Raw genomic sequence first — 72089 nt, 5'->3', positions numbered from 1 at the left:
GGAGTTGACAAGTTACGAGTTAGATTTATGTGTGAAGATCAAAGGAGTAATAAGAGAAAAAATATAGAATTATAGTCAAGAGCATATAGATATCATTTAAAATAGTAAGATAAGATGAGATCACTTAAGGGGTGAATGACACTAAGAAGAAGGGGGAGGCCAAAGGCTGAACCCAGCTCCACTGCCATATTTAGAGGTAGAAGAGGAGGAAGATAAATAGCAGTAGAGAGCAAATCAAGAGTGGAATGTTCTAGAAGCCCAGTGAAGAAAGTCTTTAAAGAGGAAGGAAGTGATCTCAAATGCAGCTCACAGGTAGAGTAAAGTAAGAAAATCATTATGTTTAGTGATCTGGGGTTCATTGGTGACCAAAGTAAGACAGTTTCAGAGGAATAATAGAGGTTAAATTATTACAGGAATGTGTTAAAGAAAGAAAGGAATGGAAGTGAAGACCATGAAAAAAACTCTGAGGAGTTTTATCCTAAAGAATATCAGAGAACAGGGGGAGTAACTGGAAAGGGACATGAGGCTTAAGTAGGATGCTGCCTTTATTGATCATGGAGGAGAGGAAGAAGAGTTGTAGATTTGTCTTCAGATGTACTCAGTTGCTTGGGTAAAAGCATGAAGTTGGTGGAAAGTTATATTTACCTCAGTGTAATTATAGTTTCTGTGCTTTTTGACTCAGTTTTAAATTTTTTAATGTCTTATTAATTTTTAGTTGATACATAATTGTACATATTTATGGAATAAAGAGTGGTATTTTGATACGTGTATATAATGTGTAATGATGAAATCAGGGTAATTAGCATATTTGTTGCCTCATACATTTTTTGTGCTGAGAACATCCAAAATTCTTCTAGCTTTTTGAAAATGTACAATGTATTTTGTTAACTATATTCACTCTATATTGCTACAGAACACTAGAACTTATTCCTCCAATCTATAATGTTGTATCTGTTAATCAATCTCTTCCTATCTTGCCTTCCCCCATTCCCTTCTCAGCCTCTAATAACAATTTGGCTCTCTACTTCTGTGAGATCAACTATTTTAGCTCTCACATATGAATGAGAACATGCATTATTTATCCTCCTGAACCTAACCTATTTTACTTAATATAATGTCCTACAGGCTTATCCATGTTGCTGCGAATGACAAGATTTTATTCTTTTTGTGTGTGACTGAATAGTACCCTATTGTGTGTGTGTGTGTACACACATACCACCTTTATTTATTCATTGATAGACACAGGTTGATTTTGTCTTGGCTGTTGTGAATAGTGTTGCAATAAACTTGGGAGTACAAATATTTCCTCAATATACTGATTTCCTTCCTTTGGATAAATGCTCAGTAGTAGAATTGATGGGTGACATGGTAGTTCTATTTTTGGCTTTTTGAGAAACCTACATATTGTCTTCTGTAATGGCCAAATTTACACTCCTGCCAAAATTGCATGAGTTACCTTTTCTCCACATCCTCACCAGCACTTGTTATTTTTCGTCTTTTTGCTAATAACCATTCTAACTGTGGTGAGATGATATCTTATAGTGGTTTTGATTTGCATTTCCCTGGTAGCTAGTGATGCTAAACATTTAAAAAATATATCTGCTGGCCATCTTTAATTCTTCTTTTAAGAAATGTCTATTTATAGCCTTTGCCCATTTTTAACCAAATTGTATTTTTGCTGTTGAGTTGTTTAAGTTATTGCATATTCTGGATATTAGTCTTTTGTCAAATGACTGGTTTGCAAAGATTTTCTGCTATTCTAAAAGTTGTCTGGTCACTGTAGATTTTTTTTTCCTGCACATGAGCTTATTAGTTTGATATAGTCCCACCTGTTTATTTTGTTTTTGTTGCCTGTGCTTTTGAAGTCTTACTCAGAAAATCTTTGCCTACAGCAATGCCCTGAAGGGTTTTCCCTATGTTTTATAGTTTTGGGTCTTACATTTAAGAATTTAATCAATTTTAAGTTGACTTTTTTATATGGTGAGAGATTGTTGATCCAGTTTTGAGGCCCTGGCTAGAGGCCTGCCAATTTTCTTAGTAAGCTGCTAAATCCATGACCCACAACCACTTTTCTTATCTGTCTTTCAATCCAGGCCACTATACACCTGCCCTAGTCACCCCGGGACAAGGTACTGGACAACTAGGGACAACCCCTATGTCCCAGAGTTCACTAAGATTATTCAAATTAACCAACCCATGAAGAACCTGCAAAACCTAGCCAATCCCACCCCACTTGCCATACATAAGTGGCTCATTACAGTTTCAGCTTGCTGTTTCCCTACTGCACAACTCTGCCTGACATATTTCTCTGGCTTGGAGCTGAAGGTGACAAAAAATTCTACCTTTCATATATCTGAGTGTGACTGTATTGTGTTTGACCATCAAAATACCTTTACATCTTATAAAATAATAGTTTAGTAGATTGGAAAGTACATTAGTTGAAGACAGAGAGAGAGACAAGTTGGCTGATTGTGTAATTAAAGCAACAATTGTGTTTGACTATGAACACTAAGCTGTAGAAGAAGGAAAGTGAAGGTGTATTGCAAGTAACCATGAACAGGGCTACAAATAGTCAAAACATTTTGCACTGCAGTTGGCGCAGTTATCTGTACTGACTGTGGAGCTGGTTACCTGAGCTAAAGTAACACAAATAGTTGTTAGGAGTCAGAAAGTAAAACAAATGAAAATCCAAGGTGTCGTTTTGATGATCTACATAGATGTTGAATTTACCAAAAATAATGAAGAGACTAATAGAGGAGAGAAAGATCTTGAATCTGGGGCTAGAATTATCATAGTATAAAGAGAGACTAAGAAATCAGTAGGTAGTAAAGAAGGGCAGGGGCGAGTGTATTTCAGAACATTCAGGTTTTTGAGTGAGAGACAAGATGTGATGGGAAATGGATGAAACCAGGCCTGCCTCTGCACTCTGTGGAATATGATATTTGAGAGAAAAAATTGCATGCTGTGTGAAGGACTAGAGGGAAATTACAATTCATATTTATGAGGAGAAAACCCTGCACTCAGTTTCAGTTAATGAACACATTTCCTTAAAAATTTTGGTAGGAATGCTACAAAAGCATTATAGTAGTTTTATTCTTCTAACAACTTCAGTCACCACTGAGACAACAAAAAATTATTATTCGCTGTTATGTTGACTACATAAAATTACAAGTTTAACATGATAGTACATTCCTGTTCCTTTTTAAAAAGATATTTTTTTTCTTTTTCATAAAAATTATAATTTATATCAAAATTATTTATAGCTAAGTATTCAAGGATCTAGTGTATCTATATTTGTGAGCATGCCTTCTTGCTTTTTATAAATACCCTTTGTCTAATAAACTTCTGTGTAATTAAACATTAAGTTTCCTACATTGTGATTCTATCTCAAAACTGGTTATGTATGGCTAATGATTTTTTAATGGCCTTATTGGTTCTCCCTCTGGATTAAACACAACTTGAACACTAAGCAGGCTCTCTAGTTGTTCATAAACCATGATATTCTTTACAATAATAGTTGCCCAAATATGTTTTGTTTTCCATATAAGACTTGTGACACAATATTCATTTTCAACATTCTCTTATGGGTGTATCAAAGTTTACAGTCTGTGACAGAAATTGCCTGGCCAGAAGAGCTATCCCCCTGCCTTTTCTTTCCTTCTGAGGATAAAATGGAAGGATTCTAGTGAATACACAATTATTTTATAGATATCAGAATGCATTTAATATATTAAATACAAATAAAGTAATTCACATTCTCTTACGGGTGTATCAAAAGTTTATAGTCTGTGACAGAAATTGCCTGGCCAGAAGAGCTATACCCCTGCCTTTTCTTTCCTTCTGAGGATAAAATGGAAGGATTCTAATGAATACACCTTTATTTTATAAATATCAGAGTGTATTTAATATATTTAATACAAATAAAGTAATTCACCTACATTCTCTATTAAAACTCTATTAGTATAAAAATACTTGTTTCACACATTTCTTTTTTTTTTTTTTTTTTAATTTATTTATTATTATTAAACTTCAAGTTGTAGGGTACATGTGCACAACGTGCAGGTTTGCTACATATGTATACTTGTGCCATGTTGGTGTGCTGCACCCATCAACTCGTCATTTACATCAGGTATAACTCCCAATGCAATCCCTCCCCCCTCCCCCCTCCCCATGATAGGCCCCGGTGTGTGATGTTCCCCTTCCCGAGTCCAAGTGATCTCATTGTTCAGTTCCCACCTACGAGTGAGAACATGCGGTGTTTGGTTTTCTGTTCTTGTGATAGTTTACTAAGAATGATGGTTTCCAGCTGCATCCATGTCCCTACAAAGGACAGAAACTCATCCTTTTTTATGGCTGCATAGTATTCCATGGTGTATATGTGCCACATTTTCTTAATCCAATCTGTCACTGATGGACATTTGGGTTGATTCCAAGTCTTTGCTATTGTGAATAGTGCTGCAATAAACATATGTGTGCATGTGTCCTTATAGCAGCATAATTTATAATCCTTTGGGTATATACCCAGTAATGGGATGGCTGGGTCATATGGTACATCTAGTTCTAGATCCTTGAGGAATCGCCATACTGTTTTCCATAATGGTTGAACTAGTTTACAATCCCACCAATAGTGTAAAAGTGTTCCTATTTCTCCACATCCTCTCCAGCACCTGTTGTTTCCTGACTTTTGAATGATCGCCATTCTAACTGGTGTGAGATGGTATCTCATTGTGGTTTTGATTTGCATTTCTCTGATGGCCAGTGATGATGAGCATTTTTTCATGTGTCTGTTGGCTGTATGAATGTCTTCTTTTGAGAAATGTCTGTTCATATCCTTTGCCCACTTTTGGATGGGGTTGTTTGTTTTTTTCTTGTAAATTTGTTTGAGTTCTTTGTAGGTTCTGGATATTAGCCCTTTGTCAGATGAGTAGATTGCAAAAATTTTCTCCCATTCTGTAGGTTGCCTGCTCACTCTGATGGTAGTTTCTTTTGCTGTGCAGAAGCTCTTTAGTTTGATGAGATCCCATTTGTCAATTTTGGCTTTTGTTGCCATTGCTTTTGGTGTTTTAGACATGAAGTCTTTGCCCATGCCTATGTCCTGAATGGTACTACCTAGGTTTTCCTCTAGGATTTTTATGGTATTAGGTCTAACATTTAAGTCTCTAATCCATCTTGAATTAATTTTCGTATAAGGAGTAAGGAAAGGATCCAGTTTCAGCTTTCTACTTATGGCTAGTCAGTTTTCCCAGCACCATTTATTAAATAGGGAATCCTTTCCCCATTTCTTGTTTCTCTCAGGTTTGTCAAAGATCAGATGGCTGTAGATGTGTGGTATTATTTCTGAGGACTCTGTTCTGTTCCATTGGTCTATATCTCTGTTTAGGTACCAGTACCATGCTGTTTTGGTTACTGTAGCCTTGTAGTATAGTTTGAAGTCAGGTAGCGTGATGCCTCCAGCTTTGTTCTTTTGACTTAGGATTGTCTTGGAGATGCGGGCTCTTTTTTGGTTCCATATGAACTTTAAAGCAGTTTTTTCCAATTCTGTGAAGAAGCTCATTGGTAGCTTGATGGGGATGGCATTGAATCTATAAATTACCTTGGGCAGTATGGCCATTTTCACGATATTGATTCTTCCTATCCATGAGCATGGTATGTTCTTCCATTTGTTTGTGTCCTCTTTGATTTCACTGAGCAGTGGTTTGTAGTTCTCCTTGAAGAGGTCCTTTACATCCCTTGTAAGTTGGATTCCTAGGTATTTTATTCTCTTTGAAGCAATTGTGAATGGAAGTTCATTCCTGATTTGGCTCTCTGTTTGACTGTCACTGGTGTATAAGAATGCTTGTGATTTTTGCACATTAATTTTGTATCCTGAGACTTTGCTGAAGTTGCTGATCAGCTTAAGGAGATTTTTGGCTGAGACAATGGGGTTTTCTAAATATACAATCATGTCGTCTGCAAACAGGGACAATTTGACTTCTTCTTTTCCTAACTGAATCCCCTTGATTTCTTTCTCTTGCCTGATTGCCCTAGCCAGAACTTCCAACACTATGTTGAATAGGAGTGGTGAGAGAGGGCATCCCTGTCTTGTGCCAGTTTTCAAAGGGAATTTTTCCAGTTTTTGCCCATTCAGTATGATATTGGCTGTGGGTTTGTCATAAATAGCTCTTATTATTTTGAGGTACGTTCCATCAATACCGAATTTATTGAGCGTTTTTAGCATGAAGGGCTGTTGAATTTTGTCAAAAGCCTTTTCTGCATCTATTGAGATAATGATGTGGTTCTTGTCTTTGGTTCTGTTTATATGCTGGATTATGTTTATTGATTTGCGAATGTTGAACCAGCCTTGCATCCCAGGGATGAAGCCCACTTGATCATGGTGGATAAGCTTTTTGATGTGCTGCTGAATCCGGTTTGCCAGTATTTTATTGAGGATTTTTGCATCGATGTTCATCAGGGATATTGGTCTAAAATTCTCTTTTTTTGTTGTGTCTCTGCCAGGCTTTGGTATCAGGATGATGTTGGCCTCATAAAATGAGTTAGGGAGGATTCCCTCTTTTTCTATTGATTGGAATAGTTTCAGAAGGAATGGTACCAGCTCCTCCTTGTACCTCTGGTAGAATTCAGCTGTGAATCCATCTGGTCCTGGACTTTTTTTGGTTGGTAGGCTATTAATTATTGCCTCAATTTCAGAGCCTGCTATTGGTCTATTCAGGGATTCAACTTCTTCCTGGTTTAGTCTTGGAAGAGTGTAAGTGTCCAGGAAATTATCCATTTCTTCTAGATTTTCCAGTTTATTTGCGTAGAGGTGTTTATAGTATTCTCTGATGGTAGTTTGTATTTCTGTGGGGTCGGTGGTGATATCCCCTTTATCATTTTTTATTGCGTCGATTTGATTCTTCTCTCTTTTCTTCTTTATTAGTCTTGCTAGTGGTCTGTCAATTTTGTTGATCTTTTCAAAAAACCAACTCCTGGATTGATTGATTTTTTGGAGGGTTTTTTGTGTCTCTATCTCCTTCAGTTCTGCTCTGATCTTAGTTATTTCTTGCCTTCTGCTAGCTTTCGAATGTGTTTGCTCTTGCTTCTCTAGTTCTTTTAATTGTGATGTTAGAGTGTCAATTTTAGATCTTTCCTGCTTTCTCTTGTGGGCATTTAGTGCTATAAATTTCCCTCTACACACTGCTTTAAATGTGTCCCAGAGATTCTGGTATGTTGTATCTTTGTTCTCATTGGTTTCAAAGAACATCTTTATTTCTGCCTTCATTTCGTTATGTACCCAGTAGTCATTCAGGAGCAGGTTGTTCAGTTTCCATGTAGTTGAGCGGTTTTGATTGAGTTTCTTAGTCCTGAGTTCTAATTTGATTGCACTGTGGTCTGAGAGACAGTTTGTTATAATTTCTGTTCTTGTACATTTGCTGAGGAGTGCTTTACTTCCGATTACGTGGTCAATTTTGGAGTAAGTACGATGTGGTGCTGAGAAGAATGTATATTCTGTTGATTTGGGGTGGAGAGTTCTATAGATGTCTATTAGGTCTGCTTGCTGCAGAGATGAGTTCAATTCCTGGATATCCTTGTTAACTTTCTGTCTCGTTGATCTGTCTAATGTTGACAGTGGAGTGTTGAAGTCTCCCATTATTATTGTATGGGAGTCTAAGTCTCTTTGTAAGTCTCTAAGGACTTGCTTTATGAATATGGGTGCTCCTGTATTGGGTGTATATATATTTAGGATAGTTAGCTCTTCCTGTTGAATTGATCCCTTTACCATTATGTAATGGCCTTCTTTGTCTCTTTTGATCTTTGATGGTTTAAAGTCTGTTTTATCAGAGACTAGTATTGCAACCCCCGCTTTTTTTTGTTCTCCATTTGCTTGGTAAATCTTCCTCCATCCCTTTATTTTGAGCCTATGTATGTCTCTGCATGTGAGATGGGTCTCCTGAATACAGCAGACTGATGGATCTTGACTCTTTATCCAGTTTGCCAGTCTGTGTCTTTTAATTGGAGCATTTAGTCCATTTACATTTAAGGTTAAGATTGTTATGTGTGAACTTGATCCTGCCATTATGATATTAACTGGTTATTTTGCTCGTTAGTTGATGCAGTTTCTTCCTAGCCTTGATGGTCTTTACATTTTGGCATGTTTTTGCAATGGCTGGTACCGGTTGTTCCTTTCCATGTTTAGTGCTTCCTTCAGGGTCTCTTGTAAGGCAGGCCTAGTGGTGACAAAATCTCTAAGCATTTGCTTATCTGTAAAGGATTTTATTTCTCCTTCACTTATGAAACTTAGTTTGGCTGGATATAAAATTCTGGGTTTAAAATTCTTTTCTTTAAGAATGTTGAATATTGGCCCCCACTCTCTTCTGGCTTGAAGAGTTTCTGCCGAGAGATCTGCTGTTAGTCTGATGGGCTTCCCTTTGTGTGTAACCCGACCTTTCTCTCTGGCTGCCCTTAAGATTTTTTCCTTCATTTCAACTTTGGTGAATCTGGCAATTATGTGTCTTGGAGTTGCTCTTCTCGAGGAGTATCTTTGTGGCGTTCTCTGTATTTCCTGGATTTGAATGTTGGCCTGCCCTACTAGGTTGGGGAAGTTCTCCTGGATGATATCCTGAAGAGTGTTTTCCAACTTGGTTCCATTTTCCCCCTCACTTTCAGGCACCCCAATCAGACGTAGATTTGGTCTTTTTACATAATCCCATACTTCTTGCAGGCTTTGTTCATTTCTTTTTCTTCTTTTTTCTTTTGGTTTCTCTTCTCGCTTCATTTCATTCATTTGATCCTCCATCGCTGACATTCTTTCTTCCAGTTGATCGAGACGGTTACTGAAGCTTGTGCATTTGTCACGTATTTCTCGTGCCATGGTTTTTGTCTCTTTCATTTCGTTTGTGAGCTTCTCTGCATTAATTACTCTAGCCATCAATTCTTCCACTTTTTTTTCAAGATTTTTAGTTTCTTTGCGCTGGGTACGTAATTCCTCCTTTAGCTCTGAGAAATTTGATGGACTGAAGCCTTCTTCTCTCATCTCGTCGAAGTCATTCTCCGTCCAGCTTTGATCCGTTGCTGGCGATGAGCTGCGCTCCTTTGTCGGGGGAGATGCGCTCTTATTTTTTGAATTTCCAGCTTTTCTGGCCTGCTTTTTCCCCATCTTTGTGGTTTTATCTGCCTCTGGTCTTTGATGATGGTGATGTACTGATGGGGTTTTGGTGTAGGTGTCCTTCCTGTTTGACAGCTTTCCTTCTAACAGTCAGGATCCTCAGCTGTAGGTTGTAGCTGTAGGAGATTGCTTGAGGTCCACTCCAGACCCTGTTTGCCTGGGTATCAGCAGCAGAGGCTGCAGAAGATAGAATATTTCTGAACAGCGAGTGTACCTGTCTGATTCTTGCTTTGGAATCTTCCTCTCAGGGGTGTACTCCACCCTGTGAGGTGTGGTGTGTCAGACTGCCCCTAGTGGGGGATGTCTCCCAGTTAGGCTACTCAGGGGTCAGGGACCCACTTGAGCAGGGAGTCTGTCCCTTCTCAGATCTCAACCTCCGTGTTGGGAGATCCACTGCTCTCTTCAAAGCTGTCAGACAGAGTCGTTTGCGTCTGCAGAGCTGCTGCGTTTGTTATTATTTACTGTGCCCTGTCCCCAGAGGTGGAGTCTACAGAGACAGGCAGGTTTCCTTGAGCTGCTGTGAGCTCCACCCAGTTCGAGCTTCCCAGCAGCTTTGTTTACCTACTTAAGCCTCAGCAATGGCGGGTGCCCCTCCCCCAGCCTCGCTGCTGCCTTGCCGGTAGATCACAGACTGCTGTGCTAGCAATGAGGGAGGCTCCGTGGGTGTGGGACACTCCCGGCCAGGTGTGGGATATGATCTCCTGGTGTGCCTGTCTGCTTAAAGCGCAGTATTGGGGTGGGAGTTACCCGATTTTCCAGGTGTTGTGTGTCCCAGTTCCCCTGGCTAGGAAAAGGGATTCCCTTCCCCCTTGCGCTTTCCAGGTGAGGCAATGCCTCGCCCTGCTTCAGCTTTCGCTGGTCGGGCTGCAGCAGCTGACCAGCACCGATCGTCTGGCACTCCCCAGTGAGATGAACCCAGTACCTCAGTTGAAAATGCAGAAATCGCCGGTCTTCTGTGTCGCTCGCGCTGGGAGTTGGAGACTGGAGCTGTTCCTATTCAGCCATCTTGCTCCGCCCCCGCTGTTTCACAAATTTCATTGTGTCAGGATATCATGGTTAAGCATTAGCGCTTTAGAAAATTCATCTATATATTATTTGTTTAGAGGATTGGGAACTGGTAACTCTTACTGCACGTCTGCATGGAAAAGGAATCATCTGTCCTTTTCTGCTTTCTTAGGCGGGACACGTGCTGGGGAATCTAATGTGCTTCAAGGGTGGACAGCAGATGTGTAAGCTGCAGGGACAAAGCAAGAGATGCAAAGATTGAAGTCTTCTTGTAACTTCTAAAGGATAGAGATCAAATCTTTTTGTTTTTATTCTTCCTAAATCTACTCCTTCCAGCACAATACCTGTAACAGTGAACATTCAATCCATATTTAAAACCATAAACAAAATCTTGGTAAACAATAAACAGGAAAGGCCAGGATAAAGATCAAGATTTCTTATTGAGTAGGAAGGTGATACAAATAGCAAATCTAAATATAATGGCTAATAGACAACATTTTCCAGAAAAGTACAGTGTCAGTTATGATTATTCCCTGATAGAGTCCGTGACAAGGATAAGTCAGGGTGCTATCCTAGAGAGCAGGAGATAAAGAAGAATCATATAGGACATTCAGTGATCATGGAGAGGCACTTTGGGGCATTGCACTTGGACAACAAATTCAAAATTTGCATTATGTATGTAATGACTCTTCGAGGAGGACTTGTAAACTTCAGTACACAGCTTGTCTTTGTCAGATTAAAATTATCCAATGTAAGGATTTCCTGTTTGAAGTTACATTCAGCTTGGGAGCTAGAATGGGGCTAGCTGTTGTATTCTGGAGAGCACCGAGGTTAAGAAATAGGAAGGAACCTAGCATTCTGCGGATAGAACCTCCTAACTCTATCCCCAGGATGAATGCAGCGGAATAGTAATAAATATTTTGACTTTAAGATTTGGGATATGAGGATAGATGACTTGAACTCTTATCATTCTACTTATATTACTTTACTTTAAATGCAGAAAGTCAAATTTTCCTTCCTCTATCCTGAGACTATCCTGAGTGGCTGAATAAATTGTATTGTTAAGTATTATCAGTGTTAATTGCAGAAAAGAAAAATCCTCTTTACAGACAGAGAACATAGCAGCTTAGACACTCCAGTGATGCTTGAACAACAAAAAATAGGAACTACATTTTCTTTTTTGTGGGGAAGTTATTAGTGTGGACAATTAAATGCTTGTGCCTGGGTCTGGTACTCTGAACAATCTTCTCTGAAATGTCTATGACCTTCCGCTGAGAGTGTCTTTGCCTTCCTAAGGTAAATTTGAAAAAAAAAATTCTGATTTTTTAAATAGCAGACTCCTAGTATTTAGAGAAATCTTTTGTGAAACCCTAGAACTAGACAAAGTCAAGAAAATTGGTTCCCTATTCTTATGAGAGTAGGGAAAGGACAGAGAAGGAGAACCCTAAATTCTTCTTTTCTCCTAAAAGTCTTTTTTTTTTTTTTTTTTTTTTTAATAATCCTAAAAGATGGTCCAATAGTGATGAAAAAGTTCTGACATTTTACTTGTCAGGGGGCAGAAGATGCATTAGATAATTGATCCTAACTTTATAGCTACGTGATTATTTATTGATTTAACAGTTTTGCAAATATAAAATCTGTCATGTAGAATTCAGGACTCAAAAAGGTAAACACCTGGGCCATAATAAATATGAACTGGGCTATATATTCATATATATCCTTTGGGGGTCATACCTCTAGTAATATGAAAGAGGGCAACTGACTTCAGAATACTATGACATTGTTGAGTATTTACATTTACAACTCAGTAATGTCCACAATAACACTGATATTTTTATTTGTCTTTTTGCCAGTGATAAAAGTTTTACTGTTTGCCTTAGTTTAGACATCCATTATATGAGGGAGCATTGATATAAGCTCATTAAGTCTGACTCCAGAGGCTCATTTTAAAATATAAAACAGGTGGTGTTCAACCTTTAGAATTTAAAAAAACAACTTGATGTGTTTTCAAAAATGCAGATTCCCAGGCCTTCTTTAACAATTTACTTCATAGGCTACTTTAATAAAGACTGATGTGCAGTCAACTTCTCTTCCTTATTCTATGTTAACATTCCCATAACTTCAGTGACCTCATATGCATATAAGCTCCCATCTCCAACTCCCAGAGCTTAAAATCAATAGTTTCAACTGCCTATTGGACCTCATACCACAGTCTGCATAGAAGGCATCACGTGCAATATAGCTCAACCTTAACTCATATCTTCTTTTCAACTCTCCTTTTCATCCCGTTTTGTATCTCAGTCTCTGTCATACTGTTCCAGTCAAACCGCAAACCTCCAGGACCTCATTAATTTTTGTCTCCCTTTTCCATTCTTCAAGTAGAATAAAGATTGATTTTTCTAAATTATAAATCAGGTCGTTTCACTCTCCTATAGATATTGTTTCCTGTTGTCTTTCATTCTCATATACCTCTCTCACCCACTCCCAGTGTACTCTAGCCACAAGATGTTTAGCTGTTAGCCCCCCCAGTCATTGCCTGTGTAGAACTTCCCTATATCTGGAACCTGTTTACTTGTCACCGTCCCCACCTCCTTACCCTCCACCACCTTTATATGTGACTGGACCATATCTCATTTCAGACTTTGCTTCTCACCATAACTTTCTATCTTGAGACCCTTTTATTTCTCTATAGTTCTTATCAGAAGTTGCTACTTTAGTACTATCATTAAAATATTCATAATACCGTCAAGTATGTAAAAAAAATAGCATAAATATGTATAGATAGATAGATATTTAAACCAGTTCCACTTTTTCCTCAAGAAGTTATAATACCTTGAGTAGGGAAACAATTGAAAAATATTTCTGTCTCTTCAGATGTAAAGTCTCATTTCCTTTAAACATTCAGTATATCAAAGTTTGCCTCCCCTTTACAGATAAAGGTAAAACTGTACCTTTTTGGTGATTTATCTCACTGTGACTTAAACTCTTATGCCAACCTCGTTTATTCACAATAATAGCTAAGATTTATTAAGGACCTTGCTCTTGGTTTTCAGGGTGTGGGCAGAGTTATCTGGGTGTCTCAGTCTGATTTTTGCTGCTCTAAAGACTGAGTCATTTATAAAGAACGGAGATATATTTTGTATCGTTCTGGAGGCTGGAAAGTCCCAGATCATGGGATTAATATCTGGCGAGGGTCTTCTTGCTGCATCATCCAATGACAGAAGGGCAAAGAGAAGGTCAGAAACAGAAAAAAGCAAACTCAAAGCTTCAAACCCACTTATAATTGGCATTAATTCATTCATGAGGTTGGAGCCCTTATTAACTAAATACCTCCCATTAGGCCCCAGCTCTCAACATTGTTGCATTGGGAATTAAATTTTCAACACATGAACTTTAGGGAATACATTTAAGTTATACCATTTGGCTTAGGTTCTTAGTTTTACTCCCCAAAGAGACCATGTACTCTAGATCAGTGAAGACGTTAAAACTTTCTGATAATTTACAATTGATCTAAGATAATCATAATAATAACTTAATATTTATCAAAGTTTTATGCACTCATTATGTTATCTAGCTACCAGAAGAAATGTACAGCATCAATAACCTCTTCAAATCTCGACTTCCCTGGTTCTATAAGCTCCCTCACAATACTGGATTTCAATCTTCTTATTTACGAAAATAAATAAACACTGGTATAATTGTTTTAATATTTGAAAAAGAATTTTTCAGATCTCATTTTGTTAGACAAAATTGCTTAACTTTTTCTAGCTATCCACGTTTTCTGCCTCTTCCTGATGAGATATTTTTAACTAAGGCTAAGGACACATTGAGTCGTTTGTTTTTAGGTATTACTACTATTGCTTTGGTTTCTTTCAGGTACATGCACTCTCTTACCCTCATGGAATGAGAATTATACTTTATTTACAAGAATCTTTCTTTCTGGAGGCAAATGAATTGCAGTGATTTAAAGACCAGTTATTATTTCTACCAATACTTTAGAATAAAGTGTGTACTTTTATGCTGGTGCAGAGGATTGTCAAATAAAACCAATGAAGTTTTTTACTTGAATATTCGTTTGTGTTTGTGATATAAATTGGAGGAGGAAAATAATTTTCACTGCTGGAACATAAAGCAAATTAGACATAATGGTACAAAAAGGCAAACCATAATCACCCTTTTGAAAATTAATGCCTTTTACAGGATACAAAGCCATTAAAAAAAAAGTCACAACATTTTTAACCTAGTCTAGTTTCTATGCTCCAGGAACACATCCACTCTGTTGACCTCATTCTGGGAAGCTGGTACCAATAATTAAATAAATTGCAGTGTAGAGAAGTTACAGTCATTTAATATGGCATGAAGCCAACAGTTTCCTTCCACTTTAAAAAAATATATTAGTGTTCTATTTCCTGACTCCTAGACATTTTTTGACAAAATTGTTTTATTAAAAATTTTATTTTTCTCGGTGGTATGTGATTTTTGTGAAAGCTAGCTTATGTTCACAGAAATATGGGCGTAAAGTACTGTGTTTGTAGTCATGTTTATTTCAGCAAGGGTAAAATACATTAGGTCTAAAGTATCTATATAATGCGATTATTAGATTTCCAAGTAAAAAGATTCTGATGTTATTATGTTAGAGTCCAATGTGGATTTCCTAGAATTTCATGTGAGGCATTGCTCTAAACCTGAGCCAGTTGAGCATTGTGCTGCCTCTGTGGGATTGATGCATGTTATATACAGTTGCAGTCTCATTCTAACATGATCTATATTGCTTTTGTGTTTCAAATCTAGCTGAAATTTATTTTTTTATGTGTGATAGGAGTAAAAATCTAATTACATTTGTTCTCCAAATGTATAGTAATTTATAGAAATACCATATGTCTCTATTAATATTCTGTATATGCACACACATATACTCTGAAAGCGTGCATAAATAATACGAAAAACAAAAGTAATAAAGGAAAACATTGATAAGTTGACTATGTTAAAATGTATTGTAAGAGATATTATAAAAATTAAAAGACAATTTGGATAAAATATTTTGGATAAAAATAATTATTTATTAAAGACATAGGATTAACATTCAGGGTTCATAAACAGCTCTAAATTAGTAAAAAAAATTAGAACTCAGTAGGAAATTAAACATATAACCTTTTTTCTCTTAAGGGAAAATGTAAGCAGCCATTAAATATATGAAAAGATGCTAAGCCTCACTTGCATTCTGAAAACTGAATTAAAACAACCCTCAGATGTTTACTTTTATATATCAGCTTATTAAAAATAGAAAAATCTGATAGTATCAAGTAATTGGACAGTAGATAATTCTCACAAACTTTTTTTATGGGAATAAAGTTTAGACTTGTCATTTCAACAGGCAAACTTTACTAAAATTTAAACTATGTATATTCAAGTATTCTACTTGTTCATGTCTATCTTAAGATTTATTTATACTTATTGCATATATACATATATTAACTGTAGTATTTATAAAGCAAAATATCAAGATACTCCTATATATCTGACAGTACATTTATAATTAAACTATAGTATGTACATACTATGAAATTCTATGGAATAATTAAAGAGACATTGATTGGAAAAATGAATGATGCATATGGTATACATTCTTGATGTAAGTAGAAAATACAAAAAACTATATTTATGTAAATGTATGCTTAAATATATTCTGTAGGTAAAGCCATTGGTAAGCAAATAAATGTGAAAAATCTAGAAGAATTACAAACTTACAGTAGAGGTAACCCCTGGTAAAAGCACGAGCAGGAATTTTGACTTTGTTTATAGTACTTTATTTTTTATCTATATGAAAGCACCAATAAAGTATTTGGCTAACAAAAAGAAATATAAATCCAGTTTACTTCTAGAAATAATAATACTATTATGCTTTTGAATTACTTTTTAGATGGGGAAAGAGAGTTTGAAAAATGTGACCAAGGTCCAGTTTGAAACAAACAAAATGAAGGTCTAAAAAATTAACACCATAGATTTGTTAAGATAGTTAGACTAAAATTATTAGTCTCTCCTCCAGTGTTCTTATCAGCAAAACAGTGATCCAGATTCAAGATCCTGAGATTAAAATATCTATTTATAGTGTAATGGTTAATACTGAGTGTCAACTTGATTGGATTGAAGGAGGAAAAGTGTTGATCCTGGGTGTGTCAGTGAGGGTGTTGCCAAAGGAGATTAACATTTTAGTCAGTGGGCTGGGGAAGGCAGACACACCCTTAATCTGGTGTGTCTGATTAGCATAAGCTAATCGTCTACCAACGAATATAAAGCAGTCAGAAAAACATGAAATGGCAAGTCTGGCCTAGCCTCCCAGCCTACATCTTTCTCCCGTGCTGGATGCTTCCTGCCCTAGAACGTTGGACTCCCAAGTTCTTCAGTTTTGAGATTCAGGCTGGCTCTCCTTGCTCCTCAAACTTGCAGACAGCCTATTGTGAGACCTTGTGATTGTGTAAGTTGACACTTAATAAACTTAATAAACTCCTCTCTCTCTCCCTCTCTCTTATATACATATATATTCTCCTATTAGTTCTGTCCTTCTGTGGAACCCTAATACATATGGTAACCAGAGTCAAGTCTCTGTGCTAACAAAATGATGTCTTTAGAGAGATTCATCATTTGCAATAATTCTTTTTAGTTTAAATGTAAAATTTTTTCATGTTTTATGAGTTCCCAGTATTTGAGATCTTTTTCTTCTTTGGCTAGGAACATTGTATCATTTGAAATGAAACAAATTTAAATACACAGCAGCAAGAACAAAAGACTAGTCAAAAGTTTTATGTACCTTTATCAAATTCAATGTCCAAATAATACTTGTCTGTTATCTACATGTCTGCCAGCTCTTTGCTTGAAAATGAGTGTTAAGATAAATTTGGCTGCAAATAACTAAAATCCCACCAAATGCTTTAGTTTATAAGAGTATTTAATATGTTAAGAAATCTACAGATATGTATGTCCAGATTTATTTCTGTGGGTCATTGATGTCAAGTATACAGGATTTCCATCCTTGTGCTTCAAAATGCCCAGACTGTTGGCTTTTCATTCTTCTGCTTTATTGCCATATTGTGACAAGATAGCTGTTACAACTCCAGGCATCACTTCTTTATCATAATATTTTAAGCTAAAAAGAAATGGCTATGGGAAATGCTTTTCTTTTCACAAAGTTGTGTGTATTGACCTGGGACAATAATCTATTTCAAAATTTCCCCAGCAGAACTTCCTCTTCTTTCATCCTGGAACTTATGTTTCATGGCCATGCATATTATGAAGAGAGGGTGGGAAAGTACATGGAAAAGGGGACTGGTATTATCATGGTTGGTTTAAATGAATATTGATTAACCTACTAGAATCAGCAGATACACATATTTTCCCAGAGTTTGAGGGATTTGTGCTTGCTTATGTGAATGGATCAGAGTTTCATAAGCAGAGGAGAAGATGTGGGTGGTGATGGCTGTTGCAAAGGCTCTGAACAATAAGAATCTTCGGTTGTTCTTACAATCTTTTCTCTCAAAGTGACATTGCTTATTCAGTGCTAAGAATTAAAGTCAGAGGTTGCCTGTACGTTTCAGACCATTTTGAAGCCTCAACCAGTTTACGGGTTTTTTTTTTTTTTTTTTTTTTTTTTGTATACTTCAAGTTCTGGGATACATGTGCAGAACGTGCAGGTTTGTTACATAGGTATACATGTGCCTGTTAATTTGCTGCACCCATCAACCCGTCATCTACATTAGGTATTTCTCCTAATGCTATCCCTCCCGTAGGCCCTCACCCACTGACAGGCCCTGGTTTATGATGTTCCCCTCTGTGTGTCCGTAAGTTCTCATTGTTCAGCTCCCACTTATAAGTGAGAACATGCAGTGTTTGGTTTTCTGTTCCTGTGTTAGTTTGCTGAGAATGATGGTTTCCAGCTTCATCCATGTCCCTGCAAAGGATATGAACTCATCCTTTTTTATGGTTGCATAGTACTCCACGGTGTATATGTGCCACATTTTCTTTATCCAGTCTATCATCGATGCACATTTGGGTTGGTTCCAAGTCTTTTCTATTGTGAACAGTGCTGCAATAAACATACGTGTACATGTGTCTTTATAGTAGCATGATATATAATCCTATGGGTATATGCGCAGTAATGAGATTGATGGGGCAAATGGTATTTCTGGTTCTAGATCCTTGAGGAATCGTCACACTGTCTTCCACAATGGTTGAACTAATTTGCACTCCCAGCAACGGTGTAAAAGTGTTCCTATTTCTCTACTTCCTCTCCAGCATCTGTTGTTTCCTGACTTTTTAATGATTTCATTCTAACTGGCATGAGAATGGTATCTCATTGTGGTTTTGATTTGCATTTCTCTAATGACCAGTGATGACGAGCTTTTTTCCATATGTTTGTTGGCTGCATAAATGTCTTCTTTTGAGAAGTGTCTGTTCATATCCTTTGCCCACTTTTTGATGGAGTTGGTTTTTTTTCTTGCAAATTTCTTTAAGTTCTTTGTAGATTCTGGATATTAGCCCTTTGTCATATGGATAGATTGCAAACATTTTTACGCATTCTGTAGGTTGCCTGTTCACATTGATGATAGTTTATTTTGTTGTAGGAAGCTCTTTAGTTAAATTAGATCCCATTTGTCAATTTTGGCTTTTGTTGCCATTGCTTTTGGTATTTTAGACATGAAGTCTTTACCCATGCCTGTGTCCTGAGTGGTATTGCCTAGGTTTTCTTCTAGGGTTTTTATGGTTTTAGGTCTTATGTTTAAGTCTTTGATCCATCTTGAGTTAATTTTTCTATAAGGTGTAAGGAAGGGGTCCAGTTTCAGTTTTCTTTATATGGCTAGCTAGTTTTCCCAACACCATTTATTAAATAGGGAATCCTTTCCTCATTGCTTGTTTTTGTCAGGTTTGTCAAAGATCAGGTGGTTGTAGATGTGTGGTACTATTTCTGAGGGCTCTGTTCTGTTCCGTTGGTTTATATGTCTGTTTTGGTACCAGTACCATGCTGTTTTGGTTTATAATTTTAGACAAAAAGAGTTAGGATCTTCCAACCTTTTTATTTTTGTTTTGTTTTTCAGTTCATAGGACAGAAATTGTAAGTCTAGATATGATCTCAACTGTGCCAGCTTTTCACCTTATTTGGCATAGAATTCAGTCTTCTTGCTATCAAATTAGCTGGCAAACTGAATTAAGGTATCTCTAATTATAGCAGTGATTTCCAGGCATTATGCAAAGGGCATTCTCTGCACTATCTCATGCAAGTAACAAACAAGGTGGCAACTCTCCAGGAGGTTTGCATGTCATTCCTGGTGTAAGAGCACAATGAACAGAAGTTTGCTTAGTGAATAAAAATTCAGAAAAATTCTCAAGGGGCTCTTTTCATGGCTCATGAAGCAAGTGAATAAACAAACAGAAACTTGGACTTTTTTTCTGTCTCATAGCAAGCCTCAGGTATTTAAAGATCAGAATATTCCAGTTCTATTATTATATAGATAATACTAAAGAAACATTAGTATATATTTCCTCTGATTCTTCCCACTTAGTTCTATACTTCATGCATTCTGTCTCCCCTTTGTTGACAGTCTATATTAATACAGTTTTTTTTTTTTTTTTTACAGTGAACTAGATTTTGCTTTCTTAGCCAGAATTATATTTAAGTCCTGTTTCTACTCAGAAACTTTGGTAACTTTCATTGGATTTGGGAATTTCCAAATTTTCTCAGCCTTATACTTACAGACAATGAGTTAAAAACAGGTTTTCCTTGGTGTTGATGGGGCATTGGTTCCAGGACCTCACAGATACCAAAATCTGCAGATGCTCAAGTCCCTTATATACAAAGGCATAGTGTTTTCATATAAACTCTTCACATCTTTTTGTATATTTTAAATAATCACTAGATTACTTCTAATACTTAATACAATAAAATGCTGAATGATGAGGACACATAGACACAAGAGGGGACCAACACACACTGGGGCCTGTTGTGGGGTGGGGAGGGGAGGGAGCACACCAGGAAGAATGACTAATGGATGCTGGGCTTAATACCTAGGTAATGGGTTGATCTGTGTAGCAAACCACCATGGCACACATTTACCTATGTAACAAACATGCACATCCTGCACATGTACCCCTCAACTTAAAGGTTGAAGAAAAAAAAAGCATATATTTATACAATAAAATTACTTATAGGTCAAATACAAAACATAGACTGTAAAACCAATATGGGTCGTATAGTAGGGATATAATAATTTAAACAAAAACCTCTCACTTTCACACCTAAATGCAAAAAAACTAGGATTGTCTCTTTATATTAAGATTTGAAAGACACAAATTGTAGTTGACTTTTACAGCTTCATTTTCTCTCCATCTACTTGGTACCCCCCTCAGTGACTTAGGGATGTCTGCTTACTTACTTAAAACATGGTGCATAGAAATAACAGTAGCAGCTGTACTTCCTTCGATGTGCTTTCTCTCATTAAGCTCTATACAGAGCTGACCTTCTATTCAGAAATCCTCATGGTGTGCTTACTGTTTGCAGAGATTCAAAGCTTTTGAATTATGACTAATAAAAGCATCTGCTTTCACCGGACCAGAAAATCAACACTGTTTAATCACAAAGGAATTGTACATTTAAAACAAAATTACAGTGAACATACTGAAAATCAAATAAAGCAAAAGCATTATGGCATATTGAGTTCTTGTATTGCAATTTGTTCCAGCTCCACAGCCAACTCAGCTACTTCTGGCAGCAAATCCTTCCTGTAACTGGATATCTTTGTCCCATCAAATTATAAATTTAAAAATATTCTCTTGGTCTTTCATATGTCCTTGTAAAACTTAAACCTTAGTATCTTTTCTGTTGATTAAGAAAATAAATCCTAAAATATTTGGTTTAGTTTTCATTGAAAAACAAACGGACAAAATTTTGACCAATTTAAACACCTATATTCATTCTGTGTTTAATCCTCATCCCAATTTTCTAGCTCTATTCATTCACAGAAAACCAATCTCAGTAAGATTTCATTTTGAAAGCCTTCTAATGACAGTACTATTAATTTGATACAAGAGTCAAGTAGATCCTCTTTAAATATATTTTTCTTCTATAAATTAAATACATTTAAGAAAATAAAACAATTGCTTTTCTTTTTTTTTTTGAATGCAAAGTAGAATATATTTAACTTATTATTATTATTATTATTTTTTACTTTTTTCAAAGCCTACCTTTTCCTCATCACAGTGAACTTGTCTCAGTGAGCTAGAAACCTTAAAAGAGGTGAAGGATAGCCATGTGACTGACAATTCAAGCATCTGAGTGGCTTGTTTCTTTTGAGACTTTCAGTACTCCACTCTGATTATTAACTCTTTCTTGTAAGATGGAATTTCAGATATGTAGAAGGAATTTTCTAGACAATTTTGGTTCTTCCACTTTTATCCTAGGAAGATGCAGTTTTGAATATGTGAACTATTAATTGATTACATTGAATGTTTGCTAAATGCTGTAGAGTTTATTCGTATTTGGTAAAATACCAGAAGAGCTGTAAGAGTCAAAGCTTTTTTTCTGGGAAATATGCAGTATATTCATGCTAGAAATATCAAAGAATTAAAGTTGAGGTAACTGGAATCTAGTCCCAGTACTGAGTCTAACTCGCAGTGTGATCTCAGAAATGGTTTAACTACCCTGAGACTCAGTCCCTTCTTTAGAAAAATGGAGGTGTTATACTACGTGATCTAAGGGCATTTTAAAACCCGAATTCCAGATTAATGGCTAACTTATTTGGTTAAAGAGGAGATAAAGGAAATTATGTGTACTCATTATGTAAGATAGAGATCCATTATGAGATAGGAAGTGAGATGTGGAAGGCCATTTGAATATAGCATTAGAGGAACAGATTAATAATCCTAAATGCTTCACTGTACTGTAGACTTGGTGAACCCATTTATTTTCCTTTTAAGATGTAATGTATATGATAAAGCACTCAAAATTTTCTCTGGAGGTGTTTGCTTTGTCAGGGCTGATTCTGGTGATGGTGGCTTCATTGGCTCTACTAAGTGGTGGATTCATTTATTTATATTGATATAAAGCCTGCATTCAAAGTTCAAGGATCTTAGATCCTTAGCTCATCCTTAATTATGGTGATAATTTTGCAAACATTCCTAAAAACAGACAAGACATTTTTAGTTATACAGTGATGGAAACATAATGAAGTAATTTTCTGTAATTTGGGGTTTTATCACTTATTTGTCACTGCCCATGTTTCTCTTTCTGAGATGACTGTTTTAGCATGCATTTATATGTCTTTACTTATTACAGAAGGGATGTAAAGACAGCTAACAGAGAATGCATAAAATATAGCAAGATAATACAAATGCTTAATGAGGAAAAAAAGAACAAGAGAAATTGAGGAAGTAAGGCAAATAAATGACTAGCACAGAGATCTACAATTAAATCTCTAAGGTAAGCAAGCTTTGTCATATCCATGGGTTAAAAGGAGATTCTAGTAAGCCTCATAGTTCTTAATGTTCCAGATATAAATAATTGTTGTCAGAAGAAGCACTTTAATTTGAATTCTTAGGCAAAGAGGAAGAGCAAAGTTCTGGAAAATCAGGCTACTTCGGTTCAAATTATAGCTTTGTAGATATTCTAGTCTTAGGAAAATTAATTTACTGCTTAGTGCCTAATATCTTCACCCATTAAATGGAGATGGAAATAATATCCACCTCAGATGGTTGTTTTGAGGATTAAATAATGTATTTGAAGAATTTAGCAAAGTCTCTGAGACTTATATAACTTAAAGTTTAGTTGTTTTCATTTTTTTTGGAGAAGATAGAAATTCATCCAAGAGTCCCTTTAAAAAAATACACTGTGCAGTGTTGGGAACATATCAAAGTTGGGAACGTACCAATGTTAATACTGTTTCAGAGAGCTTTGGTAAGCTCCCTGTTTATACTAGGTTTGGAAAGGCTGCCAGCACAAAGAGGGAGAGCCTTTTAGCCACAGCCTTTTGAAGAGAAAACAGTTACCCCCATCTGTCTCCACAACAAATTCTTGCAATGCACAACACAAGAATCAAGAATAAAGTAACCAAATGATGACCTAAATCCACAAATCATGACATACATGCTTCCTTAGTTGATAATTTAGTATTTTAATATAATGTAATCAAGTAAAATATAGTATAATTGAGCTATAAGTGGTGTGTGCCATTGGTCTGAATCTGTTCTGATGTCACAGAACCCTGTAGAGTTTTTAAAAACATAATTGATCTTTACTACTGCCATCATTTTCCTCTTCCTCATTCTCTTCCTCCTCTCCTCCTCCCTATTCCCCTCTTCCTTCTCTTCCTTTTTCTTCTCCTTTCTCCCTTTTTTTTTCTTGCCATGTATTTCTTGCCTCATAATGTTAGAATGATCACTGTGTCACTAATCATGTAGGAAACATTTGTTTCAAAGGTGTTTTCCAAAAATGGATAATGCAGAAACACTGGCCTTTCTCTCTGAGATTCTGGGGTTCTGGGATTTTATTCGGCCTTTTCAAGATCAAAAGGAAGACAGAGAATATGATGTAGTTCAAAGAAAAAGAAGAAGAGGTGTTAGGCAACATGGTGCCAGTCACCTGCTCCATAAACTTGGTCTACTCTCCAGGTCCCTCATTTTTTTGTTTGTTTTGTTTTATAAACCAGGAATGGGATCTGCTCACTCCTCTCATAATTGGTCAATTATATTTGTTTTTGTTGGTTTGTTTGTTTGTTTGTTTTTGGGATGGAGTATCACTGTGTTGCCCAGGCTGGAGTGCAGTGGCCGGATCTCAGCTCACTGCAAGCTCCGCCTCCCGGGTTTACGCCATTCTTCTGCCTCAGCCTCCCGAGTAGCTGGGACTACAGGCGCCCGCCACCTCGCCCAGCTAGTTTTTTGTATTTTTCAGTAGAGACGGGGTTTCACTGTGTTAGCCAGGATGGTCTTGATCTCCTGACCTCGTGATCCGCCCGTCTCGGCCTCCCAATATATTTGAACTCTTATTTGTATTTTACGTGTTGGGAAAGAGAAGAGGAGAAGATATAAATAACTTTTTATGATACAATGTACTGTAACTTTGGTGCATATATACACACACACACACACACACACACACACACTTCAATTATTGGTTCCTACTAAGTGAACCTTGTGATCATTGGCAAATCAGTTAAACTCTCTGAACTGTCTTTTTAATTGATAGGTGAGCAATGCTGTTAATTGTATCATTATGTTCTACAAAATAGAAATAAAATACAAAATTATTTGGCATCCAGCAGGTATGCAGCAAATTTTGCTCTACAAACAACCTGTGGGAAATTTGCACACGTTTTAATTGCTATATTTCAAACCATGTAAAAGTCATCTCTGATAGAAATCAGTATTGGATGCCATGGTGGGGAACTGGGAAAAGTAACTACTTTTGACATATGTCTTAGTCCATCTTTTGCTACTACAACAAAATACCAGAGTCTGGGCAATTTATAAAAATGGAGATTTATTTCTTACAGTTCTGAAGGCTGGGAAGTCTAAGAGCATTGCACTGGTAAGGGCCTGCCTCATGCATCACAGCAGGAATTGGAAAAGCAAAAGAGCATGTGCAAGATAGAGAGAAGACAGAGGCTAAGCTTCATCCTTTCATTAGGAATCCACTTCAGTGGTAATGGAATTAATCCTCCTGAGGGCAGAGGCCTCATGATCTAATCGTAGCCCTCATAATCCAACCACCTCTTTAATTGCCATCGTAATGGCAATTAATTTTCAACATGAGTTTTTAAGGGGACATTCAAACCACATAGCAACATATTACCAAATTGAATATACATATACACACATAAACGTATAAAATGTATTTATACTTGTATTTACTTACTTAGACTTTATTAATGATAGATTGCATAATCCATAATGGCAACATTTTGTATGGTTCTTTAGAATGGGAACGATGACAAATTTTTTTAAGAGCCCTCATCTGCTTCTGAAGTACCATGTATTTGAAACAATGGATGTGCTCCTAATAAACACTGGGCTTGCTTTCTAGAGTTTGCCAGTCAGTTTAGTGTGAGAAAAGAGATGAAAATAAGATTAATCAATATGCAGATGTTTAAGATACTCTATAACTTGTGAATTTTAAACAGGCAGTCCGTCCTCTTAGGCAACCAGCCAGGTTTAACTGAACCTATAACATTAGTAATATCAGTGGTATAGTGTATGTTTACCATGTGGGAAGTTTTATCTGTTTCACTTTAAAGGAAATTAAGAGATAGAGAGTTTAAGTTGTCCAAAGTCATACAGCACAAGCTATCTGACTCCATAGCTCAATAATTAGTATGATACATTTTGCTTAGGCTCTTAATATGTAAGACATTTACGTGTTTCAAAGATTGAAAGGATAAAGGTGATATATATAATAAAAAATTGATTTCTCTTCCCTGTCTTCTAGCCATTCATGTCACTTTGCTGATGCTAATCAAACTTTTTATACTTTTACATATACTTTCCAGATGTAACAAATGCTCCTTGCCTTTTTGTTTTTTTGTTTTTTTGTTTTTTTACAAAAATAGAAACATACAATACATGCTGTTCTGAATTTGTTTTTGTTTTTGAGGGGTGTGTGTGTGTATACATGTATTCTCAGCAGTATGTCATGGAGACTGTTTCATAGCCATGTATTAAGAGACTCTGTTTTCTTTCTGCAGAACTGGATGAACATAATTTAACAAGTCCTCTGTTCCTAGACATAAAGTTTGCATTGAATGTATTGTTTTTATACCTTCTGCAGAATAACCTTGTACACACGTCATTTGTCATTTGCTTTCCAGTATGGTGTTTGTAGGATCAGCTTTATTAAGAAATAACTGAAACATTATAGACTGCATATATTTAAAATGTGCAATTTGATGGGTTGTGACATATGTATATAACTGAACCTCTAATGATAAAATAATGAGCATATCCATCAACCCTCCAAATTTCCTCTGAACTCTTTGTACTTCTTGGCACTCTATTCTCCCTAACTCTAATATTAACAGTTTCCCCACATGCAGGCAACCACTGATGTGCTATCACTACAGGTTGTTTTTCATTTTCTATAGTCTTATGTAGTATAGTATGTACTCTTTTGTCGGCCCAGTTGTTTGTACTCAGCGTAATTGTTTTAAGATTGATTCATGTTGTTGCATTTATCAATACCGCATTGCTTTCTTGTTTGACTGATATTTTGTGATTTGTATTTTATTCATTCTGTCTTGAATTTCAGTATTTCTTTGCTTCTACTTTGGGTTCAATTTATCATGTTTTCCTAGTTTCTTAAGGTAGAAACTGAGACAATTAATGTGAGAACTTTTTTTTCTAAGGGCGTTAGTGCTGTAAATTTCCCCCTAAATATTGCTTAGCTGCATCCCACATATTTTGATGTCCTATTTTTTTAGTTTTACTTAATTCAAAGTCATTTTGAATAACAGGGTATAAAACTCAGTGTCATGCATTTAATAAAAAACTGTCATACAGAAAAAGAAGCAGGAAGATATGACTCATTGCTATTAAATTCAATCAATTGAAACTGACTTAGAACTAACAAATGTCGGTGTTAACAGATAAGGACATTAAGATAACTTAACACTACTTCATGTGTTCAGAAATTAAGAAGAATCATGAAAGATGTATCAAGACACAAATTGAACTTCTAGAGATGCAGAATACAATGTTTGAGAAGAAAAAATCAAAAGATGGGATTAATGACAGATTAGACATTGAAAAAAGTAAAAATTTATAAACATAGCAGTGTAAACCATCTAAAATGAAACACAAAACAAAACAAAACAAAAAAAAAAAAAAAAGAAAAAGAAAATCCAGACAAATAAACAAATGAACAGCATCGATGAGCTGTGGAACAACTTCAAAAACCCTAAAATACAAGTCATAGGAGCTGAGGAGCAGGGGAAATAGAATACATGTTTGGAGAAATAATGGTCAAAAATTTTCCAAGGCTGATGAAAATCATAAATCCACAAAACCAAGAAGATGGATGAAACTCAAGCTTTAAAAAAAGTTTAAAAAAAGACACCAACTCAAATCCAAAACAAATTGTTCAATATTGGTGAGAAGGGGAAAAAATTCTCAGAAACAGCTGGAAGAAGAAAGTCAAGTTACTCACAGAAGAATGAAGACATTTTAAATTAAATGTGAGGAAAGTGCCAAAGGGAGACACCTGAAGCTTTCTGTAGTTCTCTCATTGAGCAGCTTTTTTCGTCTCTGATACTCTGTCCTGAGAATTCTAGCCTTGATCTCTCGTGTTTGTCAGCTCCTTTTGCCCTGTTCAAGCAATCAGCAGGGCTGTACTCTGGTTTCTTCTCCCAGCACCATAGTTTAGAAGCTCCAAAAGCAGTTCAGCTGGGGCTGCCAAAGGGCTCAGCTCGTTTGTTTCTTATCTGTTAAGGGTCCCTGTCCTTCACTGTGTAATGTCCTAATGTCCAGTGTCTTGAAAATTGTTTCACATACTTTCTCCACTTTTACTTATTTCAGGTGGGAGCACAAATCTGCTTCTGGAATTCCATCCTGGTTGGAAATGAAAGTCCTTACAGTCCATACAAATCCCTTATGCTGAGAGAGATTTAGGCACTTTGTGTGAATTTGAAGACATAGGTATATAAACTATTTTAAATGAAACACAGAGAAAAGAAACATTAAAAAAAGTTTAAGCTTTGTTTACATATCCTTTCATGCATGCATGGATTTTCATAGGTTTTGACTTGCTTCTAAAATTTTCAGTGTTTTTCTACTTTATTTGCAGTGTTCTGTGTGTGTGTGTGTGTGTGTGTGTGTGTGTGTGTATTAGGTAATTTGAGCCTTACAGTGCCCTGAGTCTTTCAAATCACAGATCTTTAGATTCCATTAGACAACAGCTCTCTAAATGGGAATCTTAGGTGTGACTGAGGTTCCATTTATCTTTGTCACCTGACTCTGCAAAGTCTAGCTCCTGATCTTCTCTCCTTCTATCTTCATGTAGATGATATCCTTGTCCCTAGTTGTCATACAACTTTGGTCATTCGGATGCATCTTGATGCACTCTAACAAGTTTTATTACCTATAGGTAATAGATTATATGTATAAGAAGAGGAAGGAGTCAAGTTTCAAAAAAGGATCCTGGTCAATGTGTATAATCTGCATGTCCCCTACCAGTAGTCTTTAAGTCTTGCATTATTTATCTCAACAAAAAGGAAATATCAGCAGAAATTTTGTTGCACAAAAGAAATGGATAATGTTGCTGTTCTTTTTCTCACTTTATCGTATATCCTAGGCATTTATATTTTAACGTTAATTCTATCACTGCTTAAAATGATCACTTAGTAGATATATTATGGGAGAATCATAAATTTAAGATAACTATTAGTTTAGTTTTCAGGTTTTTAAATAATTTAGGTCTATGTTCCCTTATTTTCCATTTTGAAACCCCAAAAGCACTTAAAATTAAATGTCTCTTTTTCACTAATTTGGAGGTTGAAACTAACCTAGCCTGAAGTCATTTGATGTCAGAAGCTCACCAGAACTCACCTAAAACTATTCAGTGTCTGTGTTTATTCAACTTCGTGCAAATATTCACATATTCCTATTTAGAAATATCAATGTTGTTTTGTGATGAAATGCTTCCATGAATGCCTCTGATGGTACACATAACACACGGTTGTGCATGTGTGTACACTTTCTAAAGTCTTTCTAAAGTCAGAAAATAATTGTGAAATATAAATTGCTCCTAAGAGTGGACCCATAGAATTTCTGCAGTACATGCCCTAAAACATATATCTACCAACTCAAGTATATCGTTTTTATAATTCTTAGTACTGAAATTGGTAGTTAAAAGACAAGTGAAATTTTCAATAGTCATTTACAAATTGTTTTCCAAAAAATATCAGTTTACATTCCCTCCAATACTGAATTTTATTAATTTGAAATCTTTGCCAGTCTTAAAAGTTAAAAATCTACTTAATTCTTTAGTAATTAAAAAGGTTGACATTTTGTATAACTTTGTTTAGCATTTATCTTTATTCTTACATGAGTTAACATTTTGCTTTTATCCAATTTTCTACTAGGTTTTCTTGTTTTTTGATTTCACTGTTAATGGTAGAAGTTTTAATTGTTTTGTGGTTAGACTTGCCTCAGCAAATTTGAAATTTATATGTCAAATTTATAAGTCCTTTATGGATTTATAAATGTTATAAATGTTATTTATAAATGTTATAAATGTTATTTTTGTCCCACCAGATAATTTAAAAAATATCTTCACTCATCATTTTGCTTTTTTTTGTTTAATTTTATTGTTTTTTTCTGACTAATTTTATGGTTTCATGTAATTCATGTGACATATATACTGTAAAATGTTTTTCAAACTTGTTTACCTTTGCTTTCTTACCATAAATTTTGTTTTTATTTTGTTCCTTGATTTATTGTTGATTGAAGTTATCAACCTTTTTCCTTTACTGATTCAAAGTTTTTCTTAGAAAAGCATATCATTTAAGGAATATAATAGTATCTTATCTTTCAGTGGTTTAAAGAATGCCTCAGAAGAGTAAAGATTAGTAGAAAAATGTGAAAAAGGATAATTATATATAAATGAAAGTGAAATTAATCTAAATAAATCAGGTACATGACCAGAGGCTGATTCTTTATGCAAAAGTATCTTATTTAGGCCACTATGCTTTATGAACAGTCATCAAGAATACCATTTGCAGAAGTAACTTAACTGATTTGTATATGAGTCATATTCAATGAAGTTATATGATGATGATCTCACAGTTAACAATTTTCATATATTTCTTTTTCTCATATGGAGCATTTTAGAGCTCAGAAAATTATTAATAAAGTTAATGTCACCTACTGAATGCTTAGGAAAATGAATTCCTAAGCAAGCTCTCTAATAAGACTCATATATTTCATTTTACTTCAATTTGGTGAATCTCAAACAGGTTAAAACAAGTTAACCAGCTTTACCTTCTAACTATCTTTACAATAAATGGGGGAACAGTCATCTTTTTGTTGTGAAGTTCTACTCTCAGCACCTAATATCTGACTTAAAGAAGTTCATAAACCCAGGAGCTTACAAATGACTAAAATTTTAATGACTTAAACTAAAAGGATCTGAACATTTATGGATATGAGTTTTTTTTAACATAAACTCCCACCCACTCAGAGAAAAGGTAGGGAGGTGTCATAAGATGTATTGGGCTCCCTCTACCCAGATCAACTGAATTAGACTCTCTAGGGGTGGCTCAGACGGAGTAGTTTTTAAAGCTTCTCATTAATTCTTGTGTGCAGCTGTCATTGAGAAACAGTGCTCTATGTGTTAGTCTCCATAGGTTTCTGCAGTCAGGTTACATTTTTCCCTTGCTGGACAAAGTTATATAGGCCTTAGCGTTATATAGTAAAACTGCTTATTTCAACTGACAGTGTTTCAACAGCGAAAACTGTGAAAACAACAAAAACTTTGAGAAACTGGACCAAGGTATTATTAGAGATCAAAGTATTACTATTGGTACTTCCTGGTTCAAAATATTAGTTGGGTCCCTGTGACTAAGTTTGGTTGCTGCACTGTAGGCAGAGGTGTCTAGTGTCACTTTTGAGTTCAAACACTTAAAAGTCAGTGTCCAGCCCTCCAGTGCACTCTTCCATAACACAGCAACTGAGGTTACATGTTCCATACAGTAAAGCCACAAGATAGTAGAGCCTTTGTCGTGCTGGGTCTCTGAGTGCCTGCATGGAGCAGAGTGCCCTGGCCAGAGTTGGACATGTAGTATGAGCAATAAATGAATATTGTTGAGTTATTAATTTCAGGGTTGTTTCTACTACCACATAGCCAGTCAAGCCTTTCTCATACATGGGTTTGGAGCAGTCTTTTCAGAACTTGTAGCTCAGAAACTAGACATGAAGGAGGATTGAGAACACCATGATCAAGTTTTTTCCCTGGTGTTATTGGGACAGCACATAGAAGTACTTAGAGATTTTAGAAAGTGGTTGCTATTGTTTGAATGTACATGTCCTCCAAAATTCATGTGTTGGAACATTAACCCTAAGTTGTTAGTATTAAAAGGTGGGGCCTTTGGGAAGTGATGAGGCCATGAGGGTTCCACCCTTATGAATGGGATTAATGCCCTTATAAAAGAAGCTTCAGAGAGCTGCCTTGTCCTTTCAACTCTTCTGCCATGAGAGGACACAGCATTCACCCCTTTCACCATGTGAGGATACAACAGCGAGGTGCCATCTGGGAAGCAGAAAGCAGCCTCATTAGACACTGAATTTATTGGTGCCTTCATCTTGGACTTCCCAGCCCCTAGAATGGTAAACAATACATTTCTATTGTTTATAAATTGCTGAGTCTAAGGTATTATATTAGAACAGTGGGAATGAACTAAGTCATTATCAGGAACAGAATATAAAATAGTATTCCAAATTTAAAATAATATTAATGAAGAGATGACATTGAAAATTCTTAAGGTGGTTTTAAAACTCAAGACGTAGTGAAAGTTACCAGTTCTATTATAGATAGAAAGATTTTAAATATGAATTTTCTTAATGTAAAAATAATCAGTGAAAATGATCAATTAGATCAATTGCCTGCATAATTTAATGTAACCAAACTGCTGATAGATGGAACTTTTATCAAATGGTTTAATCTGGCTGTACAACACTTGTGCTATTTCTGTATATGTCTATGATTAACTGAACATGGTTTATGCATGCATAATGCTTTTTATATGTATATATAATTCGTGTTACATGGCAAAATATTCAAAAGATGCTAAGGAGGGGAGAGGAGAGTGCACATCATAATTTTTTCATTTTTGTTTCTGAATCCATAGAGAGATTCTATACATTTGCGTATACATATTTTTTTACCACATTAATGGCATAAACAATACAAGATGTTCATTACTTTTATTGTTTAGCATAATATCTTACTGCAAGGCTCAGCAAACTTTCTTTCTGAATAGCCAGATAATAAATATTTTAAGCTTCCTTTCTGTAGCCATAAACAATATATAGATGGATGAGCATAGCTGTATTCCAATAAAACTTTATTTACAAAAACAGGTGGTGGGCCACCACAGGCCATAGTTTGTCAACCTGTTTTGGAGAGTTTTTCATATCAATATATACATACTTAATTCATTCTTTTTAAAAAAATTAGTGTCCAGTTCTCTATCAAACTCTAGTTTACAGGTTTTTTTTTTTTTTTTTTCCCCCAACAAACAGTGCTGTAAATGAGGAAATTGAGGAATAGGAGAAATGTAACTTGCTCCTAGATCACTAAGATAACAAGTGGTAGACTAGGATTGACTGGAGCACAGGTTATCTGGCTGCAGACCCACTCATGAACATCACCATACACCGCTTCTACCATATATCATGATTGGGATATGGGGTTTCATTTTGGAAATGGGTCTTTGGTCACACTTTCTCCACACTCAGCGGTAAGTCCATCTGTGTGTCCCTGATTCCCACCCACTGTGAACATTGCCATTGAGTGTACCACTGCTTCTACATAAGGCCTCTGGTGACTACAAAGATTATGATACTCTGATTCCCTCTTTATTTTCCAGCCTTAATTTATAGACAGAGGTAAGGCTGTTCACACAGGAGTAGTCTATCAAAATGCCCATTCACACTTCAGCTTTTACACTTGATAAAAAATGTCTTGTTCTTTGAGTTTTCAGAATTCATTCAATTTGTACTGGAGACCTCTAGGTACATGAGATGGGTGTGTTGGCAGTCAGATGTGCCCTATTTATGAGCAAATTCTGCCCTCCATCAATACCATTAAATATTAGTGGGTGAACTAATTTTGAATTAGTGCCACGTGCTTGCTCTGGGAATTCTGATTTGCTGCCAATTTGACCTCAAAGTTCACAGCTTGAACTTTCTGTATCATCTTTTTTTTTTTTCTTTAATTTTTATTTTTTTAATTTTTTATTATTATACTTTAAGTTCTAGGGTACATGTGCATAACGTGCAGGTTTGTTACATATGTATACTTGTGCCATGTTGCTGTGCTGCACCCATCAACTCATCATTTACATCAGGTATAACTCCCAATGCAATCCCTCCCCCGTCCCCCCTCCCCATGATAGGCCCCGGTGTGTGATGTTCCCCTTCCCGAGTCCAAGTGATCTCATTGTTCAATTCCCACCTATGAGTGAGAACATGCGGTGTTTGGTTTTCTGTTCTTGTGATAGTTTGCTAAGAATGATGGTTTCCAGGTGCATCCATGTCCCTACAAAGGACACAAACTCATCCTTTTTTATGGCTGCATAGTATTCCATGGTGTATATGTGCCACATTTTCTTAATCCAGTCTGTCACTGATGGACATTTGGGTTGATTCCAAGTCTTTGCTGTTGTGAATAGTGCCGCAATAAACATACGTGTGCATGTGTCTTTATAGCAGCATGATTTATAATCCTTTGGGTATATACCCAGTAATGGGATGGCTGGGTCATATGGTACATCTAGTTCTAGATCCTTGAGGAATCGCCATACTGTTTTTCATAATGGTTGAACTAGTTTACAATCCCACCAACAGTGTAAAAGTGTTCCTATTTCTCCACATCCTCTCCAGCACCTGTTGTTTCCTGACTTTTGAATGATCGCCATTCTAACTGGTGTGAGATGGTATCTCATTGTGGTTTTGATTTGCATTTCTCTGATGGCCAGTGATGATGAGCATTTTTTCACGTGTCTGTTGGCTGTATGAATGTCTTCTTTTGAGAAATGTCTGTTCATATCCTTTGCCCACTTTTGGATGGGGTTGTTTGTTTTTTTCTTGTAAATTTGTTTGAGTTCTTTGTAGGTTCTGGATATTAGCCCTTTGTCAGATGAGTAGATTGCAAAACTTTTCTCCCATTCTGTAGGTTGCCTGTTCACTCTGATGGTAGTTTCTTTTGCTGTGCAGAAGCTCTTTAGTTTAATGAGATCCCATTTGTCAATTTTGGCTTTTGTTGCCATTGCTTTTGGTGTTTTAGACATGAAGTCTTTGCCCATGCCTATGTCCTGAATGGTACTACCTAGGTTTTCTTCTAGGGTTTTTATGGTATTAGGTCTAACATTTAAGTCTCTAATCCATCTTGAATTAATTTTCGTATAAAGAGTAAGGAAAGGATCCAGTTTCAGCTTTCTACTTATGGCTAGCCAATTTTCCCAGCACCATTTATTAAATAGGGAATCCTTTCCCCATTTCTTGTTTCTCTCAGGTTTGTCAAAGATCAGATGGCTGTAGATGTGTGGTATCATTTCTGAGGACTCTGTTCTGTTCCGTTGGTCTATATCTCTGTTTTGGTACCAGTACCATGCTGTTTTGGTTACTGTAGCCTTGTAGTATAGTTTGAAGTCAGGTAGCGTGATGCCTCCAGCTTTGTTCTTTTGACTTAGGATTGTCTTGGAGATGCGGGCTCTTTTTTGGTTCCATATGAACTTTAAAGCAGTTTTTTCCAATTCTGTGAAGAAACTCGTTGGTAGCTTGATGGGGATGGCATTGAATCTATAAATAACCTTGGGCAGTATGGCCATTTTCACGATATTGATTCTTCCTATCCATGAGCATGGTATGTTCTTCCATTTGTTTGTGTCCTCTTTTATTTCACTGAGCAGTGATTTGTAGTTCTCCTTGAAGAGGTCCTTTACATCCCTTGTAAGTTGGATTCCTAGGTATTTTATTCTCTTTGAAGCAATTGTGAATGGAAGTTCATTCATGATTTGGCTCTCTGTTTGTCTGTTACTGGTGTATAAGAATGCTTGTGATTTTTGCACATTAATTTTGTATCCTGAGACTTTGCTGAAGTTGCTTATCAGCTTAAGGAGATTTTGGGCTGAGACAATGGGATTTTCTAAATATACAATCATGTCGTCTGCAAAGAGGGACAATTTGACTTCTTCTTTTCCTAACTGAATCCCCTTGATTTCTTTCTCTTGCCTGATTGCCTGATTGCCCTAGCCAGAACTTCCAACACTATGTTGAATAGGAGTGGTGAGAGAGGGCATCCCTGTCTTGTGCCAGTTTTCAAAGGGAATTTTTCCAGTTTTTGCCCATTCAGTATGATATTGGCTGTGGGTTTGTCATAAATAGCTCTTATTATTTTGAGGTACGTTCCATCAATACCGAATTTATTGAGCATTTTTAGCATGAAGGGCTGTTGAATTTTGTCAAAAGCCTTTTCTGCATCTATTGAGATAATGATGTGGTTCTTGTCTTTGGTTCTGTTTATATTCTGGATTATGTTTATTGATTTGCGAATGTTGAACCAGCCTTGCATCCCAGGGATGAAGCCCACTTGATCATGGTGGATAAGCTTTTTGATGTGCTGCTGAATCCGGTTTGCTAGTATTGTATTGAGGATTTTTGCATCAATGTTCATAAGGGATATTGGTCTAAAATTCTCTTTTTTTGTTGTGTCTCTGCCAGGCTTTTTGGTATCAGGATGATTTTGGCCTCATAAAATGAGTTAGGGAGGATTCCCTCTTTTTCTATTGATTGGAATAGTTTCAGAAGGAATGGTACCAGCTCCTCCTTATACCTCTGGTAGAATTCAGCTGTGAATCCATCTGGTCCTGGACTTTTTTTGGTTGGTAGGCTATTAATTATTGCCTCAATTTCAGAGCCTGCTATTGGTCTATTCAGGGATTCAACTTCTTCCTGGTTTAGTCTTGGAAGAGTGTAAGTGTCCAGGAAATTATCCATTTCTTCTAGATTTTCCAGTTTATTTGCATAGAGGTGTTTATAGTATTCTCTGATGGTAGTTTGTATTTCTGTGGGGTCGGTGGTGATATCCCCTTTATCATTTTTTATTGCGTCTATTTGATTCTTCTCTCTTTTCTTCTTTATTAGTCTTGCTTGCGGTCTGTCAATTTTGTCGATCTTTTCAAAAAACCAAGTCCTGGATTCATTGATTTTTTGGAGGGTTTTTTGTGTCTCTGTCTCCTTCAGTTCTGCTCTGATCTTAGTTATTTCTTGCCTTCTGGTAGCTTTTGAATGTGTTTGCTCTTGCTTCTCTAGTTCTTTTAATTGTGATGTTAGAGTGTCAATTTTAGATCTTTCCTGCTTTCTCTTGTGGGCATTTAGTGCTATAAATTTCCCTCTACACACTGCTTTAAATGTGTCCCAGAGATTCTGGTATGTTGTATCTTTGTTCTCATTGGTTTCAAAGAACATCTTTATTTCTGCCTTCATTTCGTTATGTACCCAGTAGTCATTCAGGAGCAGGTTGTTCAGTTTCCATGTAGTTGAGCGGTTTTGATTGAGTTTCTTAGTCCTGAGTTCTAGTTTGATTGCACTGTGGTCTGAGAGACAGTTTGTTATAATTTCTGTTCTTGTACATTTGCTGAGGAGTGCTTTACTTCCAATTATGTGGTCAATTTTGGAATAAGTGCGATGTGGTGCTGAGAAGAATGTATATTCTGTTGATTTGGAGTGGAGAGTTCTATAGATGTCTATTAGGTCTGCTTGCTGCAGAGATGAGTTCAATTCCTGGATATCCTTGTTAACTTTCTGTCTCGTTGATCTGTCTAATGTTGACAGTGGACTATTGAAGTCTCCCATTATTATTGTATGGGATTCTAAGTCTCTTTGTAAGTCTCTAAGGACTTGCTTTATGAATCTGGGTGCTCCTGTGTTGGGTGCATATATATTTAGGATAGTTAGCTCTTCCTGTTGAATTGATCCTTTTACCATTATGTAATGGCCTTCTTTCAACTCCAAGACACATAATTGCCAGATTCACCAAAGTTGAAATGAAGGAAAAAATCTTAAGGGCAGCCAGAGAGAAAGGTCGGGTTACCCACAAAGGGAAGCCCATCAGACTAACAGCAGATCTCTCGGCAGAAACTCTACAAGCCAGAAGAGAGTGGGGGCCAATATTCAACATTCTTAAAGAAAAGAATTTTAAACCCAGAGTTTCATATCCAGCCAAACTAAGTTTCATAAGTGAAGGAGAAATAAAATCCTTTACAGATATGCAAATGCTTAGAGATTTTGTCACCACTAGGCCTGCCTTACAAGAGACCCTGAAGGAAGCACTAAACATGGAAAGTAACAACCGGTATCAGCCATTGGAAAAACATGCCAAAATGTAAAGACCATTTAGGCTAGGAAGAAACTGCATCAACTAACGAGCAAAATAACCAGTTAATATCATAATGGCAGGATCAAGTTCACACATAACAATCTTAACCTTAAATGTAAATGGACTAAATGCTCCAATTAAAAGACACAGACTGGCAAACTGGATAAAGAGTCAAGACCCATCAGTCTGCTGTATTCAGGAGACCCATCTCACACGTAGAGACATACATAGGCTCAAAATAAAGGGATGGAGAAAGATCTACCAAGCAAATGGAGAACAAAGAAAGCGGGGGTTGCAATACTAGTCTCTGATAAAACAGACTTCTGTATCATCTTGACTCATCATTTTTGCTTACAATAATTTTTTCCACTCACCCATCTTCATTTCCGTCAGCCTAAGTTTCCATCCTGCCTCAAGACCTATTTTTTTTTACACACATTTTGTTATCTAATTCCACTCCAGTATTTTATTCAGAATATTTAGTCTGGTGTGGTCTGTGGACTGGCAGCATTAATACCCAGAGTTTGTTACACATGCAGAATCTCAATTTTGCCATCTTCAGACCTACTGAATCAAAATATCTAAGGAAGTCACCCAGAAACTTGGGTTTTAACAAGGTCTCTGAAGAATTTTTATGTCCACTCAAATTTGAGAAGCACTGTTCTAAGCAATTGTATAAATTTCGAATAAACCTAAAAAACTCAAGAACTTAATACAATAAAGGCTTATTCTTGGTGACATCACAGTCACTTCAGGTTAGGTGACTCTCCTTGGGGACTGTCTAATAAGCCAAGGATTCAAGTTATTTTCCTTGCTTGATGCTATCAACATATGGACTCCATAGTCATTGTAGATAGAAAATGGACAATTGAGCAGGTATCTTAAGGTAAAGCTTAAAAGCAGCATACATTATTTTTGCCTACATGTAATTGGCTAAAACACAGTCACATAGCCCCAATCTTCGGCCAGGAAGGCTTTAACATGTAGGGAAAAATGTGGGTTTACGTGGGTGCTCGCTGGCAGTCTCTGCCACCCGTTGGCTGGCCTTTACTTTGTTCACTATTCCTTAAGGTTTCATTAAATATGTCATCTCTTAATGCAAATCTGGTGCTGGGTACTGACATTGTTGTTTATTCCTTGCTATACTCGAGGATACTTAAGGTTTAATTCTGATTAAAAGATTTTACATCTTAATTTTGATATATAGTATTAACAAATTGCCATTCAATTATGTTTAACAATGTATACTTCTAAAATTTTCATTCTCACATTATAGAAATTTGACAACAGCATAATTTTAATTCAAATTACTTTATTAGACCATTTTCCCATATTCTGATGTCATTGTTTTTTAGATTTTCAAGCACATTCTTGGTCTAATTTACTGAGGCATTTTCTTGCCCATCTTTTCTTGTAGGAGCTTTTGCTGTTTATAAAGACATGTATTTTTCTTGAGATTATGATTGCTTTTGACTGCTCAGAGTTTTGGAGTTAGTTATGGTTAGGAATATGTTACCATTTGTTACCATTTACCATATGTTATCATTTGCCATATTTCATCTTTTTGAGGTTATTTAGTTTCCTGACAGGCTTAGAAAGATTTTTTTTTACTTGAACATTATGAAAATATTCTCTGTATTCCTCTAAACCATGGTTGAAGAAAAAAAGATGATAGGAATTCAAGAACTTCTGATAGGTATTAGAGATCTAATAAACCTGAGAAAAAAAGTACATTCTTTCAAAAGAACTAAAATGGGTAGTTTCGTGAAGAGCCAAAGGGACAAAAGTGACAGCATTGACACAAGATTCCTTCAATAAGCCAGCATACAATTTGTGAGCAGTTAGCAACAGGGACATTTCAGAGAAACAAGGCTCATTTTAGAGTTATGTCACTCTGGGCACAGGACGATTATTTGATTCAATCTCATAACTAGAAAAACTTTTTTTTTTTTTTTTTTCCTGGACAATGTGCCTCTAAAAATGGAATTCTATTAAATAGCTCTAGTGGTCAGAAAAACTCATCACTGAATGTCCCTCACTGCTATGCCTTATGTTGCATACCCTAAATTGAATTTGACAATTAGGGTAAAACCCTTGTTTTGAGTTACTTAATCCTACTTTCCTATCACCATTGTAGTCTGAGACCCTGTATTAGAAATGTATCATTCCTTTTCGCAGCTTCTACATCTTTCCGCCCAGGACATTTGTTTCGTTGCTTCTGTAATCTCAGAAAGATGTCATTAACAATGTCCTTTGGCATGCCCCATCTCTACGCTATTTATTACCAGTCCTATGTCAGCTTTCTTCTCCCTAGGAAGGCAACAGGGCCAAATCCTTTATCTTTCTCCTATTTCTATCTAATCTTTTTCTGATCAAGCTTGATTTCATACCTAACCACCACCTATCCCTGAATAAATGAGACTCACTGTAACATGTATTTGCTTTTAAATACATTTATTATCACATTGTCATACAATCCACTAATTTCAAATATTTTTATTTTTAGTTTTTAGGAAAATAATAATAATCAGTAGCTTCTTAGAGTGTTCACCACGGTAAAGGTTGCCAAATTTTATTTAGCTACAGCCTTGTGCCTGCCATTGAAAAAGAATTAACTGAATTTTGTGTTTATAAAATTATAAAAGTTATGTATCCACATGTTATTTATTCAATCAACACAGAAACATTGTACTACCTCTTTTTAACCTAGAAGAAACTTGATTTATGTGGATCCCTGCAGATATATTCTATTAATAATATATTTATATTCACACTATGTTTCTTTTATAAATAAACTACTATTCATACTGCTGTGCTCTTTGTTACTTAACAGTACATCATAAAGATCTTTCCGTTTCAAGCACACAGATATGCTTCATCTTTGCAAAGTCTATGTGAGGTTTCAGTGGATGCTTCTATCAATTTACTTACATAATACAGGGCAGTTCTCAGTTTGCCTGACTCCAAAGCTTATGAACATAATACCTAGAAATAGCAGTGCCCACTCGTTAAATTTGACAAATGAAATTACTGAGGCCTAAACAGTGACGCTTGAGGGCACCATATCATCAGTGGACATGTTGGGTACCAGGTGGTTTTTTGTTTCCTCCTGAGTTCCAATTCAGAGCTCTTTTATAATATTTTCTTTTGAAATTAGATGAACATGAGGTATCTATAGGTAGCTTTATCTGTAAAACAGAAGAGCATCTGGTACCTTAAATGGTGTTAGGGAAAAAAAGTGTCTACTGGTGGGTTGAATTCTAATTGCAAGATTGCTGAGGGCAAGCCCATTTTCTGTCAGAAAATGAGAAGGGCAAGATAATATATGTTTTAGGGAAAATTGGGACAGAAAAGCCGTCAAAGTCAGCTTATTTTCTACAGAAAATTTTTTGTATTTCATTAGTTGGATTTTAACTACTATTCTTTTTCTTTTCTTGTTTTTTTTTTTTTTTTTGACGGGACCTCATTCTGTTGCCCAGGCTGGAGTGCAATGGTGTGATCTCGGCTCACTCACTGCAACCTCCGCCTCCCAGGTTCAAGTGATTCTCCTGCCTCAGCCTCCCAGGTAGCTGGGATTACAGGCAAGCATCACCACGTCCAGCTAATTTTTGTATTTTTAATAGATACAGTGTTTCACTGGGTTGGCCAGGTTGGTCTTGAACTCCTGACCTCAGGTGATCCACCCACCTCAGTCTCCCAAAGTGCTGGGATTACAGGTGTGAGCCACCACGCCCGGCCCGGATTTTAACTTTTTTTCTATCCCAAAGATTCATCAATGAGAGAGAGAAAGGGAGGCATGGAGGTTTGGGTGTAGGGGGAGATAGAGAGAGAGAGAGAGAGAGAGAGAGAGAGATATTAATTGATTGATTTAGTCAAGTCTTGTAAACTGTGGTAGTTCAGGGCCGTGATTTAATCCCCAGGATAGGTGTGCCCTCAAGACAGCACCAGCTCAGTGTTCAAGGATCACATCTACGGCTCTAGCTCCTATGTTTTCATGTGTCCCATGCAGATTTCCTGTAATTTACTGTGAGCTCAGCTCTGCATTAAAAAGTAGTCATTATGATTTATCCAGTGTGTTGGCATTTGCTTCGGAGGACTTTTCTTCAGTATATTTAATTAGCCATGATGTTGGAAGTAGAAGTCCTCTGAATATTTTTTTAGTAATTTTCATAATTTCTATTCAAGTATACGTACAAGTGCACAAAGCATAAATGAAACTTTATGGATTTCAACATTAACAAAAAATGTAACCAGTGGCAGATCACAAGACAGAACTTCATCAGCCTCTTAGAAGCTTCATCGTTCCTCTCGATCCTTAGGCCCAAATGGAAAATAACCACTATGCTAACTTCTAACATCATATACCTGGGTTTGCACTTTATAGAAATGGAATCAGGTAGAATTCACTCTAGGTGTTAGGCTTCTCACACTCCATGTGAGAACATAATACCCTGGACTACATAGTGTACAGGACTTGTGATATTTGTGAGATTTATCCATAGTGTCTCTACATGTAGCTGTTCATTCTCCTTGCTGTGTAGGATTTCATTGTGCATACATATAAAAATTTAGCCTTTTTTTTTTTTATGGATATTTGGTTAGTTCCAGTTTGGAATTTTTGCAAGTAGTTGTATTTTAAACATTCTTCAACATATCTTTTGGTGAACACATGTACACTTTCTTATTGTATGTATCTGTGAATATGATTTCTAGGTCATAGATGTGCATATTTTTAGCCTACTTTCTATTGAATTGTCTGCATTTTATTGATTTGTTGAGCTATTTATATTTTCTGGATGTAGATATATGGCTAGATATAAATATTGATTGTTTCTTTATGACTTGTCTTCTACTCTCATTGTTGCCTTTTGATGAATAAGAGTTATTAATTTTAATAGGTTAATTTTTCAGAATTTCCACTTACGGTTAGTGTTTTTTTATGCCCTTTCAAGAAATATTTGCTCACTTCAGTTCATGAAGACATTTAATATTTTCTTCTAAAAGCTTTATTTATCCTTTACATTTAGATCTACAATCCATCTGAAATTGATTTTTTGTATGGTCTGATTTACTTCAACACAAATGACTTGTTTTCATCATTATTCTGCTAAAACTGTTGTGCTTTTGGAAGGTCATCAAGCAACCCTAGGGCTGTTCATATTACTGCTCATTAAATATATTTTATGGCTTCTCATGAAAACCGCAAATGTTAAACTACTTAGCAAGGCTGTGAAAAACTTCACAATTGTGCCCCACATTGATTTTCTAGCATCATGGCCTATAACCCTATATTCCTCCAGAATTATTTATCCACGTCCCTTTCTAGCTATGTTTTGGTGTATTTGTAATGCGTTTCCTTCTGCACTGCTTTTATTCTTTATTATATAAAGTCCTGCTCATGTTTCCTAATGTATATGTATATGTGTGTATGTATATGTACATACACATATATACACATACTTATATATACACATACATATTTTTTATATATAGTGTGTGTATATGTATATATGTGTGTGTATATATAGGTATATATGTATAGGAATGTGTGTGTGTGTGTATATATATATATAGACAGAGAGAGAGAGAGAGCAGCCAACCCCTGCTCTTCAAGTCAAATATATTACATCACTCCCTCAGATGTTCTTGTATTTATTCCTGTTGTAATATTTTCTAGGTTGTATTCTTATGTCATCTCAATGAAGGAGGTACTATTATTCTCATTTTACAGATGAGACAACTTAAGAAAAGAATTAAAATGTCCAAAAAGTAAAATACAAAAATTAAATGTAGAGATTGGACAGACACATATTTTATCATCTTTCCCTAACATTTTATGATAACTGGTTTTCTAGCACTCAACATCATTTCAGGGACATTGGCGTCTTTCTAAAATGTTGTGAGAAAGGAACCAAAGGACACCTCTCTTAAGTAGTAAAGAAAGCTTTTTGTTAGGCTTGCTTCACTCAAACGAAAATCTGTCTAGACATTCCAGTCGTCCTAAATGAAATTTGAAAGGAGACAATGCAGGAATTGGGTGGAATCCTCACCCCTGAAGCCAGGGCCTTCCTGAAATTCCCTTTCAGTAGGCCCTGTTAAGCCCAGTGTTAGGAGTGCCTTGGAATTTAAGAGACAATAATATGCATAGTGACTGAGTCTTCTCCATTTGTTCTTTATAATAATACCAAGATGGAGAATGTTAAGAAAGATAGTCTAGAATGTGACACCTAGAAATTCATGATAGCACAAATTATCAGTCAAATCAAACTGTAAACTTCTCTTCACATGCTTTTTTATTTAGCCTCTCAGATTCCCAAAATGCTGTATTGGACATAAACTAACAAAGCAAATGAGGTGTAGGTGAGTGATACTTCAGCTGGCAATGCGATCTTTATTAACATTAACAGCACTTTCCTCTGCACAGTCTTTTAAGTTTGAACTCATGATACTTAAAGTTGCATATGTAGTATTATTTAAAAAGCCCAGCTGAATCTGGGTTGGCATCTCCTGGTACTGTGAATTCCATGAAGCCAGTAAACTGCTCCTCAGCATAGTTTACGTTCATATTCTTAACATACCTCTTTTAAGAAAGCGAAACTTAGTGGCTATTAATGCTCCTGCTCTGGGTAGTGACAAATGTGATTTGAAAAAGCTTTTTGGGCAAGGAAATAAACTACTATCACCTGGGAGAAAAGTGATAGCGCCCATATCCATTATAACTTCTAGAGGCATTCTGATATTTCTTTATTTTTTCATTTATTTTCATCCTACATTCCTTTAAGCCAAATTTTGCTTTTCACAAAGCCCTGTTCTATATGTTTGGTCCTCTTATCATTCATATCTTGAGCAGCTGTATTTCTTTATGAACTCTCTATTAAAAATACATGGCACATTTTTTACAGAGAGCTTTCTGTTTCTTGAATTATAACTATTCAAAGGGAATTTTCTGCTGAATGTTTGTGGGTGGCTTAGTGTGTAGCACGAATAGCCACATAGATATTGCTCATGTTTCTGCAGCAAAATATATGTCATTTTATGGCTTTGGTTATTACCTCTTCCTTAGATTCTTCTCACTCCAGCGTTTATGTTTGTCTTACAGTATCTTCTGGTCCTGTCCTGTCTGAAGGGCAGGATAACAACTCTGTTTTCTGAAACATAGGTGATACAACTATTGTGAAATGACACCATTTTAACAGAGCTAGACAGTGTTGAATTGTGAATGCAAAAATTGAGAGTGCTATTTATTTATACAGAAATCTCTCAACTTAAGTCAGTCAACTATAATTGTTCATACTTTGTAAGAATGTTTTACAAAAATAAAACTGTTTTAGAGTTTTGTTTCATATGAAGAATTTACAGAAAGACTTTTAAAAGCCAACATAGTCTATTTCTTGTCTGGAGTGCTATACTAAAAATGGGAGCTGAAATAATTTCTTACTGAATACTCATAAATAGAAAACCTTCAAAAATTCTGCTTTCAGTAATGTTACATTTCAATGTGGAATCTGGCAGCTCTTGATTTGAGTCTAATTAAATGTTATTTTTCAGTATTTTTCAACCTATATAATTGAAAGTCAACTTTTTTTCAGATTACCTAGGCGCACACACATATATATATAAAAATAATGTATCTATATATGTATATGTATATATGTGTATGTGTGTATATGTGTGTATATATATGTGTGTGTATATATGTGTGTATGTATACATACACACACACATATATATATACATATACACACATGACTCTGAATTTAGGTCTTCTAATTCATGGCCTAAATTCTAGTAAAGAGTTCATTAGAAGAACATATACATAGATAAAAAAAGCAAATGTAAAAAAGTAATTAGAAAAAATTGGCTCCCGGAAATCTCAGAACCTGGACCCACACATACTAGTATTTCAGTATCATATCAGGTGTCAATAACCTCTAAATAACCCCAAACACATTTTTACTCAAACAGTTTTTAAACCACTTAAAATGTTATGATGGTTTTTTACTGTAACAACCTTACTACTGGGTAAATACTGAAGATCAAATATGTTAATTCATCATTCTAAGCCACAGATTGACACACTATAGCCTGTTGGCCAAATTTGGCTAGCTCATTTATTTAAATATTGTCCATTTTCTGCTTTTACACCACAATAGTAGAGTTGAATACTGTAGTTGCAGTAGAGACTTTGTGTCCCTGAAATCCTAAAATACTCTCGGGTCCTTTACAGAAGAAAAAAAAAATGTTAACCATGAATCTAGGCTCCCATATGCAGGGAGGAGGAGATAGAAAGAAAGAAAAGGAAGGAAAGGAAGGAAAGGCGAGAGGGAGGGAGGGGAGAAAAGGAAAGAAAAGAAAAAGACAACTGGTTATATGTTTCTCATCTAGCAAATTTAATGTAGAATTAAATCTGCCCAACTGGTGTAATTCCAATGTCATGTATTTCCAATAAATGAATCAATGGTAAATCTCATGTTCACTGGATCAAACTGGCTCAAAACCAAACATATACTGTAACCAGGCCACTATCTTTGAAATCAACTAGTGACAAAGGAGTAAGTCTACTTTCTCAGTCTCCCGATTAAAAACTTATTGATAGGTTCTAGTGTCAGTTAGGAAGGAATAAGCACACTCCATTCTATCTTTCCCATTGATGAAAGGTGAAAGGAAAGGAAGACAAAATTCATAAAGCAACTATAAGATGCCTCTAAAAGTAAAGAAGAGTAGGTGAACTGGGTAGAGATAATCAAAACAAAGAATGACCATACTTTGGAGAGTTATTTTACTTTATTTCTTCTATTTGCTTATTTGTTTGTTTTGACTTCCGTATCTTCTTAGTCATATATATCTCTTGGATATTGAAAAACTACAGACAAAAAAAAAAAAAAAAAAAAAAAAAAAACACTGGTTGGAGGACTTGGAAGAGAGTTTATTACAGAATAGAGCTCTTTGAACCTTCCCTGTGTGCCCCTAATGAAGCTGCAGCCCTGTAGCAGGCAAAAGTAGTGGCAACAACAAGAGTGGGGGATATGGTGGTAACAGCGTTCTCCCAGGGTCTCTTCTCCTGCCAGTCTGTACTCAGGAGGAGTAGTTTTGGGAATGGCACAACAAGCTCAAGAGTTGAACGCTGTTTTTAGGAGAGCACTAGAAAGGGGCCCAGTGAACATGATATGCTTATATTCATTCTTGAGAGTCAGAATAAATAGGCACAGCTTTTTTCAAGAAACTTGGCATAATATGTTAAGAGCCATGCACATATTCTCATTCATTGATATAATAATTTGTGGGAATTTGACTTGAGGAAAAAATCCAAATAATTTAAAAAGCAAGGAAAAAGTAAAAGATATTTATTGGAGCCTTATTACATAAATGAAATAGTTTCATCACATAATCAAATGAATTATGTTAAAAACAAAGATGTTAATTCAAATTGTGTTCAACCATTCATGGGATCATTGTGGAAAGTAGAGAAGAAATTAAAATGCATATAAAATAGTACCACATGAAAAAATGCTTTCAAGTTGGATCTGAGATATTCATGAAATACTTGAACAATGAAAAAGTTATTTTTTAAGATTTTATAGTATTAATGATGTTGTGGTGTTTTAAAACTTCATAATGATTTCGTTTGTACTTGGAGTATAGAAATTAGTTTGAAAAATGAAGCATGTTTGTAATCCTAAATTATATATTGAAGGAGGTATTTTAGCATCAGCGATGTTTGTAAACTGAAATAAAATAACATAGGTAGATATGCAATGATGGAAAACGTTTTGAAATATGTTATCAAAGTTCTTAATGTTTTTTCATAAATAATAATTTGAAAAATATCTTCCAAGAAAAAAAGTGTATCTTTCAGTTTTCTATTCCAGAAATAATTAACTAACACTTTTTTTTTCCTGTTCTTTTAAATTTGTCTGAAAAGCTACCTTGTTATAAAGCAGGCTGGAAAGATTGTTGGGATAAAAATAATCAAATGGTCCATACTTCTAAAATCTCTGGTCTATGATTTTTTTTAATTTCACAGAGTTTTGCACTTACATCTCTGGATGGGGATGGAAGTGGAAGTCAGTGACAAGAGCACAGCATGTCAATTCCAGTCATGTTCTTCACTCATGAGACATTTAAGATACTAACAGTCCTGGAACTCAATTCAGTTCCTTAAATACTGACTACCTGCTGTGAACCAAGCATTGACCAAATTCTTTGAATTCAGAGAAGTGATAAACCTTATGGTTGCCCTCCATAAGAGACAGGGACAATACAAGTAATACAATGTGATAAGTGCTTACAAAAAAAAAGAATATATTAAATGATATGTAAACACAAGTGACATGATAGCCAACTCTTACTGGACTTTGGGGCAGGTCAGACAACAGCAACTAAGTGACATTGAGTTTATCCTTGAAGCTCTGAGCAAAGAAGATCAAGACGAAGAGACTAGAACCATGAAAAACTTTGTGTTATTTGGAAGAGAACACAGATAATATTTCAGATGCTCTTGGAACTACTCAGAGGCGATATAAGTCCAAGTCAAGTCAATAGAGATAGATGTGAAAAGTTAGATTTTGGAATTATTTCGGAATTAGAACCTACCAACTCTAGTGACTAAATAAGAGAAGCAAGGATGACTTCTAATTTCCTGGTTTGGAATATTAGTCAAAATTGATAGCATTAGTTTACATCTTGCAAACTTTAACTCTACTGTTGTATTGATGACTAATTTCCACACAACACTATTTGGTGCCATATTTAATTTCATCTTGAAGAAATAGCTAGTCTTTAAGCTCCAAAAGATATAGAAGCATATTTCCCACATTAAAAATATTCAATAAATACCAGTTGTTCATCATTGATTTGCCTCAGAATATATGTGTATATGCAGATAATTACTTTTGGATTTGTGTTAGTCTTACTGAATATCTGAATTATACAAAAATTCTGCAGCTAAAAAACCCATTCTGTCACGAAGATGCTATGAAATATGTTTATATACCAGTGGTATCTAATATGCCCAGAGTACAAAGCTTGATTTTGAGGATCTGTAGGTTGTCTCATAGTGACTCATGTACAAATGCAAAGCTATAGGCAATCATATTCAATAATAATCAGTCACACAATCCTTGCATGATGGTATGAAAGCCAACAAACTCAGAAAATTTGAATCTCTTATCAAAGGAGACACATTTACAGTCAAATAACTAAAAATAAACTGGCAGTTTGGAAATAAATTAATTTTCCAATATATGGGATTCATTGCAGTAATTTTTGAGCTCTAGTGAAACTCATTAAAAGTCTGAAAACTAGATAAATGAGTAAGGCAGAAATAAAGAAGTTCTTTGCCACTTTGGGAGGCCGAGGCAGGTGGATCACTTGAGGTCAAGAGTTCCAGACAAGCCTGGTCAACATGGTGAAACCCCATCTCTTCTAAAAATACAAAAATTAGCCGGGCGTGGTGGCATGCACCTGTAATCCCAGCTGCTTAGGAGGCTGAGGCAGGAGAGTTGCCAGAACCTGGGAGACAGAGGTTGCAGTAAGCCAAGATCACACCACCGTACTCTAGCCTGGGCAAAAAAGAGAGACTCTGGCTAAAAACAAAACCAAACAAAAAAACTTTACAACTGAGAACAAAGATACAATGTACTAGAATATCTGGGACACAGCTAAAGCAGTGTTAAGGGGGAAATTTATAGCATTAAATGCCCACATCAAAAAGCTGGAAAAGACCTTAAAAAAAAAAGCTAGAAAGTTTTCAAATTGAAACCCTACCATCACAACCAAAAGAACTAGAGAACTAAGAGCAAACAAATCTGAAAAGCTAGCTGAAGACAAAAAATAACCAAAATCAGAGCCGAACTGAAGGAGATAGAGACAAAAAACCCTTCAAAAATTAATGAATCCAGGAACTTTTTTTTTGTTTGTTTTGGAAAAAATAGGCCACTATCTAATAATAGAATATAAAAAGATTCATATAAACACAATCAGAAATGGTAAGGGGATATTACCGCTGACCCCACAGAGATATAGGGAACCAACAGAGAATACTACAAACACCTCTCTGCATGCAAACTAGAAAATTTAGAAGAAATGGATAAATTCTTGGACACATACACCCTCCCAAGACTGAACCAAGAAGAAACTGAAGCCCTGACTAGACCAATAACAAGCTCTGAAATCGAGGCAATATTAAATAGCCTATTAACAAAAAAACAAAAAACAAAACAAAACAAAAAACCCAGGACCAGACGGATTCATAGCTGAATTCTAACAAAGGTACAAAGAAGAGCTAGTACCATTTCTACTGAAACTATTCCAAAAAATTACAAAAGGAGGGACTCCTCTCTAACGCATTTTATGAGGCCAGCATCATCCTGATACTAAAACCTGGCGGAAATACAACAACAAAAATTTTAGGTCAATATTGTTGATAAACATTGATGTAAAAATCCTCAACAAAATACTGGCAAACTGAATCTGAGAGCACATCAAAAAGCTTATCCATCACAATCAAGTAGGCTTCATCCCCGTGATGCAAGGTTGGTTCAACATACACAAATCATTAAATGTGATTCCTCACATAAACAGAACTAAAGACAACAACCACATGATTACCCAATAGATGCAGAAAAGGCCTTCAATAGAATTCAACATTCCGTCATGTTAAAAGCCCTCAATAAACTAGGTATTGAAGGAACATACTTCAAAATAGTAAGCGTCATATATGACAAACCCACAGCCAATATCATATTGAATGGGCAAAAGCTGGGAGCATTCCCCCTTGAAAACTCACACAAGACAAGGATTCCCACTCTCACCATTACTATTGAACATAGTATTAAAAGTTCTGGCTAGGGAAATCAGGCAAGAGAAAGAAATAAAAGATATTCAAATAGGAAGAGAGGAAGTCAAACCATCTTTGTTTAAAGATGACATGATACTGTATCTATAAAACCCTATAGTCTCAAACCCAAAGCATCTTAAACTGATAAGCAATGTCAGCAAAGTTTCAGAATACAATCAATGTGAAAAAATTGCTAGCATTCCTATACACCCACAACAGGCAAGTCGAGAGCCAAATCATAAATGAACCCTCATTCACATATGCCACAAAAAGAATAAAATACCTAGAAATACAACTAACAAGGAAAGTGAAGGACCTCTTCATGAAGAATTATAAACTACTGCTCAATGAAATCAGAGATGACACAAAACAGGTAGAAAAACATCGTATGTTCATGGATAGGAAGAATCAATATTGAAATGGCCATACTGCCCAAAGCAATTTATAGACTAATACTATTCACATTAAATTACCATTGACATTGTCACAGGATTAGATAAAACTATTTTAAAGTTCATATGGAAGCAAAAACAGCACTGATATGGTTTGGCTGTGTTCCTACCCAAATCTCATCTTGAATTATAGCTCCCATAATTCCCACATGTTGTGGGTGGGGGCCAGTGGTAGATAATTGAATCATACGGGTGGTTTCCTCCATACTGTTCGCAGTGTAGTGATGAAGTCTCACCAGATCTGATGATTTTATGAGGGGAACCCTCTTTCACTTGGTTGTCATTCTGTCTTGCCTGCTGCCATGTAAGACGTGCCTTTTGCCCTCTGCCATGATTGTGACGTCTCTCCAGTCACATGGAACTGTGAGTCCATTAAACCTCTTTTTCTTTATAAATTACCCATTCTTAGGTATGTATTAATCCTCAGCATGAAAATGGACTAATACAAGCCCAAATAACCAAGACAATCTTAAGCAAAAATAACACAGCTGGAGGCATCATGCTACCTGACTTCAAACTACACTATAAGGATATAGTAACCAAAACAGCATGGTACTGGTACAAAACAGACACATAGACCAATGAACAGAAGAGAGAACTCTAAGACTGCACACTTACAACCATCTGATCTTCAACAAATCTGACAAAAACAAGCAATGGGGAAAGGATTCCCTATTTAATAAATGGTGCTGGGAGAACTGGCTAGCCATGTGCAGAAAATTGAAACTGACCACTTCCTTACACCTTATACAAAAATTAACCCAAGATGGATTAAAGACTTAAGTGTAGAACCCAAAACTGTCAAAATCCTAGAAGAAACTCTAGGCAATACCACTGTGGACATAGGCACAGGCAAAGATTTGATGACTAAAACAACAAAAGCAATTGCAATAGAAGTAAAAATTGACAAATGGGCTCTAACTAAACTAAAGAGCTTCTGCACAGCAAATGAAACTATCACCAGAGTGAACAGACAACCTACAGAGTGGGATAAAATTTTTGAAGTCTATCTGACAAAGGTCTAATATCCAGTCTATATGGAACTTAAGCAAATTTACAAGTAACAAATAACCACATTAAAAAGTGGGCAAAGGGTATGAACTGACACTTCTCAAAAGAAGATATTCATGTGGCCAAGAAACATGAAAAAAAGTTTAACATTATTGATCATTAGAGAAATGCAAATAAAAATCACAGTGAGATACCATCTAATGCCAATCAGAATGGCTGCTATGAAAAATAAAAAAAATAAAAGATGCTGGTGATGTTGTGGAGAAAAGGAAATGCTTTTACACAGTGGATCAGAGTGCAAATTGGTTCAACCATCGTGGAAGACAGTGTGGTCATTCCTCAAAGATCTAGAAGCAGAAATACCATTTGATCCAGCAATTCCATTACTGGGTATATACCCAAAGATATATAAATCGTTTTATTACAAAGATACATGCACACACATGTTCATTGCAGCTCTATTCACAGTAGCAAAGACATGGAATCAACCCAAATGCCCAGCACTGACAAACTGGTTAAAGAAAATGTGGTACATATACACCATGGAAAACTATGCAGCCATAAAAAGGAACAAGATCATGGTCTTTGCGGAGACATAGATGGAGCTGGAAGCTGTAATCCTCCAAACTAACTCAGGAACAGAAAACCAAACATTGTAAGTTCTCACTTGTAAGTGGGGGTTGAACGATGAGAACACATGGATACATGGGGGAAACAACACACACTGGGGCATGTTGGGAGTGGGGGGTAGGAGAGCATCAGGAAGAATAGCTAATGGATGCTGGGATTAATACTTAGGTGCTGGAATAATCTGAGCAGCAAACCACCATGGCACACATTTACCTATGTAAGAAATCTGTGCCTCCTGCCCATGTATCCCGGAACTTAAAATTTGAGAGAAAAAAAGATATGAACAACCTGTGCATTGAAAATCACAAAACTGCTGAGAGTAAATCCTAAATAGAAGTACACTGTGTTCATGATTGTGATGACTCAGAATTATTAAGATGTCAATTATCTTCAAATTGATTTGGAAATTCAGAGCGCTACCAGTCAAACTTCCAGTGGACATTTTGGACATTGACAAGCTTATTCTAAAATGTAAAAAGAAAAAATTAAGAAAATACCAAAACTAAATAGCCAACACAGCTATGGGTTTTGTTTTGATTGCTAAATCTCCATTGAACTGTTTATATAAGTACAGTTGTATAGGTAGTACTGGGTGCAGAGACATATATAAAACCTTATTCCTCATCTCAAATTGCTTACAAACCTATCTGGGCATATGACACAAACAATAATATAATAGTGGAGAGATTCTGAAGAGGTTTTGGAGTCAGAAGAAAATGTTCTAAATTCCCAGCTTTTCTCCACATTTCACTTTCATGAGCAACATCTGGCACATAAATGTCATTTCCTGCTGCCCTTCTCCTGAACGACTTTCTCAGTTCTACAGCCATGAAAACAGACTATGATAAAATGTTTAATGACAGGTGCTGTTGGTATTCCAAGGAAGAAGCAATAACTTATATGAAAGAAGAGTAGGGGCACATTCTTACAAGAGATCTGCAACTTTCCAAATGGGCATGAAACAGGGATGTGTGGCTTAGGTCCTTAGGTCTATGCCAGCAAAGCTCTTTCTCCCCTTAATAGAAAGGTCAAACCAATAACTTCCTGACCTGGTGTAAGCTCTTGATGGACTTAAACTAATTTTCATGTTGCCATCACAACCTGAAGTCTGTCTCTGGCCACCTAAGGTATTTGTTTGATGTGAAACCCAACATAAAAGTGATATGGCTTGAAATTGATAATGAGGCTCTGGGATTATATTTCTCTTTTTTTTTTGAGTTTATCAAGGTTGTTTGCTTTTAACACATTCTAAAAATTGCATGAACAGAGATTATATTGGTGAATAAAAATTAAGATATGTTTTAAACCTATATATAAAAGGTCTTAAGGGATAGTTCTATTAAATCAGACGATTTGGATGTATTCTAATACACTTTTCTAGGATAATTGTGATTATGAAGAATACTATTCTTTATCCAAAATCAGTTTTTTTTTTTTTTGTAGTTGATGTAATTATTTATAAATACAGGTAGAACCAAGGGCATTTTCACACGGCATGGAATAGATTTTTATTTTTCAACTTGAGAACAGAATGAAGTTTGCTAGTGAAACTGCTTTGGTAAATACCATCAGTTCTGATGACAGATTATTTTCAATAATCCCAGGCAATTTTGTTCCACTGCTGTTATGTTACATGATAGCAAATTAAAATGATAAAATGTCTTTATCTCTTTCCTGCAGCTGTTTTAGCAATTCTATAAAATGAGTTTATACTGTCAGCTATAACTGCCTAGAAATATATAAATACAGGTGTCATTGTGCCTTAAGTATTCCACTAGTCAGCATACTGTGTAGACAATCTAAGGGTCCATTTCTAAAGAAAATGTTTCTGTGTCTGTTTTTCAATTATTTAAAAAGATACAGTCTTTGGTTTGCCTGGTGTCAGGGTCATTTCACCATATATATTATAGTAAATTACTATAATAGGAGTACTTAGCGTGTCTCATTAGAGTAAAAAGAAAAAACAGATTGGATAGAAATAATTTAAAAAATCATTCTTTCTCCTCTGTAGTGTGTATGCCCTTACTACCATCAGGGGAGCTTATTAACCTTTCTCCGATTGTAAATGATTCCAGAAAGCAGAACTGAATTGAAGAAGCTGTGCAGCCAAACAAGCTTTCTCTCATTCTACTGAAGTTAAATATTTCTTTCTTAGACAATTTAAATGGGAGCATTTAAATATAAATTTGGATTTAGTTTTGTTCTCCTCAATACACTTGTATGTGCAGTTTATTTTCATTTATGTATATGTTGTTTTATACTTAGGAGCCTTATATCCTTTTCTGAGATCTTTTGTACTAAACTGGTGGTTTCATTTAAAAAAATTTTTTTTGATTGAATTCTTACTTGAAGTACAAGTAGCATTGAGCCTACCAGGAATTGATTTCATAGATTCACTGAAGGTCTACCATCTCTCTCTGGTCACTTTGTAGGCACAGCTCTTTTTCTACAAACTGTACTCCAGCATTTTCAGTATTCATTTTTTTATAGGTAAGATTCTTGGAACATGTTCATCTTAATTGCATCTTTGCCAGTTACATAGCATTGTTGCACATTCTGGTTCAGTGTCCCATCTTATTTCTTATCACTCTTCTCTAAGTATCTTAGTTGATATTAGACAATGATTTGTAAATATATTCAGTGCTCTTGTGTAAAATGGTATTGTTATGCATCCAATTTGGAGTATGTACATAGATTCTGACTAGGCTATTTTTGTAAAGGGAGTCAGTGTGAGAGTGCATTCAATTAACTTGCCTGTAGGCTTCCAAGGGAGATGAAGCAAATGAAATGATGCCTTGACAAAAAGGTAGATGTATGTTCTGCACAACCAGAACCTGAAACTGGAGCCATTAACCCCACCTGATGTTAGTGTATTGATCTTACAACCAAACAAAAAGATCTGTTTGAGGCCCTAGTAGCCATATGTAATGATCTGTTTGACTGGTGGTCTCTTAATTCTTCTAACCTGTTTCCTTATCTGTACAGTGAGAAAAAATAGAACACTCTCATGAAGACATTGTAAAAATTAAATAATATACAAAAACATTTAGCAAAGTGGATAATCTATAGTATATACTTCAAAATGTAAGTTTCTTCTACAGATACCATTAATACCTCTATTACCATTATTGTTATAATGATGACAAACTTACCTTTGATTGTCATTCATTTTTCCTTTTATTTTTTCTTTCACTTGTGATGCTGAGCCACAACTTGAGATTTAAAATCATCAAAAACATACTCATCTATAACAAGGAAAGCAGGTAGTTTTATGTCTAATATAAATGTACTTATGATGATGCCAAAAGAAATACTCATCAATTCAGTGTCACAAGAATATACCAGAGTAATCAAATATTTTATGATACAAATACAAATTATTCAGGCCTGGGACTGCTTTTCCAAGAAATGTATTGACCCTTGATGTTGCCAAACAAACTGTGTACTGTAGTAGTCGCTGCCAGTACAATAATCTGTGATTGAGTGATTCTAAGAGTTCCACATAAGGAAAGTTTTTAGAACATAATGAAAGCTTGGAGTAACAGCTCCTCTCTCTCCTTTTCCTTCTGAATCTGTTCTAGGAAGTGACTGTGGGCAGAATTAGAACTTTTCTGAGATGTCTACAAAATGTCAAAGATAAATTGTCTTTATTACCCTCAATGGGCATTTATTCATCTACTTGCTCATTTATTCATTCATAAACTCATTTCATGGGTTTATATTAAGTGCACATCATTTTGCTGGACTTTGAGGATATTCTGATAGGTTGGCAACTCAGGCTTTTCCTTTATGGAGCTTACACACTGGTAGAGAAGATAGACATTGAACTTTTAATGAAAGTGTAAGGAGCGAAATGAAAGGACAAGTAGAAGATATAATAGATACATGTAGAAGGGGACATTTAACTTGACAGGAGCAGTAGAAAAGGAAATCAAAGGTATATTGTGGAATAATTATATAAGTAGGGTAAGTGGACTCAAACGGGGGGTGAGTTAGGCATCGTGATAATTTTATAAAAAGGATGAGTTTAATTTGTAAATAAGCAAACAAAGCTCATCATATTGCTGAAAAGCATGTCAGAAAAACAGTGTAATAAAAGTTTTTACTGATAGGATGTAATTTATATGGTAGCTGGTGGAAAGCAACAAGGCAGTTTGAATGACAAACACAGCTTATGTTTTAAAATGTTCTGTTAGTCTGTCAAACAGTATACAGATTTTGATGGGGAGAAGTCAGAAAGAGGACAGCTTCCTTAGGAATTAACTAATGATAGGTGAGGTAAAGATGCTGCTAGCTGAAGTCAGGGCCCTGAAACATGGACTTCATTGATTTAGAGATTTGGTTATTCAGCAATTATGGGTTATTTGATACAGGCATGGAGACGTATATTTAAAATTATGTCTTCTATTTTCAGTAATATTCAGTGATTCTTAGACGTGGTCTTTTGTTCCCATTTCTTACCAACATCTGGTTGTGTTAGGACCTAGATTAATTTTCTGACCTTTACTGCAAGGTCTATGTAGAAAATAAGTCAGGGAGCATCATTCCCTATACAGGAGCGTAGACTGCTGGGAACACCACTCCTCGAGCTGGGCTGCACAATTGAAGCACCTGTGATGTCTGAGTCTCACTCAAGAGGATTTAATTGATTAGTTATGGGATTCAGCTTGGAGACAAGGATTTTCTTGAAATCCCAGGTAATTGTAATATGTGACAAAATTTGAGAACTACTGGATGAGAGGTAGTTCTTGTCTAAACAGAGTAACGCAAGTGCAAAGGACAAGTTCCTCCTTCCTCTTTCTCTTCACTTCTTCCCCTTCCCTCCCTCCTTCTCCTTTTCCTTCACTTTCTTCCCTCCTTCCTAGAAAGATTTAGTATTTATTGAGCCCCTATCAGGTGCCAGGAAATGTGCTAGGTAGTAAAAATACAAGGCAAACAAGACAGTGCCTAACCAGATGTTTATAGTTTAATTAAGTTTATATTCTGGCTTCATGCTTTGAATCTGGCCTCACCTGACCACATATTGCCCATTAAGCTGGGCCCTAGACACAGGAGCCTCTCGGTCCTCAGTGTACCATGTTCTGTGATGCTATAATGGCTTTCCACAGGAGGTTGTTTCTCCCATGCCCATTACCTCCTACTACTGCTTGATCTCAGTTTAATCCTCACAGCCTTGAATATAGGAGTTAAAAAAGAAATTATTTAGGTAGATAGGGTACAGGAATCCTCAGTAAGATTTTTCTTTTATTAAAAAGCAGCCCTCAAATTATTTCTTTTCTAACAGAAAACAGCCTGAAAAATCAAGCTGCAAGCATAGATAAGCAAGCTGGAAGCTTGCATAGGTGAATGCCGGCAGCTACAGGAGAAGCCAGGTGTATCCAACATGGAGGTTTTCTCTTCCCTTCTCCTTCTCTTCCACCATGTGTGCGAGTGTCATGGCACCTGCCAAGTGGGAACCCCATCTGTATAATAAAAAATTAGGGTGGGATGGCCACCCTCTTCGGGGATTATGTAAATGGCATACCTGGTCAAACCAATCCACTATACCCTGTGTAAATCAGACACCGCCACCTCAAGCTCTTCTAGAATATCGACCGCATCCCGCCCCAAACCTGGAAACCAACTTGGGCGCTCCCTTCCTCTGCATGAGGAAGCTTTCTCTTCTTTCTTTTGCCTATTGAACTTTCTGCTCTTAAAACCCACTCTGTGTGTATGTCCACGTCTTTGTTTTCCTTTGCGGGAGACAACAAACCTTGGGTATTTCTCCAGTCAAATGATGTGGCTTCACCTTGACTTTCCTGCCTGGGTCCAATCTCCTTTTATTATACCATGCACTTTAGTTACAAACATCATGGATGTATTTTATTCTCATGTATTTTATGTTTATTTTCCAGTAAAGCAGAAATCAACAGCAAGGAACCTGCCATTGGGGTCTTTAATAAGTGCTTAATAAAATAATTATCAAATGAGTGGAATAATTACACATGTGAGTGAATATGAGTCTGTCCTTGTTTTATAACCAACTACCCTAAAACTTAGTGGTTTAAAGCAATAACCATTTTATGATTCTTGTGATTCTGAATGTTAACTGAGCTCACCTGAGTGTTTCTTGTATTCTATGTGATGTGAACTGGGAATATAGCCATCTGAGGTCTCCCCTAGTCTGGAATATTTAAGATGGCTCATGTACATGTCTGGTGCCTCGGGAGGGGAAGAGAGGAGGACCGGTTAGGTTGGCATAGTGGGGCTGCTCAGGCCTCTCTTCCTATGGAGTCTCAAATTATTTCTGTTTCCATGTAGCCTCTGCACCTAGTTTCTCCAGCAGGTTTCTTAAAGCATCTCAGGGTTTCCAACACAAACATTCCAAGAGAGGAAGTGAAAGCTGCCAGGTTTCTTAAAGTCTGGGTGGAAAGCTGGTACATGTCACCAATATTTTATTGGCCAAAGCAGTCACAGGCCCATTCCAAAATCAGTGAGAAAAAAAGCAAAAATAAAAATACAGACCTCCCCTCCTTATGGGAGAGTCACAAAGAAGTGGAGAGCATTTTTAATTCATCACAGAATGTTAGTCCAATATTTGTCACATTTCTCTGTTTATATTTTCTTTAGGTGCTCATGGGGTCTTTTTATTGTGGTGAGAACACTTAACATGAAATCTACCCTTTTAACAGATTTTTAAGTGTACAATGTATCGTTAACTATAGGCACAATGTTGTAGAGTGAATTTCCAGAACTTATTTATCTTTGACAACTGAAATTTTACGTAGTTGATTAGCAACTCCTCATGTTCTTCTTCCCCCAGCCCTTGGTATCCACCTTTCTACTGTCTGCTTCTATGAGTTTGACTATTTTAGATACCTCATATAGGTGGAATCATGCAGTATTTGTTCTTCTGTATCTAGCTTATTTCACTTAGCATAATGTCCTCCAGATTCATTCATGATATTGCATATTGTAGAATGTTTTTCTTTTTGAAGACCAAATAATATTCCATTGTATGTACATACCACATTTTCTTTATCCATTAATCTGTTGCTGAACATTTATGTTGTTTTCACATCTTGACTATTGTTAATAATTCTAATTCTACAATGAACATGGGGGTGTATTTATTCTTTTTGAGATCCTGATTTCAATTTTTTTGTGTATAGACTCAGAAACTGGATGGCTAGATCATATGGTTGTTCTATTTTTATTTTTTTGAGGCGCCTCTGTAGTGTTTTCCATAACAGCTTTACCAGTTTGCATTCCCACAAACACTGTACAGGGGTTTCAGTTTCTCCACATCTTTGCCAACATGCAACAAAAGAATCAACAGGGTGAAAAGACAGTTCACAGAAAGGGAGAAAAATTTGGCAAACCATATATCTGATAAGAAGTTAATTTCAAAAATATGTAAGAAACTCCTACTAACCATTGTCCAAAAATGCAATAACCTGATTAAAAAATGAACTAAGGTTTTAAATAGACATTTCTCTAAAAAAGACATATAAATGGCCAACAGGTGTATCAAAAGATGCTCAATGTCACTAATCATTAGGGAAATGCAATTCAAAACCACAATGAGATAGCACCTTGCACCTGTTAGAATGGCTGTTATCACATACGCAAAGGGCAATAGTTGGCAAGGATGCGGAGAAATTGGAACCCTCTATTTTCATTAAAACAACCCAAATCTGACTCATGGTTCCCATTTTTCCAGGCTGCTGGAAATGTTAACATCAACCTTTCTTGAAGATCCCTCTACCAGAGTTTAGTGCAATGCTAAGGTACTGAGGGTGCTGTGTGATCAGTAGCCAAGCAGTCCTCACTATTCAGTGAGAACACCCATTATGGCAACAACCCTGGTCCCTTTGGGGGCAACTGTTTTGAGCCTGTGTGCCATGGAGTATGGGGTACTAGGTATCAGCCATGGAGCATGGGGTGCTGTGTATCAGCCATGGAGCGCGGGGTGCTGTGTATCAGCCGTGGAGCGCGGGGTGCTGTGTATCAGCCGTGGAGCGCGGGGTGCTGTGTATCAGCCGTGGAGCGCGGGGTGCTGTGTATCAGCCGTGGAGCGCGGGGTACTGTGTATCAGTGAAAATGCTTGTGCCTGGAGTTTGCTTTCCTCAAAATTATTCTATTTTGAGGTTTTTCTGTTTTGTTTTTCCTAAAACAGACGTATTTATTTCTGCCTTGTGATAGGAGGAATGGACATCTCTAACTCCTCACCGAAAATATCACCTCCTCTTTGATTTGTTTTAGGACTGGGACTAGTTTTTTTGTCTTGCTGTAGGGCTCCTTTGCCTAGTTTAGTCTCCTCCCTTTTTTGCCCCTCTGTTTAACTTTTTATATGATATAATTTTAGAAAATTTTCAAGATTAGTACAAAGAATTCCCAAACTCCTTTCATTAAAATTCTCTAAATGTTATGATTTTCTGCGTTACTATCTCTGTTTCTATCTTTAAATCTGTGTGTTATACAATTCACATCACTTTATGTGGAATAGTTCATGTCTCTGTGTGGTACAGTTCAGTGTGTACTTCCAAAAGACAGGAATGTTCCCTTGCGTAACCACACTATAATAATTAAAACTGGGCCCGGGCATGGCGGCTCACACCTGTAAGCACTTTGCAGCACTTTGGGAGGCCAAGGCGGGCTGTTCACCTGAGGTCGGGAGTTCGAGACCAGCTTGACCAACTTGGAAAAACCCCATTTCTACTACAAAAAAATTAGCTGGGTGTGGTGACGCATGCCTATAATCACAGCTACTCAGGAGGCTGAGGCAGGAACATCGCTTGAACCTGGGAGGCAGAGGTTGCAGTGAACGAAGATCATGCCATTGCAAAATAAGAGGGAAACTCTATCAAAATATAAATTAATTAATTAAATGAAACTGGGAAATTCACTGATACATATTCAGAGTTTTTCAGTTGTCCCAATATTATTCTTTACACTGAAGGCAGTTTCCAAATCATGCATTGCATTCGGATATCCTGTCTCTGTAGTGCTTTTATTCTGGAACAGCTCTTCAGTACTTCTGTGTCTTTAATGGCGTTTACATATTTGGGGAGTACTGGCTTAGTATTTTGTGGAATGACTGTTTATTTAGGTTTGTCTGATGTTTCCTCATGCTTGAATTCCTATTAATCAATGTTGATGGGAATACCCACAGAAGCGTCATGCTCTTGGTTTTTCGTATCTGGAAGAATTATTGATGTGATCTCTGATCAATTGGGGTTTCTGCATTGTAAAGTTATTTTGTTTTATAATTAATATATTGTATAATTAATATTTTGAGACCAGACAACTATTCTATTCCTCATTGCACTTTTACTTTATAACATCTGTTGATATTTTTGCCCTGAATCAATTTTTATCATGATGTTTGCCAAATGTTGCTTCCTCTTTGTCTTTCCGTACAACCGTGCCAGCTTATACTGTTGGGATGTGAGGAGATACTGAGAATTATGTCTAAGTAGAGCATGTTAGGCTGACTATAGCAAATAAGCAGGAAAAGGAAAAGTAGGCCTGAGAGACGTTTTTCTCAGCCCCAAATGAACACCTCATTTTCGTGATTCCATTATAAACAGGGCTGATAGATTCTTATGTAAAATTCAGCCTTATCGTCTATATTTTTATCTGGTAGTTGTGTGTGTGTGTGTGTGTGTGTGTGTGTATATATATATGCATATGTACATATAATTTTACAGTGCTTAATATTTTATGCTTTACTATGTGTAAATTTATACCTCAATAATTAGAGCCACAGGGCAAAAACAAATAAAGGTCTAACTTAGCTGCACAGGTACCTAGTATTACATATGCCTATAAACATTGCATAAAACTTTAAAAATCTATGCTGTATCCTGAATTAGAAGATATAGCTAACATAAAGATAATGTAATATTATAAAGTCAGAACTGTATCTCTATAGTGACATGTAGGGGGCACTTAACATTAAACTATTTTCAGATGAAGAAATTAAAGCCAGTGTTTCTCAAAAGTCTTTTTCTGAAAGAAATCCTTGAGGCTTATCCTACAGAAGCATCACCAGGACTGTTTGGACTCTGGTTTCCACTTGAGTGTGGCCAATGGAAGAGGAGAACAAGAAGGACAGAGGATGAGTTCCTTTTTTTTCTACCTCCCTCTAAACCTGGGCACATTGATTCTAGTCTATTTCTCTAATATTATAGCTCCTCCCAGGAACTTCTATGACTGTAGCTCTCATCAAGTTACTACTCTATGTTTATCATTCTTTTATGATGAATGTCTAGGACATTTTTATTGATTTTTCTGCCACACAAGAACTTATGTTTATTTTAAAGAGAGAGAGAGAGAGAGAGAGAGAAATTGGTCAGAACAACAATATATAAGCATAAGAATTTTAAGGGCATCTTACATTCTATCCTAATGGCAGCATAATCCATAGGAACAAAGAGTTGTCTTGCTGCCTGCAATAGAGGGAGGGTATTTTTATAGACCAGCACATCTTGTGAAATATATAATATGAAGGAAGACAGCTTGGCCAGTCTTTGCTGTAGTCTCTGGACTTCCTGTGTTTTGGACTGGCATTCCCTGTATGGTATGGAGTCATAACTTCTAATATGAGGATCCTCTGTTTTGGGGCCAGAGAGTACTTCTCTTATTCTAACTTATTATTTTCATATTTTCTTCAAAATGCCAACAAGTTGCACATAATCTATGCAGATTCAGTAGGCCCCCAAATTCCACTGGGGAGATTGTAGCCTCTGCTACAGTCTTCTCCCACAGACTTGCCCTGTTCGGGGAGTCTGAGGCTAGAACGTGATTTCCACAGCTCCTTTCACTCCCTTCCACTTTTACTTGTCCCAGTATTCTTCAATATTTCTTATTGCTTTCTTTTCTCAACACCTTTGTAACTAGTCTTCTCATTAAATTATCTTCAAAAACCTCACCTTAGTTACTTGTATTTTCTCCCAAGACCCTGATAAATGCAGTAGCACAAGGATAGACTCAGAAAGCTGAAGTTTCTGTTAAATAGCTAATGAGTGATAAGTGAAAGGAAACTGATCTGGGGAGAGTGTGGACCCACCTGTTTATATTGTTTTCATCCTGTGATGCCCTGGCTATAAAATATCCAGTGAAATCCAGCAGGAGTTACTGTTTATCCTCCTGGAAGCTTGTGAATATGTATTTTTTCTGTTCCATGCAAAAGTAGGTGCATGGCTGGGTGCTGTAGCTCACACGTATAATCCTAGCATGTTGAGATATCAAGGTGAGAAGATTCCTTGAGCCCAGGAGTTTGAGACCACCTTGGGCAATATAGCGAGACCCATCTCCACAAAAAATAAAAAGATTCAAAAATTAGCTAGGGGTAGTGGTGTGTGCCTGTAGTCCCAGTTATTAGGAGACTGAGGCAGGAGGATTGCTTAAGCCTGGGAATCTGAGGTTGCAGTGAGTTATGATTGCATCACTGCATTTCAGCCTACGTGACAGAGTGAGACTCTTTTTTTGTTTGTAGAGACTAGCAAACAATACAGTCAGCATGGCTAAAGGTGACCCCAAGAAACCCAAGGGCAAGATGTCTGCTTATGTCTTCTTTGTGCAAACGTGCAGAAACATAAGAAAAACTCAGAGATCTGTCAATTTTGTAGTTTTTCAATAAGTGCTATGAGAAGTCGAAGACAATGTCTGGGAAAGAGAAGTTGAAGTTATAACATGGCAGATGTGGATAAAGAATGCAATGATAGGGAAATGAAGGATTACAGACCAGCTAAGGGAGGCAAGAAGAAGGACCCTAATGCCCCCAAAAGGCCTCTGTCTGACGTTTTCCTGTTCTGTTCAGAATCCTGCCCCAAGATCTGATCCAGAAACCCTGACACACCCCCGTTGGAGATGTGCAAAACAAACAAAAAGGTTGGCTGAGATGCAGAATAACTTAGGTGATAGTGGAAAGCAGCCTGACATCACTAAGGCAGTGAAGCCGAAGTATAAGAAGGATGTTGCCGACTGTAAGTCTAAAGGAAAATTTGATGCCGCAGAGGGACAGTCCCACTAAAGTTGCCCATAAAAAGTTGGAAGAGTCAGACGAAGAAGAAAAAGAGGAATAAGAGAAGGATGAATTTAAAAAAAAAAAAAAAAAAAAAAAACCTGTCTCCTTGTGAATACCTTAGAGTAGGGGAGCACTGCTACCAACACATCCCTTATTTGAGAAGTGTCCATTACCCTCACTAGGTTTAATTATAAAATTTGATTACCATGGGAGGGGAACATCACACACTGGTTCCTGTCAGGGGATGGGGGTCTGGGGGAGGGATAGCATTAGGAGAATTACCTAATGTAGATGATGGGTTGATGGGTGCAGCAAACCACCATGGCACATGTATACCTATGTAACAGGGCATGTTCTGCTCACGTACCCCAGAACTTAAAGTATAATTTAAAAAAATAAAAAAATAAGAAAAGATATTTGAGAGGTTTCCCATTTGTGGCAATTCTGTATAAGTTGCTACAAACATCAGCATACGAGTTTTGTGTAGATATACATTTACACTTCTTTTGAATAAATACATAGGATTGGGATTCCTGGGTTGTATGGTAAAAGAAAAAAATTGATTACCATCATAGTGTAGTCTCTGAAAGTGCTCTAGAAATTATCAGTGGTTCACATGAAGTGGCCATGAGTGTGTAGCATCCTGAAACTGTATCAAAGTTGTATCTATTTCCAAAAAATTTTTAAATGGAAAGGCACTCTGGTGTTCTTCTTACTCTGCGCACTTTGCTGCTGGTGGGACAAAGCATTTAAAGATGTTTCTGGCATTTTTATTTCTAAGGTGGTGTTAACTATGTGATTATTGGCTAGAAATTCTGAGTTCTTAACTGTATATATCTGTGGTTTGGAAGAACAAAACAACAGAGATAAACTCTTGATGCTTCTTGCCTGGTGTTGAGGCTGTGAGGGAAGATGACTTTTGAAGGAGCTGTAGCTCAGGGTGTGCACCATCAGGTTGGACCTGTTGTCTCTGCAATGGGTATCCATTTAGGTTCAGGTTGTCTCCTTTCTGTGTATGGTGACATAGCATTCTGCTGCCATTCTTAGCTGTGGACAAAGGGGGTCAGCGAGAGGAGAAGTGTTTGTGGGCCTTTTTTGTTTGTTTTTAGTTAAGTGTGGTAGTTTCTAAACTGCTTTAAAAAAATAACTGTAGAACTTTTTTTCCTTCTAGCAATTCTTTGAATGCATTCCTTTCTAATGCATTGTCAGCAAACCGAAGAGCCACTGTATCAATGAAAGTTTAAGAACCTTCTGTATTTAAACACGATTTGCAGTGTTGTTTTTTTTATGTTTAGAATGCTGAAATATTTTTGAAGTTAAATAGTGTTACATTAAAGCAGGTGATGCTAATTCTATTACTCGTGCACAACTATTTTTCAATATTGTTGAGAGAAGAATTCAGGGAATGAAGCCCAGGTAGCATTTTAGTACTTAACAAAGAAATCTGCCACATGACTTTAAACTTGGTAAACTTTCTCATACATAAGTCCGTTTTCACTAAAATTCAAATAAAATAAACTGTTTCCAGAATACGTAAGTGGGTGTTTTTGGAGACAGATAGGAGAGGGAACAGGGCCCTTTAGAGATAATTTTCTCTGGATGAATGATTAAGCACTAGAATGAATATCATAGTCAAAGTCTAGTATCATTTGTTTTACTGATGCTGCTTCATTTAGGCAAAATGCCTCTTTATATCTTAGGCAATTAGGCAATGCATTAGAAGAATAGCTAGAAGGAAAAAATAGATGAGAGAGTCATTTTAGTGAAGCTAGGGAGTGAACAGATATTTAACTTACTCTCAGATTCATTAGACTTAGAGTCTATTAGTATAAAATGCAGAACCACCATCATGTAAATATATTTATTATACTTAAATAAATCAAGAAAGGATCACTTTCAAAAATGCCAGATGTTCTGTGTTTCTCTGGTGGCAATATAAATCTGAAGTTTAGCTATGCCAAACATATGTCAGAAATACACGCTTGTTTAAGAAAGTCACAAACCTTTAAAAAAAGCACTTTGAATAGCACATTCATAAGCAAAAGGATTGTTCATTCTATTTGAAATGAATTAATGCTCCAACAACACTATGTTTTGTTTTAAGTATGTGTATTATAAACTAAATGTATAAAAACGTGCAGAATGTTATCTGCTATCCAGTGGATAATGCGCTAGTTTCCTGAGCTAATTTTTATATAAGTATGCATATTTATATCCAACATACTAAGGACTATTTGTAATATTTTATTTCTTAATAAAAATGGAAGAAAATATGAACATTTATTTGAATTGTTAAATCTGGGTAACAGGGACATGAGTGTCCATTGTATTTTTTTCTGTACTTTAAAAATATTTCAAAATATGCCATTAGAAACATTTTATGCTTTTAAAAAAGCATGAAAAGTAAAATCAGAGAGAAACCGAAGTTATACAAGCATAAACACCACAAACTGCATCTGCAAAAACTGACAGACTATTTGACTGAAAGGGTAAAACAATTGCTACCTCTGAGTTCCCTGTAAGAGTGGAAGGTATACCATTTGATGGGTCACAGATCACTGGGAAGGACCAAAATACAAGTGTGGGAAAAATTCTTGGACAATGAGAAAGTCAGTTCTTACAGGACTAAAGACATAATGATTTTCTAATCATTCTCAAAAGAGGTGAAGTCATCTTTTGAAGTGGATTGGGCTAGAAAATGTGAGATGAGTGTGGCTGGGATGGGAGGTTGGGGGGCAGAGATGAGCATGGAGCAGGAGAAGTGAAAAAGGCAAGCTAAAGGATTATCAAGTGGCATTTTCAGAACCCAGATGAATTGAAATCCATTGACCTACAATGGCACTAATTTATTTGCTTTCATATTTCCCTCCATAATTGTTTAAATAGAAAATACTTTAATATTGACCTGAAGTTCTGCAGAGTGAATGAAATAGCAGGACAAGATGCAAGAAGCTGAGAATGGAGGAAAAATAATAGCTGAGGTTGCCAACAACAGGGTTCAAGTGAGAAAAGAGGGAGAAATTTAGAGGGAATTGACAGACTGGGCGAAAATGGAGGTGTCATGGGACTGCAATCTCAGCGCCCTGGAAAAAGTTGTGCAGGGTAGGAGAAGGAAAGAGAAACTAGAAATATAGACGGCTGATGTTTGAAGTTTAGAGCTTTGGAGGAGGAACAGTACCATATAATCACAAAAATCTGATATATGGACACAGAATGGAGACTGAAATGGAGTAAGAATGAAGGTCATTGGATTAAGACATTTTTAAAGATGATGCTATTGAGATCTATTGGATAAACCCCATGGGCATTGAAATCTCCCAAGAATATGATAAGAGGTATGGACAAAGACTTGAACCCTCCTACAAAGCCCTTTATGATTACGGTGAAGAACAGAAAGATTTGTAAATTGATGATGTTGAGGAGGGGTATAAATTGATGCTACCAGAGGTCTAGAAAAAGTGAAGAAAATCAAAGAAAATACTGCTACCTTTCTCCTGCCCTAGAAATAACATGGTTGTAAATGATGTCCCTGAGACAGAATAGCTTTTAGTCTAGATTCAGAGATAAAATATCCATTGAATAAGAAGGTTAAATATGCTTCTTGATGACAAGATAACAGTCCGGAATGTTCAAGGGAAGGGATCAAAAAGGACACCAGCTAGAGAGGATGAGTGGGGAGAAACGACTAGTAGTTTGCAGAGGAAAACGAGAGGACAGGTGATCAGGCTATTCATATTTGATGGCCAGAACTGAGTGCTCTAGATGGGATCAATTGATCTCATGTTCCGAAATGAGAAATAGACTTGCTTCCAAGCCTGCACAAACGAGACCCTGAGATCTTTCAGGCTGAGTTAGCTAGGTTCCAGTAATTTGATTGTAGCTCTCAGTAAATCTAGTGTAATAGGAAAAGTTACATTTCTTTGTGGCACATTTGTAGTTTTCTTTTTCTTCCATATGCATGTGTGATCTTTTTGATAAAAATAAGTAAATAATTAATACCCTACAGCTAACATTAATCTCTCAGTTTTTCTTTCTTCTTACCTCTCGGCCTTCTCATATTCTTTCTATTACCTCTGTCTGGAATGGCCTGTGCTTCTACATCTAAGTCACTCCTACACTGTCTTTTGAAGGCAGCTAAAATGGCACTGTTGTAGAGACACCTTCTCTGATACTCTTCCAGAACATGACACCAGCAATTCACCAAATTAGCTTAGATCTCACTGGAACACATTCTCTTTGCTGACTCTACATTTCATTTCTAGAACATATAAGAATTCTATTCATTTAATTATTTTTAAAAATATTAATTTAGGCCGGGCGCGGTGGCTCAAGCCTGTAATCCCAGCACTTTGGGAGGCCGAGACGGGCGGATCACGAGGTCAGGAGATCAAGACCATCCTGGCTAACCCGATGAAACCCCGTCTCTACTAAAAAATACAAAAATCTAGCCGGGCGAGGTGGCGGGCGCCTGTAGTCCCAGCTACTCGGGAGTCTCGAGGCAGGAGAATGGCGTGAACCCGGGAGGCGGAGCTTGCAGTGAGCTGAGATCCGGCCACTGCACTCCAGCCTGGGCGGCAGAGCGAGACTCCGCCTCAAAAAAAAAAAAAAAAAAAAAATTAATTTAATGTCTGTTTTCGAAGCTAGAATGTAAGATTTAAGATCACAGGTATAGAGTCTACTTTGTTGTGGAAACCAAAGGGGAAAAACGTAAATTAATGGACAAGTGCATGAATTATTTATAAAAGAAATTTAGGAAATAAGTTATAAAAGTGAAATCCGTTATAACCTCATCATCCATAGGAAGTCACTGTTAATTTTTGGAATTAGTTTCTTTTCCTTTAAAATGTATTTACAGTGTTTGCTATCTATATAAATATGTGTATAAGCACACATATCATTTTAAACATCACTTTAAGGCCTATAGTAATTTTCATTAAAGAATGTAATAATTTATTACAATAAAATCTTATTGATGAAAAGTTTCCAATGTTTGCTAAAATAATCAATGCTGCTATAAATAGCTTTCCACAAATATCTTGCACACATAATGTATATTTACTTAACAGATATGGAATTCGTGGGTATAAGTATGGACCATTTTTAGGCTGATATGTATAGATTAAATTACCTATAGCTTACTGTTGAAATGGCAACAGTTTTTTACTTCTCCCATAAGTAAATGGATTCTGTTCTCTTACTTTTTGAATCTGGCATTGTTTTTGCAAATTGCTTTGCCTAATAGAATGCCCTGGAATTGACACTGTGCTAGTTCTGAGTTTAAGCCTCAAACAAGCCTTGCATACTTTTGATTACTGCCATGGGACCCTGCCTCCAGCAAGTAAGCAAGCCATGTGGATCTAGCTCATTCAGAACAGTTGTCCCAGCTCAGGCTCTAAATATGTGAGCATACCAGCATAGATTAGCAGAACATCCCAAGGTGCCTGCAGGGTTGTGTGCCTATAAATGCTTGTTGTTTTATGCTATTAAATCCAGGGATAGTTTATAAACTGCAATAGCTAGTTAATTTATTCACGTTTAGCAAAGGACACTTCTGTAAAGAGTAAGAGTTCCAGTTTCCCCATACCTTCAACAACAGTGAAGATGCTCAGTATGTTTATCGTTTGTATTTAAGTTTCTTTACTAATAAATAGATAAATCTTTTCATATGTTATTGTTCACTTATGTTGCTTCTTTTCTTTTAGAGTAACTATTTCTATTTTCCTTTCAAGAAAGTCTTTTTAAAATTATAGAACCCAATATTAAAAGCAAAATTTCAAGTGTTCTATCAGATTTGTAATTGCTAAGTATTAAAGTAGGATTAATTCCTGATCCAACTCAGATCCTCATTTGTACTTTGCCCTTGTATATTTAGTGCCCGTGTTCTGAATAGGCTTTTGTAAAAACAGTGAAATGAAATAACCCAATGTTGTTGGTAATATTTTGTAATAAAAAATCCATCCATCCATGTATAAGTGAAAATTAAAAACTAGAAAATATAAATAAGTAGAGGGTACTGCTTTTCCTTCATTATGGTAGTCTTATTTCTTCTAATTTAAAAGTTGTCCATGCACATCAAATGACAACTAAGTCATAGTTTTGAACTACATTGAATCTTTATGAAGAATAAAATAATAACAACAATAAAAAAAAAACTAGTCTGCGAGAGAAAAAAAGGAATTTGGAACTTATTTGAATGGGTAGATTATTTAAGGCCCCAAAAGTTTAGTAAAATTTGTCCAAGGTTAAAAATCAAAACATTGTAGACATAAGGTTAAAAACAATTTAGCTTCCACAAAAAGCATATTCAGTATATCTGTTTTAGATTTCTAGTGATGTGCTTTTGAATTCTTGTTAAAGAAATATTTGCACAAACTTGAAAAATATAACCACATGGATGTACTTTCATCATTACTTCTTCCTGGCACTGAGATTTTTTTCTTCCAGGATGTCAGTAGCAAAAGATTATGGCTGTAGTCTGCTAGGGTAAATACAGTGCACTGTAAATAAAGTGCTATCAGTTCAGTAGCTGAGAATATTATTTTCAACCTCACACTTCACAACAAAAAAAGTATAACACCACACATATTCTTTTCTCACTCTAAGTACTATTTAAGACTCGCAGTGCATTTTTTTTTTAATTATAAGTTTTAAAAAACCTACTCAACATATGGCAAAATGAAGTGGTAGTCTCTGATTGCTTTAATTAAAGTTTTTGGCTGATTTTCTGACGGTTGCTTTACTGAATAACTTTTTTCTCAACAATCAGTGAATTTAAGATATTTCAATTCACATATTTTGCCTTTTAAAATTATTTTATTATTTTTATTTTGGTTAAACAATATTTCTTGAAGTATGAAATGGAATGAGCCATGTTGGTGGTATCACTCACTAGAATTTGCAGCAATTTAGCTGTCATAGCCCTCAGATTAGACAGTCATACACGATCAAGGGATGAATGTCAGGAGTCTGTGATGAGAGAAATGAAAGGGGCATAATACTGCTTTAAAGACCTTCCTAAGTTGTGTGTAGTTAGGCTAAACTATTTTGGTTAGAAGAATGATGGTACAAAATGAAGTAGGACTGGAAAGTATTTTAAGGTTAAAATATTGTTCCTGATCCTAAATCAATAAATAACTACTATCTTGTGATTCTGTGGGAGGAAGCGCTCCTCCTGATTACGATCAAAGATTCTACAGAACATCAATGAGTGAGGTAGGTAAAAGAAGTAGGGGACTAGAATCAGGAGACTTTTGGAAATGGGTGTGTGGCAGGTCAATTAAGCTCTTTAGTGACACTGTGACTTTGATCAAGGCTCTTCATTTCTCTGCATCTCATCTTCCTTGTTAATAAACTGGAATTTTATTTTATGACTTTTTAAAGTGGCTGACAGTGCTATTATTCTGTGGAGACTTTGAAACATATTATAACCAAGGGACTGAATGAGTTTAATGGCAATATTGAGTCACTTGATTCATGCTTTGAAATAAAAGTGAATCACATTGAGCTTTATACCCTCCTCTTTGCCTGGCAACTCTGATTCTAGGATGGATCCCTTATGTACCGCTCCTACAATTTTCCCTTTGTGTTTAGAGAGAATGTGTATCGTGGTGGTAATAAGTGGAATCTATGGAGTCAAATTATCTTGTTCAAATTTGCCAACTGTGTGACTTTGAAAAATGACTTGTCCTACTCATGAATCAATTTTATCATCTGTAAAACAGGAAGGGTATTAACAGAACTTATCTCTGAATTTTATTGTTTGTGTACATGACTTAATATAAGTAAAGCCCCTGGAACACTGTCTGATGTGCAGTACGAGCTCAGTCATTATTAATTACTATAAATAGTGATATTTGAGTAAGTCCATTGTT

This window comes from Chlorocebus sabaeus, chromosome 12 (assembly GCF_047675955.1).
Source record: "Chlorocebus sabaeus isolate Y175 chromosome 12, mChlSab1.0.hap1, whole genome shotgun sequence".
Classification (NCBI taxonomy): Eukaryota; Metazoa; Chordata; class Mammalia; order Primates; family Cercopithecidae; genus Chlorocebus; species Chlorocebus sabaeus.
Note: the sequence above shows the minus strand (reverse complement) of the source record.